The sequence below is a fragment of the Phocoena phocoena genome, chromosome 11 (assembly GCF_963924675.1).
Source record: "Phocoena phocoena chromosome 11, mPhoPho1.1, whole genome shotgun sequence".
Classification (NCBI taxonomy): domain Eukaryota; kingdom Metazoa; phylum Chordata; class Mammalia; order Artiodactyla; family Phocoenidae; genus Phocoena; species Phocoena phocoena.
This window is the reverse complement of record NC_089229.1, coordinates 64623148-64691942: the sequence shown is the minus strand read 5'-3', so window position 1 is coordinate 64691942 and position 68795 is coordinate 64623148. Positions and strand designations below refer to the sequence as shown.

Below are 68795 nucleotides of genomic sequence, written 5' to 3'. Positions count from 1 at the left end.
TGGCCTCCTGGATGGCCCTGGTGGATGCTGGGACTACTCCCCCAGGCAGTGCGGGCCAGCTCCAGGTGGAGTCGATCTGCAAGTGTTTATTGAGGGCCTGCTATGCCTCAGGCTTCAAGCTGGGTGCTGGGGGAACAAGGAAGAGCCACACTGGAGGGTACAGTCTATTTGTCCCAGACAGTGGACAGAAAGCCTCAAGGGTTCTGCTGGTTACGCCCCCAGACCCCCTTTACAGTCCCCAGCAACATCAGCCCTGCTTTTCCTCACCACAGGCCCAAGCCCTTAGCCTGTTTCTCTTCCTTTATGAAGCATCCACAGCCCTCAGTCTTCCCCTGGCCTTCTCTTCCTATTAAGCTGGTATGAATCAAGCTGCTGCCTCCTCACCTTCCCTGTTCCTAGGACAGCCTGGACCACCCTCTGCAGTGTCCATCCATAGTGTGGACATTAGGCTCACTGCCTCTTGCCCTTGGCGGGGTTCCAGCAGAGGCCACAAAGTGAGGCGATCCCCATGTGACTAAAGGATGGGCTCGTTCCCCAGATTCCCCAGGTGAATTCCCTGTGAGAAGTGGGTCTTCAGACTAGAAAGCCGAACTTGGAAGACAGGCCTCAGACAGGCAAGAGGCCTCCCTCTCTCTAAAGGCATGTGCCCTAAGGGCGGATGTTAGAAGAGGATAGAAACCTAAGTGTGGCCTACATGGTGTTTGGGTAAAGCAGTCAGACTGCCTGTGTTAAAATCCAGGCTTCCCCCTTAACTAGCTCTGTGTCTGTATCTTTTAGGATTGCATCCCACTATGAGAAAGGCACACACACTTACACACACAAAACACGATTTGTCGGGGTGGGGTTGGTTATTTTTCTCATGCGATGAGAAGTCAGAAAAAGGTAGTCCAGAGCCTGAGTATGGTTCCAAATGTCATCAGGCACCCAGGCTCTTTTAATCCCTCTACCCAGACTTCCTAACATGCACTTCTTGCCTCATGGGCACAAGATGCCTGCCCCATCTCCAACATCAAGTCTAAATTCCAAACAGGAAGAGGAAGATCAAATCACAGGTTGAGTCTCCAACACGTTTAAGGAGCTTTCCTGGAAGTCCCACACACCTCATTGGCTCAAACTGTGTCGTATGGTAAGTAGGCAGGGAAATGTATTTTTCATTGAGCAAATCGTTGCCTCCAACAAGATCAGATTTGTATAAACGAGGAATATAAACTGGTATAGAGCTTGCGAGGAGAGAGGTGAAGATCGATTTCAGGACGGGGAAGGTACGGGCCGTAGGTGGAAAAGGAGGAGCAGTGGTTTCTTGTTGCTTCTGCCAAATATTCTTTTCTTGACCAAACTTTAGTCAGGTTCCTGAACCTTCTCCTAGGCCCATCTGTGCACTTATTGTACAATCCAGTTTTTGCATGAACCCTGCTAAGTCAGCTTAGCAAGAACCCCTCTCAAAATCTGATCATCTTCCATATCTGATTGGATTCCTCATCCTCCATCATCCCCCAGGTATGTCTGATCACCATGGTGTGTCTTCAGCAATAACCCCGTTAGGTCAGTTTAGCCAGAATTCCCCTCACCGCTGATGTTTTCTCTTAGTAATTTTCCACCCACTGACCGGCACCCTGTTCCTTGACTCTAAATTCCCAGTTACCCTGCTGATTCAGACTTGAACCCAATCTCTCTCCCCCACTGGAAGACCCCATTGGTGCAGCTGTCCCTCCACACCTATCACCATTGCCCACCTTGAACAAAGTCTGCCTTACCGTCTCCAACCAGTGTCATTCAATAATTTTTTCTTCACCATTTCTTATTCTAAAGACTCAGTGGGCTGACTGGGACCAGCAGTTGCACAGGTGCCTAGACAGCAGCAGTGGCATCAGCCTTCTTCACAGGAGAAGGAGGAGAGAGAAGTGGAGATGGCAGAGACCTCGAAGGTCGCCAGCCTCCCTCCACATTGCAGGGCATGCCCCCCGTTCACCCAGTTCAGAATCTCTCCTCTCCCCAGCATCGTCTTTATAACTTCACCTGCTTAAAGTCTGCCCTCGCTTGCTTCCTTGTGCTGCAGGCGAAGCGCAACCAGGCAGTCCCTACAAAGAAACCCGCCCTTTAAAAAGTGTCCTCTAACTCCTTATGTGCATGCCTTGTGTGTGTGTCTAGGGCCGGGGAAGGGGACGCCCTAAAGCAGGATGAGGGCAGGTTCTGTGTCTGATGCACTTTTTACCCTCGGCGTCTCCACACAACCCCTGTGCTCAGAGAATAGCTGAGAATGGCTTTGGCTGCCGGCTCTTTCCGCCTTCCTCTTCCTCTGGAAACTTGAGCCTTTCCCAGCATTTCTGGGGGACTCAATCATCTCCACTGCACCAGCCTCAAGCCCCGAGAAGCACTGCTCCAACCCGAACCCCCGCCAGCTCTCTGCTGCCCTCTCCCGGCATCGTCAGCAGGGCCGCGAAGAGCGCACGCGCGCGCTCACGCCGGCGTCCCCGGGCCAGCTTGCCATTCTGCGCGTGCGCATCGAGTGCGGGCAGTTCCGAAGACCGAAGAGGCAGGTAAACCCGCTGAAGCGGGCGGGTGGCTGGCGGTCCGGCCCGTGAAGGAGCTGCCGGGAGTTCGTGCCCTGCAGGTCTGGAACCTTCGGCATTTGCTCCCTCCTGGGCGACTCCGGTGGGCTCGGAGCGCGCTTTTTGCCAAGGGGCGTGACCTCAGCCCGCCTCCTGGATTTGGGAGTGGAGGGGGATGGGGAATCTTTGAGGTCTGTTATTAATTTGGTGCCTGTTGATTGTTGGGGAGGTTTTCTCGAGGAGGGCACAGAGTTTGCAAATAGCGGACAGGAAGGGGTGAGGCTGGACCACGTGGGAGCTGGGGTGAACTGAGCCGTGGGGCTGTGAGGAGCTGGCGCCGCGTTTCTCCGGCTGTGTGTGTCAGGAGTCGGAGGGAGGTTAGGGAGCACTGCTACAAAACGAGGAGCCTGCTAGAAATTGTGCAGGTGTTTGGGATCACATTCAGGACGGCAATTTGGTCATTTTTGTGTTCTCACTTTTCTCACAGAAAGATGCACGGCCACCAACACGCACTCACTTGCCTCATTGCATCCTAGGACATGACACAAGTGGCACATCCCGGCCATGGGGTCCCAGCAGTCCGCTTATGCTCACCCCCCTTCTTGCAAGCGGAAGAAGGCAGATGACAGGGAGGATTTGCTGGCTGAACGGGAGCAGGAAGAAGCCATTGCTCAGTTCCCGTATGTGGAGTTCACAGGGCGAGATAGCATCACCTGTCTCACGTGCCAGGGGACAGGCTACATTCCAACAGGTGAGAGTCTTTGGTGATCATGGGAAGGATGATTCCCCAAGGAGAATTCCAGGATACCCAGAGGGCTTCTCCGGTCTCCCAGCCAGAACTTTTCTCCTAGGCGGCAGTACCACAGTCATAGGCCATGCCCTGTGAAGGAGCCAGCTGAGCTGACTTGATAAACTTGGGCAGGTTCCACAACTTCTCTAGGTTTCCCAGTATTTGAAAGCCTTGCTTTTCTTCACTTCCACTCTTTTGTTCGTCGTTTCCTTGGTTTGGAACATTTGGCTTGCTCTTGATTGTGGGATTTGTTGACAGGCCCATTTCTTTATTGCTCTCGCTCATAAGGCCTGGCATGGCTTTGTGGGGGAGGAGCAGACACCATCTTGGAAGCTTCTGTTCAAGGAAGCAGGTAGTGAATCATTAACAACCTAAGATCTGAAAAATAAGTCAAGTGGAGGGAGAAAAACACGCCCAGGCGTGGAGCCTGGATTGGGTACAGAATCATCTATCACGAAGTTGGCGCTCAAAAAGTCTTAACGGTGTAGACGGAGGGTCACAGAGGTTTAGAGCTGGTAAGAACCTTAGAAACCATTCACTCCAAAGCCTTCGTATTACAGATGAGGACACAGTGGCCTAGAGAGGTAATGACTTCCCCATGGCTATGCCATAGCTGAAAGCCATGCAGCAGCTCAAGGCCATGCAGTAAAGCCAGAACAAGATCCTAGATTTCTCAACTTCCACGTCACTGCCCTGGGAGCACTGATAGATATTTTGTAATTTGTAGCGCTCTCTACGTATTTACTTGTTTCTTGTTCATTAGACCCCAAATATAAAACTGTTATCTTAGAAACGTCTAATTCCAGACAGGTATATTTGTGACAGGCTGCTGTGTATGTGATGGAAAGTACTGCAACACGTAGGGTTTATTTTACTGAAATTGTTGTTTGTTTCTTTTCTAGAGCAAGTAAATGAGTTGGTGGCTTTGATCCCACACAGTGATCAGAGGTTGCGTCCTCAGAGAACGTGAGTCACCTGCGTCTCTCCTGTTAATGCCTACAGTGGTCCCTAGTCCCTTCTTCTGTGTATGAATGCCACTTAACTTCTTGAAAACGTTATCTGTTCCTGTAAATTCCCCACTTGCTTTAATACTGTTTGCTCAAGCAAGATGTCTCTGCCCCCATCACAGTCTGGGGAAGGGAACTTGAAGCTAGAAATGTTTTGAGAGCAGAGGGCCAAATGAAGGAACTTGAATCAGTAGGAATTGGAGAAGAGGGTGTCCTGGCAGGTGAAAAGATGTTTCTGTCCACACAGTTCCTCTCTTCAGCTTCTCTTCCCAGATGGCAGACAGCATTCAGATGGGTTTGTGAACCCGCTCCACATACTCTTTCCTGGTTTGTGATTCCTTGCTCTTTTCACTTTCTTGTCCCTCCCCGCCTCATTCCTGCTTTTGCATTTAATCTTGACTGATTGGACCTTGATATCTGACTGCCTGGGTTGGTCATGTGCTTTGTCGTTTGCAGTAAGCAGTATGTCCTCCTGTCTGTTCTGCTCTGTCTCCTGGCATCTGGTTTGGTGGTTTTCTTCCTGTTTCCACATTCGGTCCTCGTGGATGATGACGGCATCAAAGTGGTGAAAGTCACGTTTAATGAGCAGGACTCCCTTGTAATCCTCGCTATCACGGTAAGATTAGGGCCTCCCTTCCTGGGTTGTGCACCTGTGAGTCTTGTACCCAGGACACTTACACGTGTTTCCTCTCTTGCGCTGATGCAGGCCACCCTGAAAATCAGGAATTCCAACTTCTACTCTGTGGCGGTGACCAGCCTGTCCAGCCAGGTTCAGTACATGAACACCGTGGTTGGGTCATATGTGACAACTAACATCTCCCTCATTCCACCTCGGAGCGAGCATCTGGTATGCCATCCTTTTAGGATCCTGGCCCCATGGGCCTGAGAAAAGAGTAGGCACTGTGGAATGCTGTCACCTCATTACTTTCCTCTTCCTCTCCTCGTTTCCACTTGTAGCAACTGGTTGATGAGGAAGACGTGATGAGCTCTGTAATTATGAAAACTTAGGGAAAAAAATCAGCTAGCATTTAAGTGTTACAGGAACAAAAGAATTTGTCGGAGAAAGCAATTCGCCAGCAATCGAGGAGAGGCCATGTGGTCCATTGGCCTCTCAACGGGGAAGAGGTTGGAAGATTTGTTAGAGGCTCACCGTCTGGATCAGGGACAGTCTTGGGGAAATATTTTTTATGTGGTAGAAGAATGCTCTCAGGTCCTTGTGTTGCAGATTGTAGCACTGTTCTCTGTCAAGCCTCCTTAGCCACAGACTGACTCTGGTGTCTTATTTTCAGGTGAATTTTACCGTGAAGGCTGAGATGGGAGGACCATTTTCCTATGTGTAGTAAGGACAGTGTTCTCTACATGTGTGCTTTTTACTGGATGAAAGGGATTCAGAGTTGAGCTCAATTGTTGGGGGCCGGTCCTGCCTTAAGTTCCAGCCTTGGGCCTGTGGGTTCCCTAGTTTGGGCCATCTTGAAGTTTATTTGGAGGATGTGGTATTTTTTTTTTTTCTTTTTTTTTTGCGGTACGCGGGCCTCTCACTGTTGTGGCCTCTCCCGTTGCGGAGCACAGTCTCCGGACGCACAGGCTCAGCGGCCATGGCTCACGGGCCCAGCCGCTCCGTGGCACGTGGGATCCTCCCGGACCGGGGCACAAACCCGCGTCCCCTGCATCGGCAGGCGGACTCTCAACCACTGCGCCCCCAGCGAAGCCCAGGATGTGGTATTTGATATGTGACTGAAGTGCTCAAATTTCTGAAAGAGAACGTTAGGCCACTAGAAACATTTCCAAGCTACAGCATTTTGTGATGGGTATGAACAAACAAAAAGATGATGATGTGGGAGGATGGAAGGATACTTGTGGGGACTCGGAACTAGTGAGCCAGGACAGCACTTAAGCCAGAAGGGCGGGTGTGGGGCAGGGGAGGTACCCAAACGGGGCTGACTGCTCCTCAGTTTGACAGTGTAACTCAGCACTCGTGCCGATTCGCCTTTTCTTAAAAAAAACAAAAACAAAAACAACCATTTCTCTGTTTGCTGTTTTGCAGCTTCTTCTGCAGGTTACCCGATATCCTGGTGCACAACACAGTGGTCTTCATGCGGTACGTTGCTCATTTCCCTGTGTCCAGGGCCTTTGTGTTTGAGCCTGGACCGTCAGGCCACGTGAGCTGGCCACCTTTGCTCAGGAGAGCCTGTGGGACCCACAGACCAAAGGGGGGATACCCAGTACCTTACAGGCACAGACACAGCAGAGCCTTGCTGTCGTTTAGATACAGCGTCCAAATCCCTGTCACAAATCACCAGGGTCACGGTGAACGGTTAGTTGTAGAATTTTCTCCATGAAATGGGGTCGAGTTGTGTGATCCCTTTAGAATCCTGATGGAACTAGTAAAGAAAAGAAAAGCTTTCTCAAGGCATCAGCCCTGGGCATCTGGCCAGACTTACTCTGTAGCCACACAAATTACCACATTGTCATGGACCGGTAGGGTAGTTTCTAGAACCGTGGCTGTTAAATTTGCAAGTGACAGGGTTCTGCTGCAGACATTTGAAATAGGAGGGTTAGAGCAGGGTTTCTTAGCCTTGGCGCTTTTGACATTTTGGGCCAGACAGTTGTTTGTTGCGAGGGGCTGTTCTGTGCCTTGTAGGACGTTTTACAGCCTGGCCTCTACCCACTAGATGCCAGTAACACCACCTCCTCCCCCACTCAGTTGTAACAACCCCAAATGTTCAGACGTTGCCAGAAGTCCCCTGTGGGTTAAAATCGTCCCCGGTTCAGAACCACATATTTAGAGGGTCAGCTCAGGGCACAGTGTCTCTGGGGATGTGGAAAGATCCTCTGACCTCCTGGTTATGTAACCATGAAGATACGTATCTAGGACCTGTGGATATTACTGCCTGAGCTTGCAAGAAATTACTTGGGCAGTGTTTCTTACTTATTTCGTCTCAGAAACAATTAATTCTCGTTGGTTTTCCTTTCCCTAGAACTTCAGTGAAGATTTCCTACATTGGCCACATGACCCAGAGCTCCTTGGAGACACATCACTATGTGGATTGTGGAGCAAATTCCACAGCTGTTTAGAAACTGCTCATGGTTCTTCCATGGCAGCACCTGTCAGAAGAGACACAGCATCTGTTTCCGGGACCTGAGCCCTGTACCTACCCCAGGGGGTAGAACCAGAGGAGAAATTGGTTCTCTCAGTCCCCAGCAGACATCCTCCTGCCACTAGGGAGGAAAACTCCTCTCTGTAGCGCCATTTACTTTTCTCAGAACCAGCAGGATCACTGCCTAGTGCCTAGCCTATGCCCAGCAAATAGTAGGCACTCAAAGAAGGTTTGAAGAGTTTAACAGATCTTTTCAGCTGTTCTTGGGCCATTATCAGTTAAAATCATACCATGGTTCTAGGGTATCAGACGATAGAGTGATCCGGAAATAAGACGGTCGGTGCAGTTGCAGAACTATTTTCGGGGCCTCATCACAGAAGAGGCAGCAGGGAGGGAGCATTTGAATACATTAAAGAAGAAAGCACAGACCATTCAATATGTGAAATTTATTCATCTGCTTCCAAATGCCTAGGAACTTTACTAAAGAAAAAAAAATAACTTTTTTTTCCTGTAGAAAGTTAAAACTGTTTTTACCAAGAGTCTGTGGGGTCTGATTTACCCTTCATCCATTGGCTGGAACATGGATTGGAGAATTTGGTAGAAAAGTAAACCCTGCTTTTGATTCATCTGTGTCTCCTCTGATTGTCTGGACGTCTCAGTAGGCGCCTCTGGGGGACCGTAGAATAGTTGCTTGTGAAGTGTTACCAGCTCACGATGGGAAGGGAAGAGAGGAAGCCCTGCTTGTACTGGCCCCATGAGCTCCTATCACAGTCCGTCTACCTCTGATGCTGACAGGTTGGCCTATCGCTGTTGTAGAACAGAGCACTTAATGCCCCCTGGAGGTTGGACGAGGTAGAGCAGTGATGCCTGAGGATTGAGAAGCTGCTTCCCTGAGGAGGAATAACTTGCTAATTAAGAGGACCTGGTTTGAAGTTGAAAGTTTCTTGAACTGTCTCCACCCTCTCCACCACCCAAAGAGCAGGCTCCAGCCCCACGATGGCAGGGCATCTAGGGGGAAGCTTGAGTAGTCAGTTTCAGAACTCCGCTGAGGTGGGCTCCAACTCCTTCTCCAGCGCTCTTGCCTCAGGAAACTCTAACAGCAACAGGTGGTAGCACGGGGTCTATTTTCTTTTTTGTCCTCATTCACATAGCTTGATTTTCAATATCAATGATCTTTGCACTCTGAATCTTCAGGCTAAGGGTAAATTTCATGGTGTTTGGCCGATGCTGACCATGCTTGAGTAACCCAAGAGCTGAGGGTTGGAAGCTGAGTTTCCCTGTTAACCTGGATCCTTTAACGGTCTGTATGTACACGATGGTGATGACTGTTCTGTGTGTAAGTGATGGAACACAACTTGTATGGAAGCAGGTGTGCACCATTTTTGAGGACATGCCCTGAACACATGAAGATGTACACATTGCTACATTTTTTTATTTTCCAATTTTCCAAACAGCCTCTAGCATATTTTTCATGTGATTTTGACAAAGTTACTCCTATTGGTACTTCAGTTTTGAATAATTTTTTGTGACCATGTGCCTCAGTAGCATTTCTTGCTTCTCAATGTTATCTTTATTTTTTTATTTTAGAACTTTCAAGGTATTTACTCATTTTTTTTAAAAATTGGGGTATAGTTGTTTTACAGTGTTGTATTAGTTTCTGCTGTACAGCAAAGTGGAGTTCCCTGTGCTATACAGCAGGTTCTTATTATCTATTTTATACATATTAGTGTATATATGTCAATCCCAATCTCCCAGTTCATCCCCCCCCCACCCACCCCCCTGCTTTTCCCCCCTGGTGTCCACAGATTTGTTCTCTACATCTGTGTTTCTGCCTTGCAAACTGGTTCATCTGTACCATTTTTCTAGATTCCACATATATGCGTTAGTATATGGTATTTGTTTTTCTCTTTCTGACTTACTTCAGTCTCTATGACAGTCTCTAGGTCCATCCACATCTCTTCAAATGACCCAATTTCGTTCCTTTTTATGGCTGAGTAGTATTCCATTGTACATATGTACCACATCTTTATCCATTCATCTGTCGATGGTAATTTAGGTTGCTTCCATGACTTGACTATTCTAAATAGTGCTGCAGTGAACTTAGGGTGCATGTGGCATGTGTCCTTTTGAATTATGGTTTTCTCTGGGTATATGCCCAGTAGTGGGATTGCTGAGTTGTATGGTAGTTATATTTTTACTTTTCTAAGGAACCTCCATACTGTTCTCCATAGTGGCTGTATCAATTTACCTTCCCACCAACAGTGCAAGAGGGTTCCCTTTTCTCCACATCCTCTCCAGCATTTATTGTTTGTAGATTTTCTGATGATGCCCATTCTAGCCGGTGTGAGGTGACACCTCGTTGTAGTTTTGATGTGCGTTTCTCTAATAATTAGTGATGTTGAGCAGCTTTTCATGTGCCTTTTCTTTGGAGAAACGTCTATTTAGGTCTTCTGCCCATTTTTTGATTGGGTTGTTTTTTTGACATTGAGCTGCATGAGCTGTTTATATATTTTGGAGATTAATCCTTTGTCTTTTGATTTGTTTGAAAATATTTTCTCCCATTCTGAGGGTTGTCTTTTTGTTTATAGTTTCCTTTGCTGTGCAAAAGCTTTGAAATTTCATTAGGTCCCATTTGTTTATTTTTGGTTTTATTTCCGTTACTCTAGGAGGTGCGTCAAAAAAGATCTTGCTGTGATTTATGTCAAAGAGTGTTCTTCCTATGTTTTCCTCTAAGAGTTTTATAGTGTCTGGTCTTACATTTAGGTCTTTAATCCATTTTGAGTTTATTTTTGTGTATGCTGTTGGGGGTGTTCTAATTTCATTCTTTTACATGTAGCTGTCCAGTTTTTCCAGTACCACTTATTGAAGAGGCTGTCTTTTCTCCATTGTATATCCTTGCCTCCTTTGTCATACATTAGTTGACCATAGGTGTGTGGGTTTATCTCTGGGCTTTCTATTCTGTTCCATTGATCTATATTTCTGTTTTTGTGCCCATACCATACTGTCTTGATTACTGTAGCTTTGTAGTATAGTCTGAAGTCAGGGAGTCTGATTCCTCCAGCTCCTCAAGATTGCTTTGGCTATTCTGGGTCTTTTGTGTCTCCAGACATATTTTAAGATTTTTTTGTTCTAGTTCTGTAAAAAAAAAATGCCATTGGTAATTTGATAGGGATTGCATTGAATCTGTAGATTGCTTTGGATAGTATAGTCATTTTCACAATATTGATTCTTCCAATCCAAGAACATGGTATATCTCTCCATCTATTTGTATCATCTTTAATTTCTTTCATCAGTGTCTTATAGTTTTCTGTATACAGGTCTTTTGTCTCCCTAGGTAGGTTTATTCCTAGGTATTTTATTCTTTTTGTTGCAGTGGTAAATGGGAGTGTTTCCTTAATTTCTCTTTCAGATTTTTCATCATTAGTGTATAGGAATGCAAGAGATTTCTGTGCATTTTGTATCCTGCAACTTTAACCAATTCATTGATTAGCTCTAGTAGTTTTCTGGTGGCATCTTTAGGATTCTCTATGTATACTATCATGTCATCTGCAAACAGTGGCAGTTTTACTTCTTTTCCAATTTGTATTCCTTTTATTTCTTTTTCTTCTCTGATTGCCGTGGCTAGGACTTCCAAAACTACATTGAATAATAGTGGCAAGAGTGGACATCCTTGTCTTGTTCCTGATCTTAGAAGAAATGCTTTCAGTTTTTCACCATTGAGAATGATGTTTGCTGTGGTTTGTCATATATGGCCCTTATTATGTTGAGGTAGGTTCCCTCTATGCCCACTTTCTGGAGAGTTCTTATCATAAATGGTGTTGAATTTAGTCAAAAGCTTTTTCTGCATCTATTAGATGATCATATGGTTTTTATTCTTCAATTCGTTAATGTGGTGTATCACATTGATTTGTGTATATTGAAGAATCGTTGCATCCCTGGGATAAATCCCACTTGATCGTGGTGTATGATACTTTTAAAGTGTTGTTGGATTCTGTTTGCTAGTATTTTGTTGAGGATTTTTGCATCCATATTCTTCAGTGATAGTGGTATGTAATTTTCTCTTTTTTTGTAGTATCTTTGTCTGGTCTTGGTCACGGTGATGGTGCCACCATAGAAGGAGTTTGGGAGTGTTCCTTCCTCTGCAGTTTTTTGCAAGAGTTTGAGAAGGATGGGTATTAGCTCTTCTCTAAATGTTTGATAGAATTCACCTATGAAGCCATCTGGTCCTGGACTTTTGTTTGTTGGGAGATTTTTTATCACACTTTCAATTTCATTACTTGTGATTGGTATGTTCATATTTTCTATTTCTTCCTGGTTCAGTCTTGGAAGGTTATACCTTTCGAAGGATTTGTCCATTTCTTCTAGGTTGTCCATTTTATTGGCATAGAGTTGCTTGTAGTAGTTCCCTTATGATTCTTTGTGTTTCTGCAGTGTCCGTTGTAACTTCCCCTTTTTCATTTCTAATTTTACTGATTTGAGTCCTCTCCCTCTTTTTCTTGATGAGTCTGGCTAATGGTTTCTCAATTTTTAAATTTAATTTTATTTACTTATTTTTTTGAATTTTATTTTATTTTTTATACAGCAGCTTCTTTTAAATAAATTTATTTATTTATTTTTGTCTGCATTGGGTCTTTGTTGCTGTACATGGGCTTTCTCTAGTTGCAGTGAATGGGGGCTGCTCTTCATTGCGGTGTGCGGGCTTCTCACTGCGGTGGCTTCTCTTGTTGCGGAACATGGGCTCTAGGCGTGTGGGCTTCAGTAGTTGTGGCGCACAGGCTCAGTAGTCGTGGTGCGCAAGCTAAGTTGTTCCGTGGCATGTGGGATCTTCCCGGACCAGGGCTCGAACCCGTGTCTCCTGCATTGGCAGGCAGATTCTTAACCACTGCGCAATCAGGGAAGTCCTATACATCAGGTTCTTATTAGTTATCTATTTTATACATATTAGTGTAGATATGTCGATCCCAGTCTACTCAAAGAAACAGCTTTTAGTTTTATTGATCTTTGCTAATGTTTTCTATGTTTCTGTTTCATTTATTTCTCCTCTGATCTTTATGATTTCTTTCTTTCTGCTAACATTGGGTTTTGTTTTTTGTTCTTCCTCTAATTCCTTTAGGTGTAAGGTTAGATTGTTTATTTGAGATTTTTCTTGTTTCTTGAGGTAGGATTGTGTTGCTATAAATTTCCCTCTTAGAACTGCTTTTGCTGCATCCCATAGGTTTTGGATCATTGTGTTTTCATTGTCATTTGTCTCTAGGTATCTTTTGATTTCCTCTTTGATTTCTTCAGTGATCTCTTGGTTATTTAGTAACATATTGTGTAGCCTTCGTGTGTTTGTGTTTTTTACAAATTGATTGTAATTGATTTCTAATCTTAAAGCATTGTGGTTGGAAAAGATGCTTGATATGATTTCAATTTTCTTAAATTTACCAAGACTTGATTTGTGACCCAAGATGTGATCTATCCTGGAGAACGTTCCGTGCGCACTTGAGAAGAAAGTGTAATCTGCTTTTTTGGATGGAATGTCCTATAAATAGCAATTAAATCTATCTGGTCTATTGTGTTGTTTAAAGCTTATGTTTCCATATTAATTTTCTGTCCAGATGATCTGTCCATTGGTATAAGTGAGGTATTAAAGTCCCCCACTCTTATCGTGTTACTGTTGATTTCCTCTTTTATAGCTGTTAGCATTTGCCTTACATATTGAGGTGCTTCTATGTTGGGTGCATATATATTTATAATTGTTATATCTTCTTGGATTGATCCCTTGATCATTATGTAGTGTCCTTCCTTGTCTCTTGTAACATTCTTTATTTTAAAGTCTACTTTATCTGATATGAGTATAGCTATTCCAGCTTTCTTTTGATTTCTATTTGCATGGAATATTTCTTTCCATCCCCTCACTTTCAGTCTGAATGTGTCCCTATGTCTGAAGTGGGTCCTTGTAGACAGCATATATACGGGTCTTGTTTTTGTATCCATTCAGTGAGTCTGTGTCTTTTGGTTAGAGTGTTTAATCCATTCACATTTAAAGTACTTATTGATATGTATGTTCCTATTACCATTTTCTTAATTGTTTTGGGTTTGTTTTTGTAGGTGCTTTGCTTCTCTTGTGTTTCCCACTTAGAGAATTTCCTTTAGCATTTGTCGTAGAGCTGGTTTGGTGGTGTTGTCTCTTAGCTTTTGCTTGTCTGTTAAGCTTTTGATTTCTCCATCGAATCTGAATGTGATCCTTGCTGGGTAGAGTAATCTTGGTTGTAGGTTCTTCCCTTTCATCACTTTAAATATATCATGCCACTCCCTTCTGCCTTGCAGAGTTTCTGCTGAGAAATCAGCTTTTAACCTTATGGGAGTTCCCTTATATGTTATTTGTCGTTTTTCCCTTATTGCTTTTAATAATTTTTCTTTGTCTTTAATTTTTGTCCATTTGATTACTATGTGTCTCGGCAAGTTTCTCCTTGGGTTTATCCTGTATGGGACTCTGTGATTCCTGGACCTGGGTGGCTATTTCCTTTCCCATGTTAGGGAAATTTTCAACTATAATCTCTTCAAATATTTTCTCAGGTCCTTTCTTTCTCTCTCTTCTTCTGGGACCCCTAGAATGTGAATGTTAGTGTGTTTAATGTTGTCCCCGAGATCTCTTAGGCTGTCTTCATTTCTTTTTATTCTTTTTTCTTTATTCTGTTCCGTGACAGTGATTTCCACTATTCTTCCAGGTCCCTTATCCATTCTTCTGCCTCAGTGATTCTGCTATTGATTTCTTCTAGTGTATTTTTCATTTCAGTTATTGTGTTGTTCATATCTGTTTGTTCTTTAATTCTTCTAGGTCTTTGTTAAACATTTCTTGCATCTTCTCTATCTTTGCCTCCATTCTTTTTCCGAGGTCCTGGATCATCTTCACTATCATTATTCTGAATTCTTTTTCTGGAAGGTTACCTATCTCCACTTCATTTAGTCGTTTTTCTGGGGTTTTATCTTGTTCCTTCATCTGGGATATAGTCCTCTGCCTTTTCATTTTGCTATCTTCCTGTGATTGTGGTTTTTGTTCTGCAGGCTGCAGGTTTGTAGTTCTTCTGGCTTCTGCTGTCTGCCGTCTGGTGGATGATGCTATCTAAGAGGTTTGTGCAAAGTTCCTGATGGGAGCGACTGGTGGTGTGTAGAGCTGGGTGTTGCTCTGGTGGGCAGAGCTCAGTAAAACTTTAATCCACTTGTCTGCTGATGGGTGGGGCCGAGTTCCCTCCCTGTTGGTTGTTTGGCCTGAGGCGACCCAGCACTGGAGACTACAGGCTCTTCCGGTGGAGCTAATGGTGGACTCCAGGAGGGCTCACACCAGTGAGTACTTCCCAGAACTTCTGCCAGTGTCCTTGTCTCCGTGGTGAGCTACAGCCATCCCCCGCCTCGGCAGGAGACCCTCCAACACTAGCAGGTAGGTCTGGTTCAGTCTCCTCTGGGGTCACTACTCCTTCCCCCCTGTGTCCTGGTGTGCACAGTACTTTGTGTGTGCCCTCCAGGAGCGGAGTGTCTTTCCCCAAGTCCTGTCGAAGTCCTGCAGTCAAATCCTGCTGGCCTTCAAGGTCTGAGTCTCTGGGGATTCCTCCTCCTGTTGCCGGACCCCCAGGTTGGGAAGGCTGACATGGGGCTCAGAACCTTCACTCCACTGGGTGGGCTTCTGTGGTATAATTGTTCTCCAGTTTGTGAGTCGCCCACCCAGCTGTTATGGGATTTGGTTTTATCATGATTGCATCCCTCCTGCCGTTTCACTGAGACTTCTTTGTCTTTGGACGTGGGGTATCTTTTCTGGTGAGTTCCAGTGTCTTCCTGTTGACGATTGTTCAGCAGTTGTGATTCTGGTGCTCTCGCAAGAGGGAGTCAACGTTATCTTTAAATGCAGCTATGGTATTCAAATGAGAGCAGTTAAAATTTTTAAACATACAGCAGTAAGTCTTATCTAATAATGCTACGAACTCTCATACCTGTTTATATCCTCAGCATCCCATACTGCACTTCCGGATGCTCTGCGTAGTTGTATCATGCTCTCTGTTAATTCTTGGACAAATACATAGAATTTGCTCTCGGCAGCACCAAAATAGAAAGGGGAAGTGGTTGGCTCTGGTGTCATTGCTATCACCGTTGTATTTGTACTGGATTGAGATTGAAGGAGTGTGTTTCTTTTTTAAATTTTACTAAAGTATAGTTGATTTACAATTTGTATTAATTCCTGCTATGCAACAGAGTGATTCAGTTATACATATATTGCGTGGGCCAAAAGGTTCATTTGGTTTTTTTCTGTAAGATGGCTCTAGTGGCACTTAGTTGTCTTTAACTTCATCTGAAACAATTTTGTTAGATTGTATGCGACAGCTGTCACGTCAGCATGCATTTTAAAAAAGACATCAAAGTTGGTGAATTTTTGTGTAGCCATTTTAACACTGGAGATGGGGGGGAAACCCCAACATTTTAGGCATATTATGCTTTATTATTTCAAGAAAGGTAAAAACGCAACTAAAACGCAAAGAAAAGATTTGTGCAGTGTATGGAGAAGGTTCTGTGACTGACTGAACACGTCTGAAGTGGTTTGCGAAGTTTCTTCTCGCTGGATGATGCTCCACGGTTGGGTAGATCAGTTGAAGTTGATACAGATCAAATTGAAACAATAATTGAGAACAATCAACTTTATACCATACGGGAGATAGCTGACATACTCAAAATATCCAAATCAAGCGTTGAAAATCATTTGCACCAGCTTGGTTATGCCAATCGCTTTGATGTTTGGGTTCCACATAAGTTAAGCAAAAGAAAAAAAACCTTGTTGACCATACTTCTGCGTGTGATTCTCTACTGAAACCTAATGAAAATGTTCCATTTTTAAAACAAATTGTGGCAGGCAATGAAGACTGGATACTGTACAGCAGTGTGGAACAGAAGAGATCATGGGGCAAGCGAAATGAACCACCACCAACCACACCAAAGGCCGGTCTTCATCCAAAGGTGATGTTGTGTTTATGGTGGGATTGGAAGGGAGTCCTCTATTATGAGCTCCTTCCAGAAAATCAAACAATTAATTCCAGCAAGCACTGCTCCCAGCCAGACCAACTGAAAATGGCATTCGACTAAAAGCATCCAGAATTAGTGAACAGAAAATGCATCATCTTCCATCAGGATAATTCAAGACTGCATGTTTCTTTGATGACCAGGCAAAAACTGTTACAGCTTGGCTGGGAAGTTCTGATTCATCCGCCATATTTACTAGACATTGCACCTTCGGATTTCCATTTATTTCAGTCTTTATAAAATTCTCTTAATGGAAAAAGTTTCAATTCCCTGGAAGACTGTAAAAGGCACCTGGAACAGTTCTTTGCTTAAAAAGATAAAAAGTTTTGGGAAGATGGAACTATGAAGTTGCCTGAAAAATGGCAGAAGGTAGTGGAACAAAAGGGCGAATACGTTGTTCAATAAAGTTCTTGGTGGAAATGAAAAATGTGTCTTTTATTTTTACTTAAAACACCAAAGGCACTTTTTAGCCCACCCAATATATATTCTTTTTCATATTCTTTTCCATTATGGTTTATTACAGGATGTTGAATATAGTTCCCTGTGCTATACAGTAGGACCTTGTTGTTTATCCATCCTGTATATAATAGTTTGCATCTGCTAACCCCAAACTCCTGATCCTTCCCTCCCCAACCTCCCCTCCCCCTTGGCAACCACAAGTCCGTTCTCTATTTCTGTGAGTCTTTTTTTCCATTTTGTAGATATGTTCATTTGCATATTTTAGACTCTACATATAAATGATATCATATGGTATTTTTCTTTGTCTGACTTACTTAAACTCTAGGTCTATCCATGTTGCTGCAAATAGCATTATTTTTTCTTTTTTATGGCTGAGTAATATTCCCATATATTCCATGTGAGATACACACACACACACACACACACACACACACACATCCCATCTTCTTTATCCATTCATCTGTTGATGGACATTTAGGTTGTTTCCACACCTTGGCTACTGTAAATAGTGCTGCTTTGAACATAGGGGTGCATGTATCTTTTGGAATTATAGTTTTGTCTGGGTGTATGCCCAGGAGTGGGATTGCTGGATCATATGGCAACTCTATTTCTAGTTTTTTGAGAAACCTCCATACTGTTCTCCATAGTGGCTGCACCAATTTACATTCCCACCAACAGTGTAAGAGGGTTCCTTATTCTCCACACCCTCTCCAGGTTTATTATTTGTAGACTTTTTAAAGATGGCCATTCTGACCAGTGTGAGGTGGTACTTCATTGTAGTTCTGATTTGCATTTCTCTAATAATTAGTGGTGATGATGAGCATATGTTCATGTGTCTATTGCCCATCTGTATGTCTTTTTTGGAGAAATGTATATTTAGGTCTTCTGCCTAATTTTCGATTGGGTTGTTTGTTTTTTTGTTGTTATTTAATTGTATGAGCTGTTTGTATATTTTGGAAATTAAGCCCTTGTCAGGTACATCATTTGCAAATATTTTCTCACAGTCCATAGGCTGTCTTTTCATTTTGTTTCTGGTTTCCTTTGCTGTGCAAAAGCTTATAGGTTTAGTTAGGTCCCATTTGTTTATTTTTGCTTTTATTTCTAGTGCCTTGGGAGACTGATCTAAAAACATTGGTACAGTTTATGTCAGAGAATGTTTTGCCTATGTTCTCTTCTGGAAGTTTTATGGTGTCATGTCTTATGTTTAAGTCTTTAAGTCATTTTGAGTTTATTTTTGTATGTGGTGTGAGGGTGTGTTCTAACTTCATTGATTTGCATATGGCTGTCCAACTTTCCCAACACCACTTGCTGAAGAGACTATCTTTTCACCATTGTATATTCTTGCCTTGTATATTCTTTGTTGAAGATTTACTGACCATAGGTATGTGGTTTATCTCTGGGCTCTCTGTTCTGTTCCATTGATCCATATGTCTGTTTTTGTGCCAATACCACACTGTTTTGATTACTGCAGCTTTGCAGTATTGTCTTAAATCTGGGAGGGTTAAGCCTCCTGCTTTGTTCTTTTTCCTCAGGATTGCTTTGGCGATTCTGGACCTTTTATGGTTCCCTATAAAAGTTAGGATTATTTGTTCTTGTTTTGTGAAAAATGTCATGGGTCATTTGATAAGGGATCACATTAAATCTGTAGATTGCTTTGGGTAGTGTGGCCATTTTAACAATATTAGTTTTTCCAGTCCAAGAGCATGGGATATCTTTCCATTTCTTTGAATCATCTTCAGTTTCCTTTATTAATGTTTTCTAGTTTTCAGCATATAAGTCTTTCACCTCCTTGGTGAGGTTTATTCCTAAGTATTTTAATTTTTTTGATGTGATTTTAAGAGAGATTGTTTACATTCCCTTTCTGATATTTCACTGTTAGTGTAAAGAAATGCAACCAATTTCTGTATCTTAATCTTGTATGCTGCTACCTTGCTGAATTCATTTATCAGTTCTAGTAGTTTTGGTGTGGAGTCTTTAGGGTTTTCTATATATAGTATCATGCCATCTGCATATAATGGCAGTTTTACCTCTTCCCTGCCAATCTGAGTACCTTTTATTTCTTGTCTGATTGCTGTGGCTAGGACTTCCAATACTATGTTGAATGAAAGTGGTGAGAGTAGGCATTCTTGTCTTGTGCCAGATTTTAACAGGAAGGCTTTCAGCTTTTCACCATTGAGTATTATATTGGCTGTGGGTTTGTCATAAATAACTTTTATTATGTTGAGATGTGTTCCATCTATACCCACTATTGCAAGGGTTTTTATCATGAATGGATGTTGAATTTTATTGGATGCTTTTTCTGCATCTTTTGAGATCATCATATGGTTTTTGTCTTTTCTTTTGTTGATGTGGTGTATCATATTCATTTGTGTATTTTGACCCTGTGATGATCCTTGTGACCCTGGGATGAATCTAACTTGGTCATGGTGTATGACCTTTTTTATGTGTTGTTGGATTTGGTTTGCTAATATTTTGCTGAGAATTTTTGCATCTATATTCATCAAAGATACTGGCCTGTAATTTTCGTTTTTGGTAGTGTCTTTGTCTGTCTTTGGTATCAGGGTGATGGTGGCTTCATAGAATGTCTTTGGGAGTGTTCCTTTTTCTTCAGTCTTTTGGAAGAGTTTGAGAAGGATCAGTATAAACTCTTCTTTGTATATTTGGTAGAATTCACCTGTGAAGCCATATGGTCCTGGACTTTAGTTTGTAGGGAGTTTTTAAAATTACACATTCTAGGGGGCTTCCCTGGTGGTGCAGTGGTTGGGAGTCTGCCTGCCGATGCAGGGGACACGGGTTCGTATCCCGGTCCGGGAAGATCCCACATGCCACAGAGCGGCTGGGCCCGTGAGCCATGGCCACTGAGCCTGCGCGTCCGGAGCCGGTGCTCTGCAACAGGAGAGGCCACAACAGTGAGAGGCCTGCGTACTGAAAAAAAAAAAAAATTACACATTCCATTTCACTTCTAGTGATCATTCTGTTCAAGTTATCTATTTCTTCTTTTTTTAAATTTATTAATGTATTTATTTTTGACTGCGTTGGGTCTTCGTTGCTGCGCACAAACTTTCTCTAGTTTCGGTGAGCAGGGGCTACTCTTCATTGTGGTGCACGGGCTTCTCATTGTGGTGGACTCTCTTGTTGCAAAGCACAGGCTCTAGGCATGCGGGCTTCAGTAGCTGTGGCACATGGGCTCAGTGGTTGTGGCTCACAGGCTTAGTTGCTCCGCGGTATGTGGGATCTTCCCAGACCAGGGATTGAACCCGTGTCCCCTGCTTTGGCAGGCGGATTCTTAACCACTGAGCCACCAGGGAAGTCCCTCTGTTTCTTCTTGCTCCAGTTTTGGTGGGCTGTATGTTTGTAGAAACTTGTCCATTTCTTCCAGGTTATCAAATTTGTTGGCATATAATTGTGCATAGTATCCTCGTGGTTTGTGGTATTTCTCTGGTATCAGCTGTGCTTTCTCCTCTTTCATTTCTTATTTTTTTATTTGGGTCTTCTCTTCTTCTTGGTGAGCCTGGCCAGAGGTTTGTCAATTTTGTTTACCCTTTCAAAGAACTGGCTCTTGGTTTTATTGATTTTTTTAATTGTTTTTTTAAATCTCTATTTTATTTATTTCCTCTCTGATCTTTATTATCTCCTTCCTCCTGCTAATTTTAGGGGGTTTTGTTCTTCTTTTTCTAATTCTTTTAGGTGGTGGGTTCGGTTGTTTATTTGAGGTTTTTCTTGTTTCTTAAAGAAGACCTGTATCACTATGAACTTCTCTCTAAGAACTGCTTTTGCTGCATTCCATAGATTTCATATGGTTGTGCTTTCATTGTCATTTACCTCAAGGTTTTTTGGGGGGTTTTTTGCGGTACGCAGGCCTCTCACTGTTGTGGCCTCTCCCATTGCGGAGCAACAGGCTCCGGACACACAGGCTCAGCGGCCATGGCTCACGGGCGCAGCCGCTCCGCGGCATGTGGGATCTTCCCGGACCAGGGCACGAACCCATGTCCCCTGCATCGGCAGGTGGACTTTCAACCACTGCGCCACCAGGGAAGCCCCCTCAAGGTACTTTTAAATTTCTTCTTTGATTTCATCATTGACCTATTGGTTTTTTAGTAGCATGTTGTTTAGTCCATGTATTGTTTTTTTTTTTTTCTCGTTTCTTTTTCTTTGGTTGATTTCTAGTTTCATGCCATCATCGTCAGAAAAGATGCTTGAAATAATTTCTATCCTCTTAAATTTGTTGAGGCTTGTTGAGACTTGTGCCCTAGTACGTGGCCAGTCCTAGAGAGTGTTCCATGTGCACTTGAAAAGAAGGTGTATTCTGCTTTTTTGGCTGTAATATCTTGAAAATATCAATTAAGTATAACAGTTCTATTGTATCATTTAGGATCTCTGTTGCCTTATTGATCTTCTGTCTCAAAGATCTGTCCATTGATGTGAGTTGGGTGTTAAAATCTCCTATTATTGTATTCCATCAATTTCTCCCTTTATGTCTGTTAGTATTTGTTTTATGTATTTGGGTGCTCCTATATTGGGTGCATATATATAGACAAGTGTAATATCCTTTTCTTGTGTTGATCCTTTTATCATTATATAGTATCCTTCTTTATCTTTCTTTATAGCCTTTGTTTTAAAGTCTATTTTGTCTGATGTGAGTATTGCCACCCCCGCTTTCTTGTCATTTCTGTTTGCATGAAATGTCTTTTTCCATCCTCTCACTTTCTTTTTTTTTTAAATAAAGTGGTTTTTTAAAAATTTTTATTTATTTTATTTTCGGCTGTGTTGGGTCTTCGTTGCTGCACGCGGGCTTTTCTCTGGTTGTGGCGAGCAGGGCCTACTCTTCTTTGCGGTGCACGGGCTTCTCATTGCAGTGGCTTCTCTTGTTGTGGAGCACGGGCTCTAGGCACACAGGCTTCAGTAGTTGTGGCACACAGGCTCAGTAGCTGTGGCTCGTGGGTTCTAGAGCACAGGCTCAGTAGTTGCGGTGCATGGGCTTAGTTGCTCCACGGCATATGGGATCTTCCCGGACCAGGGCTCGAACCTGTGTCCCCTGCATTGGCAGGTGGATTCTTAACCACTGTGCCACCAGGGAAGCCCCATCCCCTCACTTTCAATCTATGTGTGTCCTTTGCCCTAAAGTGGGTCTCTTGTAGGCAGCATATTGTAGGCTCTTGTCCTTTTTATCCAGTCTGCCACTCTGTGTCTTTTGATTGGAGCATTTAGTCCATTGACATTTAAGGTAATTACTGATAGATATGTTATTTATTGCCATTTTAAACCTTGTTTTCCTGTTGATTTTATATTTCTTCTTTGTCCCTTTCTTTTTTTGTTTTTCCTTTTGTTTATTATTGTGTCTTTTGTGGTTTGATGATTTTTTTTGTGGTATGCTTATGTTCTCTTCTTTTTGGTTTTTGTGAATCTATTGTATGTTTTTGATTTTTGGATACCCTGTTTTTGAAGTATATTAACCCCTTCCTATATCTACTTGCTTTAGACTGGTAGTCATACAGGCTTAAACACACTCTAGGAAAAAAATCTACATTTTCTTACTGTCCTCCCCCACATTTTATGATTTTGATGTCCTCTATTACATCTTCACGTTCATCCTTTTGCTGTTCATTGTCGTTACCATCACTTTCACAGAAATTTTTTGTTTTGTCTTTCTTTAAATCTGTGTACTGGCTTATTTAAGTGATTTACTTTCCAATTGTGATTTTCTCTTCCCTGTAGATTCTTCTTTTCTATTTAGAGAAGACCTTTCAATATTTCCTTTAGGATAGGTTTAGTATTGCTGTATTCTTTTAGTTTTTGCCTGTGTGAGAAATTCTTTATCTCTTCTTCTATTCTAAATGATAATCTTGCTGGGTAGAGTATCCTAGGTTGCAGACTTTTCCCTTTCAGGACTTTGAATATATCTTGCCACTCCTTTCTGGCCTGCAACGTTTCAGTAGAGAAATCAGCTGATAGCCTTATGGGGGTTACCTTGTAGTTAGCTCTTTGTTTTTCTCTTGCTGCCTTCAGAATCCTCTCTTTAACTTTTGCCATTTTAATTATAGTATGTCTTGGTGTAGGTCTGTTTGGGTTCATCTTGTTTGGGATCCTCTGTGCTTCCTGTAACTGGTTATCTGTTTCCTTCTCTAGGTTTGGGAAGTTTTCAGCCATAGTTTCTTCAAATACGTTTTCAATTCCCTTTTCTCTTTCTTCTCCTTCTGGGATCCCTATTATGCATAGATTGACATGCTTTATATTATCCCATAAGTCTCTTATATTGCTTTCATTTTTTAAAATTTGGCTTTCTGTCTGCTGCTCTGATTGGGTGCTTTCCATTATTCTGTCTTCCAGGTCACTTATTTGCTCCTCTGCATTATTCATTCTATTCATTGCCTTTAGCTCAGCTTTCCTCTTGGCGAATGAGTTCTCTAATTTTTCTTGGTTCCTTTTTTATAGTTTCTAGTTCCTTTTTACAGTAATCTGCATTTCTGTCAATAGCCCTTCTTAATTCCGTCAGTATTTTCATTATCTCCGTTTTGAACGCTGTGTCTGTTAGACTGATGAGATCTGTTTCACTTGTTCTTTCAGGGGAATTCTCCTCTGATTTTTTAACTGGGAGCGGTTCCTCTGCTTCTTCATTTTACTTATATTTCTGTTGCTTTATGAGTTTAGGAGAAACAATTATCTACTGTGGTCTTGGAGGGCTATTTATATGGGGGAACATCCCTGTGTAGCCTGCTTAGGTTTAATATTTTTGGTGCAAGGGCTGTTTTTAGTATGGATGCCTGTCACATCTGTCCTTAGTGTACGCTGGCCGTTATCCCCTTGCTAGGTGTGACTGGCGTTGTGGTGATCAGAGCCTGCACTACATGTTGAGCGAGGCAGCCGCGCAGGGAGAGATTTCAGCCCTGCCTCGTAAGTTGCGTGGCCCCTGGGCTCAGCTGTGATTTCAGCCCCTCCTCTGCACGTGGGCAACCCGCTGGTGGCTGGGGCGTGGGAGCCCAGCCCAGGCGGGAGCCCACCCAGGCGGCGGCCCACTGAGGTGGTGGCTTGGGTGCGTGCTCCCAGAGCCTGTAGAGGCTGCTATGGCGGCTCCACCCCACCCTTTGTACACCACTTAATGGCGCTTCACTTCTATGGCGGGCTCAAGCTTCTGCAAACACCCCCAGTTGCGGCTGTACCGCACTCCAGCCCCTTCCGGCTGTCTCCGTGCAGCCAACAGCAGTCCTCTCCCCAGGTCTGTTCTCTAAACCCTGCGTTCCAGCACCCAGCCCCCACCCATACCAGCAGCTGCGCATCTCTGGCTGGGGTGCACAGAGAAGTGGCATGGACCACCTGTGTACGTCTCTCTCTGTTCTGCCTGCCACAAACCAATTGTGCTCTCCTCTGAGCCTCTGGAGCTCCCTTTCTGTCCTGGCTGATCTCCCCACCAGTGAGGCGGCTTCCCAGGGTGCAGGAACCTCGCCACTCCTTCAGTTCCTTCCCAGGAGAGCAGGTCCCATCCCACTTCCTCCTTTTTTTTTTTTTTTTTCTTTCATCCTGCCCGGTTACGTGGAGATCCTTCTTGTCCTTTCAGGTGTTTGAGGTCTCCTGCCAGTGATGGGTAGGTATTCTGTGAGAATTTTTCCTTTGGTATTTTTTGATGTATTTGTGGGAGGAGGTGAGTTCCACATCATTCTACTCCACCATCTTGACTGGAGTGCAGGAATGTGTTTCTTGGAGATGAAGTTTCACCAGAGATCTTTCTCTGTAGCTTCTGGGTTGGCCTCTGCTGTGACCTCTTTCTTAACTCTCAAAGTACTTACACCATGTCCCCTGGTTGAAATCTCCATTTATTCATTTACTCGTTCCAAAAAAAGTATTTATTGAGCACCTGCTATATGCTAAGGGTTGCATTTTCTATGCGTTTTTGTCCAGAGTCATAGGTAGATGTTTCATATGCCATAATAAGCCTCTGATACTCACTGGGTCCCATATAGGCCACAATATACTTCCACCGTCTGTTCTGCGACACTAGTTACCCCAAAGCAGGATCCCTGAGACCGCTGGGTCACCTGTCCTTCTAGGGATTTTAGCCCCAGATGTGAAACTATTAAAAGAATCAGCCTGGGGACTTCCCTGGTGGTCCAGTGGTTGAGACTTCGCCTTCCAATGCAAGGGGTATGGGTTCGATCCCTGGTCAGGGAGCTAAGATCCCACATGCCTCAGGGCCAAAAAACCAAAACGAAACAGAAGCAATTTTGTAACAAATTCAATAAAGACTTTAAAAATGGTCCACATTAAAAAAAAAAAAAAGAATCAGCCTGTTTGTAAAAGCTCTACGTGAATCTAAGGGGTCCTAAGTATTTCTCTGGGCAAAATAATCCTTATTCTTTGCCTTTATAAGTAAGCTTCTTCATCACCTCGAGATTCATTCTGTGCATTCTGTGTTTCTTCTCTTGTTTAGAAGGGGAAACTATTTCAGAAGTTGGTCTGTGATTTACCCAGGATCCAGGGTCCTGAGCAAGTCTTCACTGGGGTCAGACTCCTGGGTTCCACTCAGTGCAAAAAGCAAAAGCCCTTGGAGGCAGGACACTTTCGTAGAGACGAGGAAGCTCAAGAAAGGAACAGTAGCCTGACTGAGGCCTACAGCTAGTAAGCCAGGTCTATCCACTCAGTCCCGCCGGGGTCAGAATGTTATGAGAGGTTATTGTGCCTCGAGAGACCTTCTGCCTTTCCTGGGGCATCAGGGATCATGGGAATTAGTGGTGAGCCTCTGGCCCAGGTCGGGACAAGGGGGCAGTAATACTGCAGTGCAGTACTGTCACCCAGGGTGGTGCGTTTTGATCTGACCACAGATGCAGGGCTTTCTGTCCCGCTGCTTCTCTTCCCTTCTGGTTCATTCATCAGTTACCAATGCAGTAGTTGCTCTTATTTCTAGGTTTGACTGGGTACCCGGGAAATGGGTGGGCTACGAGGGATCAGCTTTATATCCTGATGCAAATGGGACTCCTCTTACCAGGGACTGAGCTGATGCTCACGATCTGTTGAGCTGCTTTGGAATAAGTCGCTCTGACACCACTGTGGGCAGTGAAGTGAGCTAGGAAGCAGGATAGGCGCTGAGTGTGGCTGACAGGTTGGAACCAGACTCCACTGTTCAGCTCCATATGTGGTCTGAGAGGCTTCCATAAGCGTCCGCAGACCTCTCCCCCTTGCCCCCACTAGCTCTCTTGGTATATGGAAGGGTTGTTTATTTTAAATTATGAGATAGCTCTTCTAATTGTGTGTTCTTATGTTTGCGATTCACTCTTTTAGTTTGTCAGGAACTGGCCCCCTCTAGTGGAAAAGGTGACCACTTCCTCATTTTTGCCCCACATAACACAAGTCTTTGGAAGGCAAGAAGGGATCGGCTGTCCCTCCGTGTGTTGAGAAGACATCCATGGAAGCTTTAGGTGCCAGCCCAGCAAGTGAGGAACGGGGGCCAGGAAAAAGGAATAAGGGGTGGGGCGAGTGTTCAGCACTAACACTTCTCCTTGAACTGAAGTCTGAGGGAAAGATACAGATAAATAGATTGTCTGACTGTGTGCACTTATTGTGGGCCTCTGTGGATTCCCTCCCCTGCCCTCCCCCTGGCACCGTGCACCGCCCCCCTCCCTCGGGGCGTCTCTGGTCTCTCCTGAGTGGCACGACGCAGGCCCCACCTCCCCGTCGGAGTTCAGAGAGCATCTTTTCTCTTGCACTAATCCGCCTGGAGGTGTGTCTGGGCTTATGCTCAGGAACAAGGCCGCCCCCTCTCGTATGCCTCCCTTCCCAAACCTTGGTCTCTGTTCCTAGTTCACCCCTGGGTTCCACTTGGTGCCAAAGTTTACGAAAGAGGATTCTGTCCTGCCCACGGACTCCAGGACTAACGAAAAATAAAGAACAAAGCACAAGCCAATATGTACTTTCCAATAATTTTTTTGTTTTTAATATCAATTGACATTTCAAAAAATACAGAGGTGTTTGACACAGAATAGCACCATTGTGTAGGACACACACAGTTCCTGCGCCCGGCACCCGAAGGGGGGGTTCTCTTGCCTGGGCTGGGGGGCAGTCACTCAGGGGGCGTTTGACTCACACCAGTTAGTTTCCTGCCTCTGCCTTGACCCAAAGGTCTTACAGGAAGACAATAAATAAATAGAACACCGAGATTTTATTTTGCAGTCTGCCCAGTTCAGGTCTCTTAGAGAAGGGAGAAAAGTCCAAACTGTGAGAGGGTGGGATGAATGGACGTCAGGTCAGGTCAGCCATTCAGTGCAGAGTCCTAGAGTGACTGGGATTGGAAAGTACTTGGGTCCTTTGGGTTTGCAATGGATTGTGTTGTTTCTGGGTTCGGGTTTTTACAAGAAGCAGACAGGCCCTATGTCCACACCGAATTCCTGCTCGGGCCCTCCTATGTCCATGGGTGCAATGTCAATGATGGGGAGGCGTGAGGTCTTCTGCGACCGGTACTCGATCATAGTCTTGCCCCACTTACCGGTGTGTTTCTAGGGGAGAAAGAGAGGAGAGTCGGTGGATGCCTTACGATCCGGTGCCAGCTGCCCTGGACCCCAAAACTGAACACAAGGCACAGAACACACGCGGGGGGCCTAGACCTCTCTTGGATTGGCCTCCGCCTCGACTCCAGTCCTCAGCAGCAGGGCCTCCTCCCCCCGCCCTTCTCCTCCCCACTGTCCACAGTGACCCAGCCTGCGAGGGCAGAGGCCCACACACATCGCATGAATGTTCCTCCAGGTCACCAGACACGCTGAGCCAAGGGAGGGGACGGGACAGAACAACACGCCCCTCTCCCTCACCTGTCGCTCTGCGTGTCGTCCCCACGTAGCCCGTCGCGCTCGTGCCCCTTTAGGGCCACGATGCCTGCTGTGGACCAGCCCTCTGCCTGCTGTAGCCCGGGGCCCCGGGTGGCTCATCTCTCTGGCGGCCCAGCCGGCCTGACTCACCGTGCAGCCATCCTTCAGAACCGTATACGTGAACCTGCTGTTGCCCTCGGCCCGGATCTCCACGTCATTGGAGCCCTGGATGAGCAGGGCCTTCTTGAGGTTGCCAGCGGCTTCGTCCAGGTAGGCAATGCTGTTCTTGCAGTGGTAGGTGATGTTCTGGGAGCCCTCGGTGGACAGCAGGCGCAGGAAGGTCATCTGGACGTTGGCGGTGTTGGGAGCCAGGTTGTCATCTCCATAGCTGAACTGGGAGGGGCAGAGAGCCGTGGCGTGAGGCCCCGGGGGGACAGGGCCCTCCGAGCGGGGTTCGCAGAAGCTGAAGGGGGCTGAGGAGGGGTCACTGGGAAGACATGTTTGCTTCCGGGGAGTGGAGCAAGCCTCCGAGGACTCTTCCTCCACCTCGAAGTGGGAAAACATCCCCCTCCTCCTCTTTCCTTCTTCCCCTTAACTCTCCCCCCACCCCCATCCAGTGAGAATGTGAGCAAGGCGCTAAAGACTGCCGGGGAGAAAGCAGAGGGGGATTCTGAGGCACCGTCCCTGGCCTAGAGCAAGCGGGGACTCACGTGGAAGCCACCGTTGATGGTTTCTCCAAACCAGATGTGTTTCTTGTCCTTGCTCTTGCTGTTCCACCAGTTCTTCTTGGGAACGCTGGCTGGGCTGGGGTAGACGCAGGTCTCGCCAGTGTCCATGTTGCAGAAAACCTTCATGGCGTCCAGGGTGCAGCCCTGGTTCGGGTCGATCCAGTAATCTCCTGCAGCGGAGAGGCAACACCCCATCAGGGCTCAGACAGGCACAGACACACGCTCCCGAGAGGGCCAGGCCTGCCTGGGGTGACAGAAAGGCCTACGGGGACACCAGGAGCAGAGGAGCAGGGTGTGAGGGCCACTTGCGGCCAAAGGGAGGGGAGAGGGAGGGATCCGGGCGAGGAGACCCGGATGGGAAGGTCCAGGGCTAAACAGGGGGGCAGGCAAAGGGACAGGGGCAGGGCCTGCCTGGTGGATGGAACTCTACCCTGAAGTCACTTCCACCATGTGGCCATGGCAGGACGGGACCAGGGCTGCAGTTTCTCTGCTGTGAAGTGGGGGAGCCACCACCAGCGATAGACCCTTCCAGGCCCGACTCTGCCCCTCCTTCTGAAGGGGGCCGTGCCCAGCGGGCTGACTTCCTATTCTCCGGGGCGGGGATCCTGCCCTCCGGGCTCACCGCTCTTCCACTCAGGGTGGCAGAGTTTCAGGTCCCGGCAGGTGCGAGCGGGGTTCTTGCGGGACCCCTCGGGGCTGCGGATGCTCTCGATCTGGTTGTTGAGGGACTTGAGTGTGGCGTCCACCTCGGCGTCGTGCTGTCTCAGGTTGCCGGCTGCTTCATCGGCCCGCATGTACTGCAGGGGGTCGGGGCCCTTCTCTCTCTGGCCTAGGCCAGCAAAGGCGGACATGTCAATGCCAGGGCCAGGGGGACCTGGAGGGCCAGGGGGTCCAGGATTTCCAGGAGGACCCTGCAGCAGGAAACAGAGAAATCAGCCAGGGATTACAGGGAGATGCCCCTCCTGTGTCCATCCCCACCTGCTAAAACGTACTAGGATGTCTTCTTCCCAGTTCCATGAGGCTGGGTGTGTGTGTGTGTGTGTGTGTGTGTGTGTGTGTGTGTGTGTGTGTGTGTGTGTGTGTGTGTGTGTGTGTGTGTGTGTGTGTGTGTGTACGCACGCGCGCAGCAGGCCAAGACCAAGAAAACCATAGAATCCTCCCTGTTTTTTCATTAGCCCCCCTCTTCTATGTCTCATGGACTCTGAACTTCCAGGGAGCTCCCAGGATAAAGGATGCTGTCACATTAGCTGCAGGCTGATGCCCCGAAAGAAGCCCTTCGCGTCAGAGAGCTCAAGCCTCCCGGTGCCGGGAACACCCCAGACAGCAGGAAGGTCACTCACAGCAGGGCCAGTTTCGCCTGAACGTCCACGGGGTCCAGGAGGTCCAATGGGGCCGGGGATTCCATTAGCGCCATCTTTGCCAGAGGGACCGACGGGGCCAGGAGGACCCTGCAGGCCGGGAGGGAGAAAGGCAGTGAGAAGAGAGCCATCGACGAAGGGAAGGTCCCGGAGAAGCCGGGGCTGGTGAGGCGGCCGTCTTGGCAGCACTCATAGCTGCTCTCTTCCCAAGTTTTCCCATTTCTCAGTCATGGAACCCCACGCTGGTCTCCCTGTGGCCAAGAACCGGCAGGACGGCTTCACGGCTCTCTCACTCCCTACAATCCTCTTTGTAAAATCCTATTCCCAGGGAGTCTGTCTGACAGCCGAGAGCTGCTCTCGTGGTCGTCCTATGACCTCAGGTACTTCTCTGGCCACAGTGTCACCAAGCCAGTCCCACTTCTGCTGCTGAGTGAGGCGTCTGAGCCCGAGGCTTCCCCAGAAGCTGTCACATCTCCCTCCTCACCAAACACCGGACCAGCACCCTGGTCCCACCCCGGAGGAAGGGTTCACTCCGTCTCACTTACTCTGGGGCCAGAAGGGCCGGCAGGACCAGAAGTCCCTTGGTCTCCAGCGGGACCCTGTGCATCAGGAAGAGGCAAAGGTCAGAGGTCAGCACGGACAGGGCCCCGTCTTCCACGTCAGGAGGCCTTCTTGAATACGTATATATCCTGGGAGCTGGGGGAGCGCATACACGTCCCGCCCCTGCGCCCCTTCCATGTGCTTCTCCCTCCAACCCTGAGGAGGCCCGGCACATTTCTCAGGATGATCCCCAGTCGTCTTTGCAGCATGGGAAACTCCAGTGGGCTCTGTGAAGTGGGACGCCTTGGGGAACCAAGCGCAGCCTGCGGCACTCACAGGGGGGCCGGGCAGACCCTGCAGACCAGTGAAGCCACGGTGTCCCTTCAGTCCCCTCTCGCCAGCCTCTCCCGTTTCTCCTTTGTCACCTCGGGGGCCTTGAGGGCCCTGGGAACAAGACACAGAGACACAGGTTTGGTCAGCTCAGGCCAGCCTCTGCCAGCCTCCCCCGAGCCGAGGAGCCCCAGGTCCCTGCTGCCCCCTGGACCTGCCTGTCGGGGACCCAGCACAGCATGCTCAGATACTCACTGGCATTCCCCGGGCTCCAGCTGGTCCTGAGGGTCCCATGGGGCCTTGTGCACCCTGTGGGGAGAGTGGGGGCAGCGTCAGAGCACAGTCAGGACAGGGACGCGCCCGGGGCCTGGGGTGGGGGAGGGCGGGTGGTGGAAAGCTCCCTACCCACGCAGCCACCCTCCTCCACCGTGGCTTTTACTGACTCGAAGATACTCACAGCTTCTCCTCGGTCTCCCTGCTTGCCGACTGGGCCGGCGGGGCCAGGAGAGCCAGGGGGCCCTGGGGCTCCGGGGGCACCCAAGGGACCGGTCTCGCCACGATCACCCTGTCAGGAGAGAGGTCTCCGGCTCAGAGAGGAACGTTCCGGAAGAGGCAAGGAGAGATGTGATTCTGACCCCAGCCCTGCCAGGCCAATGGAATGTCCTCCCGGCCCCACCGTACTCACCTTGAGTGAGACCCCGATACTCACCTTGACTCCAGCTGCACCGTCTCTGCCAGGGGGGCCGTCAGCACCAGGGCTTCCCTGCGCAAAGGGAAACACGCCATCAGAGCTGCCCACCATCCCCGCCTCTGCTTCCCATCCTCCCTCAGGAGCCCAGGTTTGTGCCCTCCCCTCCAGCCAAGGCTTTCTCAACCAGCCTCCTCCTGCCTACCCGCCGTGGGCCCAGCTCTTAGTCTCTGTGCCCTCTCTCTCCCATCACCACCCTCCCATCACATCTGGGCGCTTGGGCTCGGCCCATCTGTCACCCCCTTCTCCAGGACTCCCCTCTCCCTAGAACGGGCTACCCCACAGTGGATCCCACTGCACACCTCGCGTCCAGGTTCACCCGCAGGACCAGTCAGGCCAGGAGGACCCACGGGGCCAGGGGGACCTCGGTCTCCAGATGCTCCAGGAGCTCCCTGCTTGCCAGGCTCACCCTGGGGGACAGCAACAAGGAGAAGGAGTGCGCGCTCCGAGGCCCCTCTGAGCCCTTCTGGGGAGAGCGCTGACCGGGGGTCAGTTCAGACGGTATGGAGTGGTGGCAGCCTCGGGGTGGCCAGGCCACCGAGAGCGCCGGGTGAAGGGCCTCCACCTGAGCCAGGCTGGGCCCAGCTCGCCCGGAGGAAGGGGCATCCCCACTCACCGATGGGCCGGGCAGGCCGGGGAATCCTCGCTCACCACGCTGCCCTGGCAGACCAACGATGCCCCTCTGACCAGCCAGGCCCTGGGGACCTGGAGGACCGTCGGGACCCTGAGGGAGGAGAGGAGGGAGGTGAGAACTTGAGAAGTGACACGGAGCCGCCCCCCGCCCATCCGTGAGGTGGCCAGCTGCCCACTGCAGGGGTCAGGGCACTTCTCTCTGCAGCGCCCGCCCCTCCCCGGCAGCCGCACAGTCGTGCTCCCCCCACTCTGGGCTCTGCGAGCCCACGTGCCCTTCACACTTCTGCTCCAGGGACCTTGGCCCTGGGCTCCCCAGCCTGGGGTGGGACTTACAGAAGGACCGTCATCTCCAGGCTCTCCCTTCTCGCCAGGGGGTCCGGAAGGACCTTGGAGGCCAGGGTCACCAGCTCGGCCAGGGGGGCCGCTGTCTCCTCGAGCACCTTTGGGACCATCTTTTCCAGAAGGACCAGGGGGGCCGGGGGGTCCAGGGTTGCCCTAGAAGGAGCAAATGCAGGACGTGAGAACTCATCTCACCCTTCACCATCCTTCCAGGCTGCCAAAGCCACGGTGACCCTCTGGGGGCTTACTCCACCCTAAGGGCAGCTTGACCCCCACCCCGGGCTACCTCTTCCATCTTCTCTCCCCCGTGAGCTCTGGCTTCAAGCCAGCCTGGCTTCTCCAGCCTCTGCACACTTTCCTTTTTCTGATCTACCTGGACTCCCTCCTGCCTCCTTCCCTGTGGCCTCAGTCCCACCACTGGTCCTCAAGGAACAGCTCCAGCCTCACCCCTGGCCGCTAAGCCTCTGCGCCCACTCCCTCTGCACTTGGCGGTGGTGGTGAGCTGGGGGACTTTCCCCAGGAGCAAGATGCAGACGTTCTTACAAAGCACAGTGTGCTCAAGAAGTGTGCGTCCACGATGAAAGCAACTGTAGCAGCCCTGTGCTGCCCACGGAGCCAGAAGACCGTGGCCAGCAAGAGGGCCCCCGCCCTGCTCCCAGCTGTCTACAAGGAGGGCAGGTCCCTGTGGTCAGTTAACTGCTGTTCCCAGGAGTGGGGATGGGCACAAAGACGTGTGCGGGACTGGGCCAGACTCTTCGACCCCTGCCTGTGCCTCCCATGCCTGGAGTTAGGGAGGAAACAGCCGGGGGCAGCACTTACATTGGAACCTGGCGGTCCGACGCGGCCTGCAGCTCCGGGGAATCCGGTGGCTCCCTATGTGACGAGAGGAGGACCCTGAGTACCTCAGACCCTCAGGAGGTCCAAGAATCAAATTTGGGGGCGGGGGTCTCATAGGCTGGTTTGGAAAGGGGCGAGGGGCGCACGGCAGCAAGGGGAGAGCTAGAGAGGGAGAAAGGGCCCCCCAGGTCTGGCCACTGCCTCAGACAGCTGCAGCTTCTCAGCCTCCAGCCCCTGCAGGGGGAGGATGAGGCTGGGGCAGTCAGCGCTGTAGGGGCGCCCTCTCTCCCACCCGGCTGCGGGATGGGCTCTGTGTGGGAGGGGCTCGGGCTGAGAGGGGAGGAGGCGGGGTGGGGTCTCTGAGGCCAGGCCTCCTTCCTGAGGCCTGGGGGGTGGGTGCGAGAGAAGCCACTGCCCCTACAGTGCCCTCCACCTGGCCCAGCGACGGTGGGAATGGGGGCCTCACTCACCGGGGGGCCTTGAGCACCTCGGGCTCCTTTAGGACCAGTCACACCAGTAGGACCCTGGGGAGGAAGGAGGGAGACAGTGAGGCCCCGTCGCCCCGGGGGAGGGCTGTGGGCTTCTGGGCGCGGGTCCCTTCTGAGCCCGCACCGGGGACTCCTGAGAGCTCGGTTCTCAATGACGCAGCTTTATCAGCACTAAAATCCCAGCCTGGAGAGGCTGTCACAGGTGGGCCTGCCACCCCGACCCCTAGGAGACTCGTGTTCTAGGAGCCCTTGGGGAGGGCAGGCCCATCAGGTGTCCTCAGAGCCAGTCCAAGGTCTCCCAGGAGACTGGCTGCTCTGCCCCAGGCCTTCTGTGCTCAGGGAGACCCAGCGGCTGGTACCCTGTGTCGGCCCCCAGCCACACACCCACACCCACACCCTGAAAGCCAGCTTGGCTCCTTGAACCTTTACCCCTGAGCACAAATTCCTCCTCCCTGCAGCCTCCGCGTCCTGTGGCTGCGGCAGCAGGCGCCGGAGTCTGCTGGGTGGAGGGCCCTAAACACAGGCGGGCGTCCCCAGGCCTCCTAGCCACCTCTGCCTGCCCAGGCCCCTCTCCCGGCACCCAGCACCGCCTACCCTGTGGGATCGGTTGCCAGGGGGAGCTCAGCGTTACCCACCTGAGGCCCGGGAGCTCCAGAGGGGCCCTGAGGACCCGGGGCACCGGCGTCACCTTTCTGGCCAGCCTCTCCTTGCTCGCCTTTGGCACCGGGCTGGCCGTCAGCACCCTGTTCCGGGAAGGAGGAGGCCAGTGAGTGCGGGCAAAACACTCGAGGTTCCTCCAAAGGGGCCAGAGACTGTGTGAGTGTGTGCGTCCACCCTGGGCCTGGACACCGAGTCTCGGGTAGGACTGTCACATCGCTGTGGAGATGTGGACGCAGAGGAGCCGCTTCCCTCTTCTTTAAATCCTGTCCTTCCCTCCCCCGCAGGCGGGAAGGTGTCCTTTGGGAATGACTCGAGCTGGCCAGAGTGGAGGGCATGGGAGGGAGGGAGGGAGGGTGGACAGAGATACTCACAGGAGGACCGGCAAATCCAGCGGGCCCGGGGGGTCCAGTCTCTCCACGTTCACCCTGTGAGAGAAGAGGGCCGGGAGGGGTGAGGCTCAGCTGCCGGCCTGCTCTGTTCCCTCCTGTGAGCCCAGAGCCCGCTCTGGCCCAGCCTAGCCTACTGTACAGTAACCCTCAGAGAGAAGGGGGTCGGGAAGCTCTCCGTCCTAAATAAAGGGACCCAGGTCAGAAAGCCTCTCGCGGTCAGAGGATCTGGGGACCCGAAGGCCCTCCACCCTAATCACATCATGGGGGGGGATGTGCCTTCTCCCTTCCTTTCTCATCTCTCCTCCCACCCCCCCAGGCCCAGAGGGCAGGGTGGGAGCCGTGCCCGGGGGGCCTGCAGGGCCAGGCTCGGGGCAGATACTCACCGGGGCACCGCGAGCACCAGCAGTTCCTGAAGGACCAGGAGGTCCAACTTCGCCCTAAAGTGGGTCAGCGGGTGGGGGGGGGGGGGGGGGTGGACAAAAGCCAAGGATGAGGGATGTAGGGTAAGAGGGGGCCCTTCCAGAGCAAAGTGCATCCAGAGAGCCCTGACGGGGGGGACGGGGGCTCTGGTCTCCCCTCCGACCCGTGGCATGTTCTCCCCTTGTTGCTTTGGCCATACCTGCACCTACTCGGGGTCTTTGCTGAAGACACCCATACCCCCATCCAACTGCTCTCCTCGGTGGTGCACACAGCCATGACTTTGCCTCTAAGAAGAGCCCCCACCCTCCACTCCTTGTGGCCGCTGCAAGGCAGGAGGCCGACAGGTATCGAGCGAGGGGAAGAGAGAGCAGTCTTTGGCAGGAGGTGAGAAGGAGATTCGATGGGGGAGGTGAGGCAGAGCGAGGAAAGGGATCCACGACTCACCTTCTCACCGTTGGCACCAGCCGGGCCAGGGGGGCCAATGGGGCCAGTCAGACCCTGGGGGAGAGAAGGCGGAGTGAGGGGCAGGGAGAGGCAGCCAGGGACACGGAGTCCAACAGGGATCCTGGAGACGCTGCACCCAACGGACCTTGGTGTACCCTCGCGTGGCCCCCAGAGCTCCCTCTCACCCTGGGGCCCCCACTTTTGACAGGGAAGTCCTTGTAGTTGCCCAGCCCACAAAACTGAGATAGGAGCAGAGACCATGCCCACACGCTGCCCCTCTGTCCCCTGAGTGCATGAGGTCCCCTGCATCCGTCCCCATCCCAACCCCAGGGAGCCTGCAACCAGCATCCACTTACCCGTCCACCGTCCTTCCCGGGGGCTCCCTCGGGGCCTTTCTCACCAACATCACCCTGTGGGATAGAGAAAAACGGGCCACCTTAGGGAGGCACTCCAAGATCCCCTTTGCCAGCTCAGTGCCCCCCCTGAATGGGGCTCCAGGCAGAGCTCAGAGCCTGGCCAAGAGGGATTTGCTGCAGTCTCAGGGTGGGTGACGAGGAGTAACAGGAGTGAGACGGAGGGAAGTGTCAGGGCAGGATGTCACTCAAGGTCAAATGGAGAGCCTGGGAGGGGTCTCCAAGTTCCTCAAGAGGGTAACGGGGACCCACCCTCACTGCCTGGTGCCGTGGGGAGCGGGAGGGAGTGTGGGGAAGCCCAGCTGTGGCGGAAGCGCGCTCAGCCTGGTACTCACCCTGTCTCCCTTGGGCCCAGCGATGCCAGCTGCTCCTCTCTCACCGGGCATCCCCTGCAGACCTGGAGGGCCCTGAGCCCCAGGGGGGCCACCTGGGCCAGCTGCGCCCTGCGGTGGGAGAGGAGTCTGTGGCGGGCAGCACTTCCCCTGGGCCCCCCAGGCCCCAAGCCCCCTTTCCTTCCCTTCCTCCTCTGCCCAGACCCCTTTCTGTCTCATCCTCCATCCCTCCCTCCTTCCATCTTCATCCCCCCTGAGCCCCCTCCCCTTCCAGCCCAGAGGACCCCCGCCAGCAGGACCCGCCTCACTCACTTTGGGACCATCAGTGCCAGGAGTACCAGGGAGGCCGCGGGGCCCCTGGAGGCCCTGGGACCCGGGAGAGCCACGTTCCCCTGGGAAACCTCGTTCACCCTGTGACAGAGACACCAAGGAGGAGTCAGGCAAGAGAGATGGGGCGGAGGCCCAGAGAGAAAGGAGACCCAGGGCGGCTGTGCTGGGATGCACGGCAGAACCACACGGGAGGGAGCAGGCCCAAGGAGGCCGCGCGGAAACAGTGGACGGGACACTCACCCTGGGACCCACGAGGCCGGGAGCTCCAGCTTCACCAGGAACGCCCTGAAGAACAAAGGATGTGTGAGAGAGCAGAGGCTTTTCTGTCCCAGATCCTTGGCTGAGCTGCCCTCCGGCTGGGGGCTGAGCTCAGACCTGGGCAGCAGGTCCTGGACATTCCCTGGCCTCATGGGGCTCCTTGTGCCCCCTCCTACCCTTGCCTCCTGGGCATGAGAATAGATCTTCCCACCTAAACAGGCTACAGGTTCAAAGAGCCCCAAACTCACCTGGTCACCTGGTTTTCCACCTTCACCTGGGGGACCGGGCGGGCCAGGAAGTCCCTAGAAGCCAAAGTGACTTGGTTAGGAAAGGAGTGTGTTTGCTGCCGCGCCCTGAAGGGAGGCCAGCACAGTGCGAGAGCAGGTGTAGGGGAGGGGGTTCAGGGAAGACTCATCCCTGGGTCCCCCTCAAGGGGGCACTGCTGCTGCCCCAGAGCCCTGCGTGTGGACGGGATCCAGACGCCTACCTGGAACCCAGATGGCCCAGGAGCACCCTGCTCGCCTCGTTCACCGGCAGGTCCCTGCAGAGGAAGACAAAGGCGAGCTGAGCCAACCTCCAGAGAGTCTGGGAGCCTCATCTAGGCCTAGAGGGGCCTGGGGCCGGCCCGCAGGAGGGCAGGCGACACCTTGCCCCACTGCCCAAGCAAGGTGTGCATGCCTCGCTGTCCTCCCACCAGTGACCCGCACCCCTGACAACCCCGATGGGGTCCAGGCTGCCTCCTGGGATGCCCTGCCTCAGCTCAGGCTGGGCCAGGTGTCCTGGATCAGCCCAGATCCACACCTGTCAGCTCCATTACTCCCCACCTCTACCCACAAAGCTCCTGCCCACAGGCCACCTGGAGAGGCTGGGCAGGTACTTACAGCAGGGCCAGGGGGGCCTGCAGCTCCTGTCTCACCATCTTTGCCAGGGAGACCCTAGAGGGGAGAGAAAGGGGTGATGTACCGATACACTCTTCTTCAGTTCTACAGACCCCAGGACCAGGCGGGTGTACTGTGTGGCCCAGAGTTTCTAGATGATCCCCTGCCTCAACTCCATTTCCACACCTTCCCTTCCTGTCCTTCCCCGGCCCCCTTCTTTCCCTCGGTCCTTCTCAGCATGGGAGCCTCCTCCATCTCTCTGGGCTGCTGTCAGCGATCAGAAGTCTCCCCGTGCGGACTCCCAGAGCAGGGCCCCAGAGCAGCATGGGCTCAGCCACAGGAATCCACACTGCCAACTAGGGGTCCCAGAAGCATGCCATAGGGATGCTCTCTCCTTGCAGGGGTGGAGCAAACGCTAAGGCATGGGCAGTGGGGAGGGTACTTACTCTCAGACCAGGAGCACCAGGCAGTCCTTTCTCACCAGCTTTGCCAGGCTCACCCTGGAAGAAAGAGTGCGGGGCCATAAGGTGGAGGGCTCTGGTGGGAGGGAGGGTACGGCCAGCTTGGGAGATTGGGGCTTGAGGTCACGGCCTCGCGGAGAGCAAAGGCCAAAGCCAAGTGTCAGCACCTCTCTTATGCTCAGAGGTGTGAACTGATAGCGCTGCCCCATGGATCAACATCATGGCTGAGATGTCCCAAGGGCTCTAAAGAGCCCTGCGTTTCCCCCGATCACATTCACTCCTACGGGGCGTGGAGGTCCAAGCTGCCCAGGGTACCATGGATTCTGCTCATCGTGGCCCTCGGGATAACTCTATTCAGGGCCAGCCCTTTCCCCAGGGGCAGGGAGGTAGTAGCACCATAGGGAAGGAAATGGAAGGGCAGGTGATTACTTACATTGGCACCTTTGGGGCCAGGGAAACCCATGACACCAGGCTGCCCACGAGTCCCCTGAGGACCTGGAGGTCCAGGGCGACCATCTTCACCAGCGGCTCCCTGAAAGAGAGGACACCATTCTCAGAACACGGACGCTCGACCACATTTGTCCATCCAGTATCTACTAAGTGCTACTACGTAGCAGGCTCAGGGCTGGGCACTGGCCAGCCAGACAGCACGTGGGATTGACCGAGTTCGCAAACAGCAGCCCACACAGGCCCCATCGGCGGCAAGGCACCTCCTTCGCTTATAAGTTTTGTCCCTGAAACTGCACATCATGCTTTGTCTTCCTCCAACAGAAGAGGCCCAAATGCACGAGGGGGTGGCATTTCCAGAACTCAACAGCCACTGCACAGGCCACACCTGGCCCTAGTACCTACCGTCTGTCCCCCACCCCAATTCTCAAAATTCACGGGCTGCCCCTACCCAACTCCTGTCTCTTTTCCCATCTGCCTCCCCAAGGATTTCCCCAACCCCTCCCAACGACCCCAGATGATGGACTTACAGAAGGACCAACTTTGCCTTGAGGACCAGCATCACCAGGGCGACCAGTGAGACCCTTTGTGTAGGAGAGAGAAGAGGATGGGTGTCAGGGCAGCCTCAGGACCGCCCAAACCCGGCAGTACAGGGGCGGAGGGACCAGGTGGGGCAGGGCATGAGGGGTCTGCTCAAAGTCAGAAGCCGAGGACAAAAGCAGCTCTGCTACTTACCCGGGCTCCAGGGAGGCCAGGCTCTCCAGGACGACCAGGGTCACCATTGGCTCCCTTGGGACCAGCAAGACCACTGGGCCCTCGCTCTCCAGGGGCTCCCTACACAAGAGGAGGCAGGGGGTCAGCAGAAAGCCATTTGACCAGTGATGTGGGGGCCCCAGCCCCTGTGCCCCGACTCACCTTGGGACCTGCCAGACCATCCTGACCTGGGAACCCACGGTTGCCAGGAGCACCCTAGGGAGAAGTGGAGAGGAGAGACTGAGTTAGGGTGGCCCCTGACCCAACCGCGGCTGCAGAGAGCCTCGCCGGACCCCAGGGGGTCCATCCTACGAACCCGCCAACCATAATTTCTGTGGTGCAGTAGCTACGACCTGCAAGATTCTGAGCGATTAACTTCTCGGGCCTGTCCCCACCTTTCTGGGAAGGAGCTACAACTATTTCATGCCATCCCGGGGAGGTGGGGGTGGAGAGATACAAAGAAGGAGAAGGTTTCCTATCCCCATGGTGGTGGGTGGAGAAAAGAGAAGTAGGACGTCTAGGAGGCCACAGACTCCGCAAAGACCCAGAGCCACAGGGACCGGACTTGCATCTCCAGGTCACACCCCAATGAGCGTGGCGACTCCTGGCCCACTTACTCTTTCTCCAGGGGGACCAGCGGGCCCAGCACCACCAGGCTCTCCACGGGCCCCTCTCTTGCCTTCTTCACCAGCAGGACCGGGGGCTCCTTGGGGACCAGTAGGGCCCTGAGAACCAGCACAAAAGAGAAATAGGGTGAGTCTTCGCCAGGCCCTGGGGCGAGCACCGGCCTGGTGTGTGGAGGAAGTGGCTGTGACTATTGTTTCAGGGCTGGGGGACCTGGGGAAGTGAGGCCACAAAGGATCAGCGTCGGGGGGTGGGCGAGAGCAGAAGTGCCCCAGGGGGAAGAGAGAGAGTATAAAGTTCAAACTGGTCAAGCTGGTCAGGCCAACTGATGGGAGCTGAAGCTGCAACAGCTTCTCAACCTTGTCATATCTCGTCTCTGACATGGCCTGAGACGACCCGGATTAGGGGACAGAGCTCCTGCAGAGGTGGGCAGTGGGCCAGGCGTGGTGGCCAGATACTCACCGGTTCTCCCTTGGGGCCTTGTTCGCCTTTGAAGCCGGCAATACCAGGCTCACCCTTAACAAAGGAGAAAGGCAGGTTCTCACACTCGGTTCTCTCCACGGCCCTGTCCCTACCTCCTGAAACCCTTAAAGGCGCCCCACCAAAGGACATGGTGTGAGCGCAGGAAGGAGGGATGGCGGTTTTGACTCTGGGGCCCTTGGCTTCATCCTGGATCTTACCGTTTGACCTTTCGGGCCCAGAGGACCAGTTGCACCTTGAGGGCCGGGTGGACCACGGGGCCCAGGGAAGCCGGGAGCACCAGCAATGCCGGGGGCACCCTATCAGCATGAGCAGAGAGAGAGGCATCAGGAGGTGGGGGGGCAAGGAGGGACTGACCCCACGGGGAGGTGCCAAGTCCAAGGGCAGCACTCACAGCAGATCCTTTAGCTCCAGGAATTCCATCAGATCCAGGGTTACCCTGAAAAAGGAGACTGTCATTATAAAATAAGCAGCGAAGAATAAACCCCAGCCATCTCTAGCCCTCCAGGCCCCAGGTCCAGGGGCTGCAGCAGCAGCTGTCCATTCCAGGCATGGCCCTGCTGGACATTTCAGGGGGAGGATGGGCGATGGAGGGAGACATGTCTCTAGAGATGGGCGGGGGGTGGCAGGCATTCAGCCAGAATGAAGGTTTCATGATTGAGATGCCACTTCCCTCATAGCTAAGCACAGAGTCAAGTGTGCCAAGGCCTCAGACCCCAGACCCTTCAGGCGAAAGAGAAGCTACACTTACAGAGGCACCAGCCGGCCCGGGGGACCCAGGAGTACCAGCTTCACCACGAGGACCTTGCGCACCTTCAGGACCTCGAGCACCGGTGGGGCCAGCTTCACCCTGGGAAGAGATAGGGAGGGATGGAGTGAGGGCAAGTCAGGGGGACAGAGACCTCGTGGGCCGGCAACAGTTCAGGGCAAGCTGTACACACGCACCAAAAAGCTGAGCCCTGCTCCGGAGCACCCGGGTTCCCACGTGGGCCGCGGGGCTGAGCTCGCTGCCTTGATGACTTCCTACCCCACCCACTCTACTCTCCATCTGCGCCCTATACGGTGACCACCAATAGCAAGCACACAGTTTCATGCCACAGCCTGGGCATCGTGCTCGTTCCATCAGCACTGTTCAGAAAAGCCCAAGCTGGGGGACCCTGCCAGCCCAGTGTCGTGGGGATGATGGACAGATGGCTGAGACGGGCAGGCACCTCTACCTCCCCTTCCCTACCTATTTTCTCTTTTACTGAGGCTCTCAAACAGCTCAGCTCGGGGCACCACTTGGCTTGTATCTGGCTGATGTGTGACCCAGGCTCTGGGCCAAGCCTGTTTGAAGGGAGCCAGAAGCAAGCTGGGTCCAGCACCCCAACACTACTTTTCCCAAAACGGCCTCTGCTTTTACTTTCATTTTTTCCTGAAAGTTACAACTGGCTGCGATCTAGGCTCTCTGGACAGCGGAGTCCCTGGGGAGGACGGATGACCTGGAGGGAGGGCAGAGCCTCCTCAGGTTTCTTCTCAGAACATTCTTGCTTTACTTCTGTAATTATTATTTTCTAAAGGTCAGGCCCCCTCACCTTCCGCTGTCCCTCTTCACAATGGGTCTCCTTCACCCGGCTCCTGGGGCCTCAGACACTGTCTGGTTGCCATGGAAACCCCCAGGAGGGAAAAAGCAACCTGATGCCAGTGACCGCATGGAGGCTCCTTATTCATCTCCTGGCGGGCACCAGGAGAGAATTCCCAGGGACACACGCGCATTGGAATCCCTCCTGGGCCACAGGGGCCTTTCCCTGAACTGGCTGGCCTCCCACTGGCCTCTGTTAATCCTTGGAAGAACTCTATTAACACGGCTTGGGAGAGCCAAGGCCCCCAAATGAAGCAGCGGCGAGAGCGTGGAACCATCTCTGAGCCCATTTCCCTCCGACTCTCTTCCGGGTCTAAGTCGGCTGAGCTTTGCCTTCTTCCCTTTGGTTCCTGGTCTTCTGCTCCCTCCCAGGTCTCAGGTGTCTCCCCACCTTTTTCTGCCTTGCCCCACTCTGAAGCTGTAACTGTATCTCCAGCTTTTTATCATTCCATCTTACTTTCCCTTCCAGCTGGTGACTCTGCCAAGTGCCTGGCTTTTTCCTCGTTTTCCGTGGAGAGTGGAGGTGGGGAGGGGGTGGGGGACACGCCTCCACAGGGAAGGGGGTCATCCAGGGGGCAGTCAGCAAGGGTTACGGGGAAAGCGGGCTTCCTGACACAACGGGCAGGACACGCACCTTGGCACCAGGAGCACCGGGGAAGCCAGGACCGCCAGCAGGACCCACGGGACCCTGGAGGAAGCAAGTGGATGGAGAGGTGAATGCTGATTCGCGGCAGACTCTCTCCAGCCTCCAGAGTGAGACCCCGCCCCCCACGCCTCACATGCCGTCCCACCTTTGTACCAATATTGCCCTACATCCCTGTGGCCGAAAGTCCCTGGGTGAAAACTGTCCCCACTGCCAGTGTCCCCAAGCCTGGCTTCACAAGGCAAAGCAGGTTTCTGACTAAATACATGGTGAGAAGCGGGCGATTCTTTCACCTCCCTCTCTATCCCTCCTCAAGAAAACTACCAAAAGGGTGGCTGAGAAAAATGACCCGCTGCTTCAAAGCTTCTTCAACGTGCTCTTGCAGTAATGAAAAATTATTTCTCCTCCTTTCCAGTAGAAGCCAGAGCATGGCCTGCGTACCGAGTAAACACTGCAACTTCACTGGGCTGCTGACTGGGACGCAGGCAGACCTGCCTGGGCCGAAGTGAACTTACCGGAGGCCCTGCGGGGCCGGGTTGGCCATCGTTGCCCCGAGCACCCTGCGAGCGAGAAGGAAGCAGCCACCGTCAGAGGCGCGCGCACGTCCAGTCCCTCCCTGCCTCAGCCCACCCCCATGGTACCCCAGGGCTGAGCACGAGGCTGGCAGGTCCTCCAGGGCGGCTGGGAGAACCAGGAGGGCAGCGGGCTTATTCTCAGCTTAACAAAGCCTGGGTAATTAATTCTCCAGCTATTTCATCATTTCTTTTTTTTTTTTTTTTTTTTTGCGGTACGTGGGCCTCTCACTGCTGTGGCCTCTCCCGCTGCAGAGCACAGGCTCCGGACGCGCAGGCTCAGCGGCCATGGCTCACAGGCCCAGCCGCTCCGCGGCATGTGGGATCTTCCCGGACCGGGGCACGAACCCGTGTCCCCTAGCATCGGCAGGCGGACTCTCAGCCACTGCGCCACCAGGGAATCCCTGTTTCATCATTTCTTAAACTTCCGTTTAGACCCCAAGTATCCCCAACTTCAAGGCTGAGTTTTCGTTTAAAGATTCCGTGAACTGGGCCAAAGGAGAGCAAAACGGCCAAGCATCAACCCTGACTGAGTGCCTCCTGCCTGTCACAGCAGGAAGCACCGTCCGGACTCGGGTAACCTCCCTGGTTAAGGCTTGGTTAACTCCAGGATCTGTGCCCCACCATCCTCCAACCCAGAAAACCACCTGCTTCTATGGAAAACAGAGAAGCTGCAGGACATCTGCCAGCAGCCCAGGAAGAAGCTCTGTGATGGGGACAGGACACCAGGCAGAGCCCGAGGACCACATCTGCCCCAAGACTTCCTTCACAGGAAGGCAAGGCTGCCGGCATTTCCTCTACAGGCCTTGCCCTTTGAGGGTTTTCTCCTGGGTTTGTGGTGAGCACCCCTAGTGCCTCTCTCAAGGCCCCTCAAGGCCCAGGGGACCGTTAGGCTAGGTGGAGCTGGGCCTGGCACCTGGTCCTTGGAGGACCTCGGCTGAGCCCTGTCTGCCTGCCTCTGCCTCTCCTTGGAAGCTGAAGAAGGATGCTTTAGGGGGAGCTCCTGTTTTAAAGAAGACTCAACTCTTCCTCCTGGCCATGGTCCATTTCTCCTGAGACTCTCCCCACTGGCATTAAACAGGGAAGAGAAGACTTAACCAAAGAAAGTGTCACGGGGAACATAAAGCCTCAGCACTGGCCAGAGCCCCTTCTGGACTAGCCTGGCCGCTTCGAGAAGCACCCACCCTCCAGGGGTCAGCCAGAGGAGAGGCCTGGGCTGGCCATGAGTGAGGGGGAGCTGCAGTGCCGCCCGGGAGGCCAGAGCTGGGCGGGCATCCAGGGCTCCTCCTGCAGCAAGGCTGGGGAGTGGGCGCCGTCTGGCCCAAGGTGGGGGGCACGTGACCACAGCAGGCAGAGGCCAACCCAGCCCAGTCCCTGGCCAGGCCTTGAACCCCGACCTGCGCTTGGAACTACGTGACATTGTCCATCTTCTGTGCCTAGTCCCGTGCACACCCTGCCAGCCTGACTACCACGGGGACAGGAATCAGCGAGAAGGAGCGAGAAGCAGGGTCTTCTGTGCCCGGGAAGGAGGGAAAACGGGGATGCAGCTCATCTGTGCCCCTCACGGAGTGTGGCCACCATGGCCCCCACAAGCCAGGTCTTGACAACCTGCCGAAATCGCAGTGTTTCTCGGCAGGTCCAGCGCTCTCTAATCCCCTCACACAAAGCGACCCGGAGACAAGCCACTTCAACAGCTCTGGCTGACAAATGGGGGTCGAGGCTGCTTGGTATTTCACTGACCTGCTTTTGAGGGAAATTTCTGCCAAAACAGATACATTATCTGGAAAGCAGTAAAACCCAGTGAAGCTGATTTACTTTGGCCGGTCCTGCAAGGACCGGTGAGGAGGGGCCTCAGGGCTTGGGTGGCTGGGTGTGAAATCAACAAGAGAGCATAATCTTTCTTAAACACAGCTTTCATCGCATCACTCGCCTGACCAGGCGCCCACAAGGGCTCTCGATTGCTAAGGGATCAGAGCTAAACACCTGCACCCTCCACCATGGCAAATCCCCGTGCTCTTAACTTCCCCCACGAACAAGAGGCCACCAGAGTCCGAGGCTGCAAAGTATAGTTTGTCTTAAGCTATTTAACCGTTCGGTGCCTCAGTTTCTTCTCTAAAATGGGGAGGACAATAGAATCTACCTCACAGGATTTGAGGGAAGATTGGATGAGACTAAGCATCTCAGGTATTAAACAGAGGGAGTGCCCGTGAAGTGGTGGCCACTGGTATATCATAGTGTCACCAGCCGTGCACCAACGATAAGTATGTGAGCTGACCCTGGACTGTTAATACTTTTCTAGGGCAGCATCTGAGCAACCAGAAAGAACAAAGAGGAGCACAGTACTCTAGCCAACTGAAGTCTGTCCATAAATTCGAACGGGGTTGATGGGGAGCAGGTGGGGCTGTTGAGGGGATTACCTGAATAATCGAGGCTGGTTAAGGATACTCCTGCCCTTACCACCCAGCCCTCCCATGGCCCACGCCCAGTCCCCCGACTGCAGACCCCGCCTGGGAATTTGTGACGGGTACACTAGAGTGAATCCTCACGGGAGGATGATACTCTCTACACCCCGCAGGCTTGTTTTGAGGGTCAGGCAGAATAACCCCAAATGCAAGTGCCTCGTCAACTTGACAGTGCTGGACAAAATGGTGGCTCTCGGTCTCATCAATTACTCACCGCAGAGCCAGCAGGGCCAGTCCGTCCTCTCTCACCAGGCAGGCCACGGGGACCCTGGAACACACACCAGGACAGCACAAGCATGAGTTGACTCAAGGACACCATCACTTAACCTGCAGGCCCTTCCTGGACACCTGAGGGGAGGGAGCGTGCAGTGCCCAGGAGGCAAAGGTGTGGATGCCCCTGACCTCACCTTCCTGATTCAGGACGCTCCTATCACACCAAAGGTTCTTCTGCCACGGCAGAGCGCACAGGTGCGCCTGTGGTTACCTACTGGGGGCCCTGTTCGAGGCACATCTTGCTTCTGGCAATAGATGAGCTCCCCAAAATGTTGAAAATAAACGAAATTTGTAAAAATTGAAGGCACGCCTCAAGTGTGCTAACAGGGCTACTTCAAGGAAATGTTGGTGAAACCTTGACCAAATCAACTACTTGATACATTTTGCCTTTTGCTCATAATCAGATCAGTCTACAAAACTGAGTATCTACTTTGCATAAAGGGAGCCATGGCGTTTACGGTGAAGCCACCTGCCAGGCTTTAGAAGGTACCTGAAGAGTGTCTAGAGAGGCCCTCCCGGGGGGGGGGAATGCTCATATACTCACCATTGGGCCCGGAGAACCGTTCTCTCCTGGGGAACCACTCTCACCCTGGAAAAAAGAGGCAGAGGGTCAGTGACTGGGACCCCAGTGCTAGCCCCCCACACAACTCCCATGGAAGAAGCTGAAAGCTCTGGTCATCTCAGCTAGCACTGACACCCCCAAACTTTAGTTCTGTGAGGGACAATTCCCAGAGCTTTCCAGAACTGCCGTTCGTACATTAGGACGTAGGACTGGCTGTCCTAACCCAAGCTGTTCAGATGTCCTAACTCCACTGAGGTCAGTAGCATCTCCCCATTGTCTGTCCCCTGTCCTCGTGTGCTTCTTGGTCCTTACCTTCACACCTGGAGCACCAGCTTCTCCCTTGGCACCATCTAGACCTGGGTAACCCTATGGGACGAGAGAAGATATTCAATCGCACTTCTGGGGAAGCCAAATAGGAAGATTCATGTCCTCAAAAGCTTTTTTCTCCCTTGGTCAATCCCTTCCTTCCAACACCCTCAATCCACGATACTTACTCTGTGACCTTTGACACCAGGAAGGCCTGGGGTTCCTGGGAAGCCGCGAGCACCCTGCAATCCAAAGAAGAGATTCTCAGGGCACCGAGCAGAACCGGGTCAAGACCGCCCTGGGCTGCTACAGAGCCCTCGGAGCCAGGGAGCAGTGGAAGCCCAGTACTGAGACCATCTTTCAGTCAATCCCAGAATCCCCTTCACTGTGCCTCACCCCATCTTATGCAAAGTGGGTATGAACAACAGCCAGCCCCCCAGGGCCCATGCTAGGATCAGAGACACGGTCATCAGCGTGAAGGTGTGATGTACGTGGAGACTGCTGGAACTTTAGGAGTGAGCTAACGGAACTGGATGAGCTGGGCGGGCGGCCACTGCCTTGGCTGCAAGGAGGGAGACTCTGGGAATGATGTTGGAGGCTGGGGAAGGTGGGGCTTTACCTGAGGACCAGGAAGGCCTCTCTCGCCAGGTTTTCCAGCCTTTCCAGCTTCACCCTGAAGGGAGAGAGATGAACCTCAGCTTCCTCAGAAGACACGTTAGCACAGCTGGCGCACTTCGGAGCACCGTCTCTCCTCCCAGCCCGCCATGCCTTTGCCCACCTGCTTCCTCATCTCCACCCTCCTCCTTCAGGTCCCAGACTTCCCCGAATGCCTTCCCTGGCTCACGGTGTCTTGTCTCACACAGCTGCCTGTGCCCTGGGCAAGCTCTTCCGTCCCCAACCCCACGGCCTCCAGCCTCCCCTGGTGGGCTCCCTGCCTCCTCTCATAGGCACTGCTGACTGGCCTAGGGCCCCCTAACCTCAGAGACTTTCACTGCCTAATGGGATTCACGAGTGCCAACTCTTGTCTCTTCCCTTTGTTTGCATCCCTTGCAGACATCCTGACTCAGGCTGAGCTTTTCCTAACTCATTTACAATTAAGATAATGTTGGGCTGTTGAGTGTTTCTTTCTTTGTTTTTCCTTCCTTACATCTTTCCCCTTGTGTTTTCCCTCTCCCTTCTCTCACTTCTCAATTTCCCTTCCAGGAGTTGATGATGTTTTAATTAGTTCCCTTCCCAGTGGGTCCAAAGAAGTCCCCAAGGCAATTGCAAGCTAAGTTGCCAGTGGAAATGTGGACAGTAGGCGGAGTCCGAGTCTCCAACAGACCAGCTCTGCCACTCAGGTTGCCTCCCCCTTGGGTCAAGCCGAGGGTGCCTCTGTATCACTGCGTAGCACCCCCTCTCTGGGCCCTTTCAAGTGAGGCGGCCACTTGTTTGACTCCTCAGGTATACTCACGTCGTCACCAGGTTTTCCAGGGGGGCCAGAAGGGCCACGGGGACCCATGGGACCCTACGAACGAAATAGGAGCGTTTAAGAGATGGTTGGAGGGGGAAGACACCTAATCGGACAAAATTTGGGGATTGTAGCTTTTGGAAGCTAGTTCCTCTATGAGGAAAAAATGATGGAAGAACCCTGGGACTTCCCTGGCAGTCCAGTGGTTCAGACTCCGTGCTTCCAATGCAGGGGTTGCGGCTTTGCTCCCTGGTCAGGGGACTAAGATCCTGCATGTGGGCAGGCCGTGCGGCTTGGCCAAAATACTCAACCACACTCCAATTAAAAAAAAGATGGAAGAACCCACTTTGTGCTGAGAGAGAGCAGATCATAGTGGGAGGCAGTGGACAGCACAGGCCAGGGGTGACCCAGAAAAAGGACTGAGATGACAGAGTCCTGGGTGGTTCTTGCCACATCTGGCTCTCTGTTCCCCCAGAGCTAAGAGGGGACATCTGGGTTTCCTTTGAGCCCTCCACTGTGGAAAGTGCTGGGCAGAGCCCGGGAGGCGACAGGATCGGGGTCGGAGTGGCACATCACTGGAAGCTCCCCCCAAGGAGGGCAGGGCCCACGGAGGTACTCACAGCAACGCCGGGTTCCCCAGGTTCACCAGGGTTGCCTTGAAATCCTTGAGGTCCCTAAAAAGTAAGGTGAGGACACCAGGTTGGCCCCCCGCAAACTGACATCAGAGAGCTTGAAAGCGTCTGTGTCTCCACCTTCCAAAAGGAAAGGCCCAGTACTTACGGGAGCACCAGCAGGGCCTGGAGGTCCCCGAGGTCCCATGGGGCCCTGCATTGGAACAGAAAATGAGGAGCTTTACTGGAAATGCTTCACCCACAGCCTCCAGGGTGCCACCTCCTCCCAGCCAACAGCCCAGACAAAGGACAAGGAGTTACTCTGTGAGCAGGGGGCCTGCAGTGGCCGCCCCCTCTTGTTTCCCACTCCCCTCGCAACAATCTATTTTTATTTATAGGTACCATTTGGACAGAGAAGCTGGCCTTGCTTTCCCCTGGACGGCAGCCATGTTTACTAAAGTCTGAGTTTCATTTAGCCTGTGCCAAGCGGGAGCTGCAGGGCTGAGAGTTCCTGCTGGAAGTCTTGTGGATGCCGGAGAACAGTGGCTGCTGTCTGCATTCTTCAGTTCTCATTCCAAAAGCAATAGCAACTGGCCTTCTGACAGATCAGCCTATATGCCTCTCTCCATCCTCATTCTTCTTAGTCACTCCAGCGCATCATTAAAACTGGCATCCATCGCCGTTAAAACCCAAATGCTTTGGGCTAGCTAAATGGGAGGTTACGTAACTGTTGGGGAAGAGCTGCTCTAAGCAATTACCTGTAAAGTGAGGTTGTCAGAGTCCCTGGCTCTAATAAGGGCCACCTCCTGCCATTTTGGCTGCAAAGAACTGGTGTTTTTTTCTTACCATTGGTCCCTGCATTACTCCCATCTGGGCGCCACCAGCCTTCTCATCAAATCCTCCAGCCATCTGAGCAGCAAAGTTCTGCAAATATAAACCCAACAACATTAAAAGCTTGGGAGGCCCTGTGCTTTCCCTACTTGGCTAGGTAAGCTATATCTGGATAGAAAATACTCTATTTAGATAAATTCTAATTGTTGGAGACTAACCTAGCATTGATCTGAATTACTAATGATTCCTGAAAAATTGTTTTGGAAATGGGTTATTAGATGACAGTGGCATAGTCATTTCCCTGGGAGATGAAGTGTTATTTGGAAGAGTATCCATTACTTGCATTTCATTTCATAAGTTTTTTAAAAAAATTCTAAAATATTAAATACGTTATTTAACATAAATTGAGAAATATAACTAAAAATATCACTTTGAAAGTTTCTGTTTTTCTTTTCCAAGACTTTAATGCCCAGCAAAAGACTAAAATGAACAGTCTTGAAATATTTTAATAGGGGATGTAGTAGGCATCTATGAGCCATTCAAGTTTAAAAATTTAAATCATAGCAAACATCAAAATGGCAAACCTGCAAAAACTGGGCAATAATATAATTTGCTGATTGGTTTGATTCCAAAAATGACTTTAGCCACACACCTTCGCTCAGTGGGGCTCTTTCATGAGAATAAATGATCGCTTGGAATGTACTTGGCAAAGATGAAGATTCAATGTCTTCCAAGGACAGCAGTCACTCTTCTTCCAGGGAACTACAAGTGCCCAGTCATCCTCTCCCCCAAGCCCCACACCCACTCCCAAGAATCAGCCACACAGTACAGACGCCAGGAAGCCAGGTAACTGAAGACTTGCTTTGCAGAAACCCAGTGAGTGAAAAAAGTCATCCCTTAGCGTCACAGTCTCACGCCTACTATGTGATTCCACTAAATTATAGGCCTGGGGGAGAAGCCCATGGACAGGCTGTGTACACACTGCTGGCAGCCCTAGGAGCCAGCCAGGTGAGTGTGACTAGCGATTTAGAAGCCACGCTTCTGGAGGGACAGCCTGAAGGAAGGGGACATAAGGATACTTACTCCACCAAGACCAGGGGGGCCAGGGGGGCCAGGAGGGCCAGGGGGGCCAGGGTTTCCAGGGGTCCCAGGCTCTCCATCTCTGCCACGAGGTCCAGGAGCACCCTTGGCAGAAAGAGAAAAAGGCCCCAATGAGAAGCAGTGTTTATGCAAGAACCATCTGTCTACAGGCTGCCCTTGAGGAGGTAGGTAGTCAGTCATTTGGGGAGGGGGAGATTAGAGAACCTTGGCAGCCCACAAGGGTCAGACAGCATTGTTTCTCTACTCACTTTTTCACCTTTGTCACCACGATCACCTCTGGGTCCTTGTTCACCTGCAGGTCCCTGAAAGTGAAGAAAATATTGAGATGACAGCCAGACCAGGGGCCTGCAGTTCAGTAACTCAAGGAAGACACGGAGGAAGGGGTTTCTCCCTTTCTTACCTGAGGCCCAGGAGGTCCTTTGGGTCCTACAATCTGTGACAGAGAGACCCACAGGATGGCAAGTTAGAGGGAACCTCAAGGACATGACCCAGTTAGAGCAGCAGATGCAACGTGGGAGTATAAACCGTACTTACATCCTTGATGTCTCCAGGTTCTCCTTTCTGTCCCTGAAACACGAAACACTGTCAGGATTGAGCCAAGCAAGCCCACCAAGCCCCAAGCACACAACCTTGCCCAGGAGCCCTTGCATCGAGATGCCCTCTGAAACAGATCCCTGTTGATGTCTAAAGACCGCAGGCTGAATAAGCATAGCACTGCTTCTAAAGAAGGAACTGTAAAGGCAAAGGAAAGCGCAAAAAACAGCAAAAATCCTCACCTTTGGTCCTGGTTGCCCTGCAAATGGAAAAAATAGAGAAGGAAAATGTAAGATTCATGAGATGGTTACGTACAACTTCTTGTCACTTAGACACTCTTGAACGGATCAAACAAAGAAAGGGACACAACCAGGGAAGGAGGCAGCTTCCTGTCACTCCACTGAACCCCTCTGTTGGGGTGTTAGGGTCACTGGGGTCCTGCAGTTGCTGAGGTCCCGTGAGGAATGGAGATGATGCAGACTTTGTTATTCAAAAGGCAGTCAGCATGCACAAGCACGGAGCAGGGGTGGTACAAAGAGAAAAGGAAGAATTCAAGATCTAATCAGCCGCCAAGAAAGCAAGCGCCCGAAACTGGGAGGTTCAGTCTCTTCTCTTCCTCACAGGGTAAGAAGCCCCTCCGTAGCCCAAGCGCCACCCCACCCCCCCACCAACCTCCTGCACCCCAGAAGAAGAGTTAGGTAGTTGGAAAGGTCTTACATTCAAGCTGGATCTCCGTGAAGCAAGCACAAAAAAACAGCAGAGCACAGGAGTTACAGAGGGCATTGGAGCCAGTGCCACCCCGAGTCAATAACCCCTTCCCCCTTTGCAGCAGCGAAGTCGTAAAGGTGATCAACGCTTCACTCACACAGGTCCCCTCAGAAATGATCTGGGAATCTGGACCATCAAAGCAGCTTCCCCAAGCAGCTTTCCAGGGTGGGTGAAGTGTTAAGGAAAGGCAACTGCTCGCTTCCCTTTCAATTGTCTTCTCTACTTGAGCGGGAAGGGAAAAGTGAGGGCCACCCAAGAGGCCTACATGTGTGTCCCCAGCCACCCTACAGGGAGATAGGGCATGTGTTCCAGAGCTGAGGAGGGGTCACCTGCACACCCACCAGCCCTGGCTCCCCCTGGGAGTTAACAACCCACCAGGGTGCAGGCACACGGGGCTCTGTCCCAGCCCCATCTCCGCCCTTCTCCTAGGAACTTGCTTCTTAACTGGCAGTCAACGCCAACAGAGGCAAAACCAAATGGAAACGGCCACGAGTGGCCCGTATTTCAAGAAGGGGGCCCTGCCCTCTCTGTCTGCGCGCTGGCCAGCAGAGCTCGCTCCACACTGAAGACCATACATCTGAGGCCTTCTACAGAGAAGCCGAGGTGTGGGTACTGGAGGAGGAGTCAGTCTGCGGTTTGGCCGGAAGGAGCACTGCATCTCCGCGGCGGCTCTAGGGATCTGCAGAGGTGACTCCAGTGAGGTTACTTGTGTGGGATCACCTCTGTCCTCTGTGTCTCGGAAGCGTAGTTTTTGGAGGTGTTGGGTGAGGAAGGACCCCTCTAGTGTGTCAGGCTCACTCAGTGTCAACCTGCAAGCGAGAAATGGCCTTTCCTTTCAGCCTCAGCTGCTGGGGTCCCATGGATAACCAGCCCCTCTGCTTCGCAGAGATGACCGGCATCCATGGCAGGGCATTTGCTGCCCTTGCAAGTAATTTATTTATGTGGAACAGGAAATAAATAAATTACGACCACTGGCAGTGGTGAGGTCAGTTGAGCAGACGGGGCAGCACTCTCCGAAGGGAGTCTCGGGGCTGAGGCAGTCTTTCATGTCTTCACAGATTATGTCGTCGCAGAGGACAGTCCCAGTGTCACAGACACAGATCCGGCAGGGCTCGGGCTTCCACACATCCTTATCGTTATACCTCTGCCCGTCCTGCACACAGCTGCCAGCCTTCTCTGCACCGGGGGTGGGGCAGGGGAAGCAGACAGCCAAGGGAAGGAGGGGGTGAGGAGTCAGAAGGGAAAGAGAGAAAGAGTTTGCAGGTCAACTCGACATAATTCAAATGCTGAAGAAGGTGGGCTCGGGCCACTCGAACACAGAGAACTTGAAAATGATTTTTCTAAGACATCATTCATTCTTCCGTGGAGTCAACAAACATTTGCTGTGTGCCTTGCACTCTGCTGTCTATTCACCAGTGGAAATCCTGACCCAGCAGGGAAGGCGAGGGGGACTGACTATGCCTACTGTCTTCGTGCATCTAGCTAAATACAACTGACAGCTAAAATTTAGAAGGCGTGCAGAAAATTCTACCCACAAAATTTAGACTCTGCAAAGAGCCAGGCTCCCAAAGTGATGTATGGGGGTGGGGGGTGTGTGAGAGGAGGAGCTGTGACAATTAGGACCTTCTTCCATTCTTTAAATCATATCAGGATTAGGACCAATTTGGGGAGGAGCATAGGCCCAGTTAAACAATACACCTGGGACCCAAGGGTATAACAAAATGCCCTGGGAGGCAAGCAGGGCCAAAGAACCCCGCCCCCGCTGCCGGTGCTGACCTCCAGCTGTAGCCCTCTCTGGAGAGACCTTGCTTCCATCTGAAGACAACAGCCCAGCTTGGAGGAAGGGGGTGTGTGGAGGGGGCTTTGAATGCCTGGTCCGGGCTAAGATTAGCCAGTTCAGGCCTGGCCTCCTCCAGGAACGCAGACCAAGAACGGCATGCACTAGTCCCTCTCCACAAGCGGCCTGCCTTCCGGAATTCGCCCTGCAAACGAAGCCTGCGCTGACAAGAGCGCTCCGGAGAGCGCCAAGCGCGGCCGAGCCCGCGCCACGTGCCGGGGAGCGCCCAGTGCTGTTTTTCTCATCAAAATCCCCAAAGCCCTGGCGACTGCGGGGGTTGAATAATAGGAAAGGGCCACAAACCAGGTGGGCGGAGAGAGAAACGGCCCGCCCCGTGCTCTTTAAGGAGACTGAAAGATAAATCTTTCTTTCTGTCTTTTTTTTTTTTTTTCCACTAGAACCACTCCACCCAGCCTTTAGGCGAGATAATCACGGGGAGGGGAGCGGGGGCGGGGGAGGGAGCCTAGGGTATATACAGTTGTTGCCGGGGCGCACGCACCGCTATATATAGGTGGAGCTGTAGAAAACGAGCTGCGGGAGAGCGACTGGAAGAAAACCCAAGAGGGGCCATGAGGGAAGAGAGTAAAGTGCTGGGAGAGCGGGGTGCACCCTGAAGGCGTATCAGATTTCCCTCGGAAGGGTGGCCGGGGATGAGCGGGCGCAAGGGCGGGGCCGCAGCGCTGGGCGTGAGAGCCGTCGGGTGACTCTTTGTGGCTGCGGCTCTGGACACGGCTCGCCCACAGACACTGGGAGGGTGAAAAGTGGGATAAAATGACTGCCCCAGAAAGGAGCCAGCGCCGTAACCGGATCCCCTAGGTGTGGACGGAGGAGCCCAGCGCCACCATAATTGCTGTTCGAAACGGCTGCCGATAGCATCCCGGCGCGCCTGATCGGGTTCCCCTCATTACCGCAGCGCCACATAAGTGATTCTTTGTAGCAGGCCAATTAAAAAGTTACCTCTTTCGGGGAACTGTTTTGCTTCGCAGCCGCTTTGCGCAGGGCTGGAGCCCGGGAGGTGTCCGCGGGCGGGCACAGGGGAGCATTGTGGGAGAGGGGGTCGGGGAGTCCTGGGGAACCCACCGGACCTCGTCTCTCATGAATGCGGCTTTTCTCGAGTGCACACAGAGCCCGATTCACAGGTCTCCGCAAGGAACCAGTTTAAATAAATACGGGCAGCGTTTCAGCCCCATCTGGAAGCCATCGCTGCCAATCTCCCAACGCAAACAAGCCTCACAATGGAGGATTGAGGTCTCTCCCCTGAGCCGAGGGGCACATTCAGAGGAGAGGGCTGTGAAGTGCAGATGTGGGTCAAAGACGCCGCAGCCAATAAGTTTCTCAAACTTGTGGAAAGATGGGGAGGAGGGTCGTGCCAGAGTTCTAGGTTTCTGACATTCCTGATGTCCACGCAGACTGCGTCTTTCCCCACGTCACGTCTTTGGGTCCGCTGACCCAGGGGAGGGGGGTACGGAGCCGGGATGCGCCAGGGTGCGAAGTCAGCGGCTCCAAAGCACTCCCCCTGGGGAGGAGGAGAATCGACTGGAAGATTTGGGCCCAAGAAACTGGAATTCACTACCTCCTAGGAAGGCTGCGGCGCTGAGACACTGCCACTTAAGTGAGAGCCTCTAATACCAGATGGAGAATTGGGGAGTTATTTTAGAGTCACCTAGCTAATTCCACTGCGAACTGAGGCAGAGGTCAGTCAAGAAGACAGTTTTGTGAGTGTGTACATGCAAATTTAGGACAAATATATAGTCAGTCCGAGCTGGGGCCACTTATAGACGCACCGTATTCCAACAAGTACCCGGGAGCGGGCCTCCAGCTTAGCGCACCATCCGACAGCCTGACCAAAATCTCCTGCCCGGGGCTCCTTGCAGCTGCACCGCGGGCCCCAGTCCTGACCCTGTCCCGGTCAACCACCCTAATGAATGGTAAGTCCTTCTGGGTCCGCAGCCTTCTAAACTGTGTCTGGAGATAGCCTAGTGGCAGACGAGACTGCAGACAGCCTCGTCGGCAGACGGACTTTGACTTCCATTTCTCACCCCACCCCCCCCCCGCCAAAAAAGTTTCCCCTGCGATTGATTTACAATTTGTAACATACAAAGACAGGGCTGGAATCCCAGCCGTCGGAAACGTGCCCAAACACGTGGGAAAAAAAAATAACTTCTCTACCTAATACACTTTCCAGGCTTCATTTGTCCTAAATATAATCCCAGACAGTGAGACTTCACCAAAGGAGGCGATAGAAAGGTACGGTTCGAACCGCCTTTGGACCAGACTGTAAAACTGCCGTCTCTAACTATATTCGGTTGAAATTGTTACAGCAATCGACCAACCGTGTCTCCTTCCTCTGCTACACACACACACACACACACACGCACGCACACGCACGCACGCGCACACACACACCTGGCAGAGCCTCGGTTAGTTCCAGAAACTTTTAGAAAAGTAACTCATTGTAGTACCTGGGCGGGGGTGGGGATGTTAGGGGGGAAGACGGCGGGGAGGGGGCGCTATTTTCCTGGGCGTTTGAAAAGCACAGGCTGGTTGGAATGTTATCGCCTTTCAGATGGCCTCTCCTACGGGAAGTTTCTGTATCCTTCAGAGGCAAGGGGAAAGCCGAGATGCGAAGAGGGCTGCACTTTGCTCCTGGGCCAGCCGCGAGGGGGAGGAAACCCGCGAGAGGCGATGAGGTCGCAGAGTGTCTCTCCGAAGCCCTTCTTTGTGGCCTCGGATTTCAGCCCACCAGTTTCCGAGCACCTCCTTTGTCTAACTTCCCTTTGAAACCCCCGGCACCAACCCCTGGACACTACTGGGCCGTCAACCCCTTGGCGCTCGCTCGCTCCTTTGCTCGCGCTCTTTCTCTCCTACTTCTCCTAAGCTCGATGGGCCGCCACCTGTTTTGCTGAACTCTGAGTGCTTCGGGAAGCCACGTTGTGTGCGTGTGCGCCTAATTATCAAAGCTGGTGGGAAAGAGCGCGCTTAAAATCTGTGCGCAAACCTCGGACCCGACGCTTTGCTTGTTTAGTATTCCTTTGCAACGCAGGGACCTGCAAATGCCTCCAACCACGACCGGCACGGAGGACGCTCGGACAGAGCCCCTGACTTGCAGAGCTCCACTCGATGAGCTTCTGCGCATCCGCAGGCTCCAGAGCGCGAGAGGGCCAGGCAAGAGGATGCGGCGGGACGGCCACAGAAGGGTGGCAGGCAGGGGCTGTGGGCAACTTACGGACATCCTGGCCGTGACACCGAAGGACAGCGGCGACGAGCAGCGTCAGCAGCACCAGCGTCTGGGGAGCCCCGAGGCGGATCATGGCTCACCGCGGGGCCTGGCGGAGCCGGGCCCGGGCGGAGCGCAGCGAGGCGGCAGGAGCACGGCGTAGGTCCGGGTCTCTACCGCGCCCTCATGCAGGAGGCCCCTCGGAGCAGGAGGAGGAGGCAGGAGACCCGGCAGCCCAGCAGCGCTCTGCGTCTTCTCTGCGCCGCGGCGCCCGTTATATGCGCCCGGCTCTACTCGAGGCTGGAGAACTCGCCCAAACCGCGGGCCGCCCCCGGCCCCCCGCGGGGTTGTAACCTGAGACCCCGCCCCCGGAGCCCGCCCGGGCCCAGCCAGAGCCCGCACCTGCCCGGGCCGGACCCCCCTCTCCGCTAGCCCTGCTTCCCGCCCCCCACCCCTAGTGTGCCGAGTGGCCTGATCGGGCGGGGCGCAGAGACGGCCCCTGTACTCCCCTCCACCCGGGGCTGCGGCGCTGCCCTCTCCGACCACAGGCGGGAAGGGGGGCCTCCGGCCCCTCCCCTCGGAGTTCTGCCCGGATTGGAGGGGCGGGGGGTGTTTGCAGAGGCGCAGGCTGCGAGCCCTAGACCGTGGACGGAAAAGACTTGGGAGGGAGGAGGGGAAGCGTAGAAAGGAGCAGCGGGGGAGGGAGAGAGGGGGCATCGCGTTGGGACCTTGGGCGGGAGGCGAGGAGAAGGGCGCAGGGGGAGCCCACGAAGTAACTGGAGCTCTAAACCTTGGAGGCTGGCAAGCAGGGCCAAGTTTGGGGGCGTCGTCCTGACCTATCTTCTAGCAGCTTCTCGGGGCACCTGGCCCCTGGGCTCCCACCTGGAGGTTCAGAACGACAGCCCCCCAGCCCCTCCCCCATCCAACTATGCGATGAATGAGCCTCGTCTGGAACCTCAGCAGGCGTTGACCCGAGCCGAACGCCAGGAAAGGGGCCGGTGTGTTACAGCACAGAGGGAGACCTGTGTGAAGGTGTGGAGGGCGGCGTGCGATCCTGGGGAGGGGGCTCGAGGAGACATAGAGCACCGAGGGAGGCGAGACTAAACCGTGCGCGCGGCCGAGGTGGGGGACTGTCTAGTTCCAGGCTCAAACTCGGTGTCTGCTCTTCCTGGCCGGGGTCTGGGAGTCCTGGGGGGCGGGGCGGGGGGAGTGGGCGCTGCCGGCCGGGATTGAGCAGCTCTGGCCAGGGAGGGAGGAGGCTGCTCCAGCTGGACCGAGTTCTGTGAGCCAGAGGAGAAGCCAGAATTCCCTAGGTGGCCCCCTGGCCCTCACTTCCCACCTCATCTCACCTTCCCCGGTGAGCGCCCTTCTGCCACCTTGGCCCAAATGCCGCCTTGGAGAAGGGCTCAGCTGTGCTTGTCTCTTGGCTCCAGGTGTCTCCATTAATACCAGGGAGGAAAAGCCCCCAAGCAGGCCTTCTTCCTCTGGACGGTTTTCTATCCCTGAGGATTGTAAGCGCCCCCCCCCCCCCCAACAAAGAACTTTAGGCAAAAAGGCAAACTTTAATGCAACTCAGAATTTGGAGTTTGACTTAACCAGAAATCCCCTCCCCAGTGGTGGGGTTTCTGCAGCACTTTCCTCCTTGAAGCTGAAGGAGCTTAGAAGCTGCTTCTCCACCCAGGCCTCAGTCTTCACAGGAGGCTCTGGGGTTTTCCTCCCTCTCTCCACCCCACCCTTGGGCTTTGAAGCTTCTCAGAGTAGAGCCCTGAATTCCAAGTGTGCAGAGTTTAACTTCAGTGCAAGTGTGCTGGCTCGAGAGTGAAGGAACTTGCATTGTTTAAAGAAATAACCTCCACGCTTTGTCTAGTCTGGATGGAGGTGGGTGAAGGATTAAAGCACTGGTTCCAACTTCTCCTCTACCTGCCATGGGCCTTCCTTGGCTATTTTCCCATCCTCCTGTTCAAGACCTTGCCTTAAGCTCTGAGCCTTTCCCTAGCCCCAGCTGGGAGAAGGCCAGTCTCACCCCGTGAGGTGTCCCATGCCCTGCTTGGAGCCATGGGTCCTATCTTCTCCACCTGGAAGGTAGAATGACCAAATCTCACACATTATTCAAGACCCCCTACGTTTACGCCCCTCTGAGAGCCTTCTCTGATATCTCTAGAATGCAATGTCTCCCTGCCTTTCTGAATCCCTCTGGCACTTATAGCCTGTATCCACGACTGTATTCTAAGCTACATACTTTTCTGTGTGGTTTTCATTCCCTCCCCCCCCACCCCCATTCATTGGCCTTATCTTACTAACGAGCCTAGAAGCTCCTTGGGGACAAGCACAGTTGCCTAGCACAATTTTAGGACATAGGAGGATTTAAGAAAACCCGTGTGGACTACTGCATTTAGATGCAAAATATGATTTATTTTCTGATACAAGCAATACATATTTTCTGATACAAGCAATACAATACAAGCAAATCTAGGCATTTATACAACTGACCTCAAATACAAGTGGCCATAAAAGTTCAACCAAAAAAAAAAAAGAGTTTGGGTGAAAACACTAAAATAGATGAAAAAAATTGAAGCCTATTTCAAAGTGATCTGGATCAGTGGACAAAAATTATACCTATTTCTGTTGGTAAGTTACTCTTGATTTCATCCTCTGACTCTGTGATTCACCTTCGCAGTGAACTGTGTCTACATGTAAGAGCTCTGGAGTCTTCCCAGTAATAATGGTTCATCTGTAAATACAAAATTTAGTTCTCTACTCCCCATGGCGGGGGGGAAGTTTTTTCATCAGAGATGAGAATTGACAGATGCAAAATAAAATTTAAATCGACAGAGCCACAATAAACTATGGAAATTATTTAAATTCTAAAGTCAACTAAATACCAGTATTAATATTTTACCCATCCATGAATCCAAACATCTACAATTTAAAAACCCCTAATTTGTGACTCAGACTGGGACTGAACCTATATGTGGGAGGCAAAAAAATCACTGATTTGGAGATTACTTACCCAGCAATCTCGCTATCCAGAACATAGCCAACAAACTGTAAAGAAGGAGAGAGAAACCTGTGATCTGGGGGGAGAAGTAGTGCTCAGAATTCTGGGCAGCCAGAATTTGTGTTATGTGCTAAACCTTATGCATTTTATGCGTAGCAGAGTCCCTCTTATCCCGTGTCTATTAATTCATAGTTTAGATACTGCCTTAACAGACAGTCATCTGACCTCACCAATTCGATGCAGAAAAATCGAGGTAAGACAGGAGAGCAGTTGATGAAACACAGGAAGAACAACAGCAAGAAGGGACAATAAGACAGGAGATAGAAAAGGAACCAATGAAAACCACGGTTGCCTAGGGCCAGTAGGGTAGGGGTCAATAGTCCTAAAGCCCTCATTAGTTCCGAGGAGTATCCTGGTTTATAGCATTGGCTGCTGTCCCTGTGGTTCATATGATGAACTTAAACGTCCAAAAAAATGTTAACTCAAGTTGCATATGGTCTCTTCGGGGAGACAGGGAAACTTGTATTCCATTTTAGAAAGGTTTCCATTAAACATAATGAAAGTAAATGTTTGTTCACTTAATGTGGAAAACCTTATATTCTAGCAGTGTTAAATAGATGTGAAGCACTGCAATGTCTAGAACTGTAGAAGTGGAATCAAAGAGCTGCTATTTCCCCCCACTTAGTGGAAGAAAGGCATCGATGGCTAAGGATGAAGGTCCCACGTGGCCTTCACTGTTCACTTACATCTTTAAGTACGGCAGGCTTGGTAGAACAGTTAGAAATTAAACAGACACAATCAGAGTATCTACCCCAAATCAGACCAACTTAGTGAGACAGGTGGATTAAACCATTTTGTGTTGCATAAACGAAATAACTGTTTCACTATTTTTCTCTCTTTTACGGGGATATTAAATTTAGACTTATAGTGGACACAGCCTTATTGGGAAAGATATTTGTAGGTAAACTGTAAAGAAAAGCTCGCTTTCTCTCCCTCCACACAAATCCCATTTAAAAATAGTGATAAAGTGAGGAAGGATTCACATTCCGAAGAGGTAAGCCCCAAATATGGCAGGTGGTAAATGCACGCACCTCACACAGCCAGCCACGGTGGGTGGAGGGAGAGCCGGGCCAACTTGCTCAGCGACATTCAGCTTCTGTTGGTTAGGCTCAATTCAGACACCTTTTCAAGATGTGTTTATGTTTTCCTTTGGCATTTTTGGGGCAGAATAACAGGATCAGGACTGTCCAGGGTAGGGTTTCTAGATTCGTGGCGTACATTCCATTTCATGGGAGCATAAATGTGTTACTATGTAGTCTCAGCGCAAACAGCATAAAGAATCCAACTCTGTCTCTTCGGTCCTATCCCAGCGCCATACGCCTTCAGTTTAGCACTCATACAGAACACCCACTTCTGTATGAAATGGAGATACAGTGAGGATTAAGAGACTGTCTTTGAATCTGCAGGGGAAATGAGAAAAAAAGACTGTGAAAAATGCCGCAAGCAAGGTACCCTCCTTCCTCCTAAAAAGCAAACCAAACAAAAACAGAAAGAACAGCATTCTGGAAGCCATACAGCAATCTGGGGAAGGTTTCCTAGGAGAAGTGAGTCTCCAAGGGTGGGTGGGGTTTTGAAATGTGGAGGTATAGTGAGAGGACAGGAGGCACCTATAAGAAAGCAAAGGAGGGTAGATGAACCAGAAGACATGGTAGGGGGCCCAGAGCAGTGTGGAGTCAGCCACGGGGGCCAGTGGGAATAAGACGTAGAACCAGGGATGAGATAAAGGCCAGACACAGAGGACTCCATGAGTACCACTAGTTGTCACTGGGTCTGGCTCAGACCTGCCTTTTTAACTTCTCATTTTTGCCTTTTCTACTTATCTCCTACTAGGTAGGCCTTTGGGGCAAAAGAAAAAGATGTCTGGGTTTTCTAAAGGCTTACTTTTTGAAGAAATAGCTGTACTTTTACACAGAAATACCTTCCCATTTCACTTTTTTTAAAAAAACAAATCCCTTTCACGCAATATCTTGCATTTTCTTGAAGTACGTGGCTTTCTGGCTTAACGGAACACGTGTGTCTCTCATCAGCTCTTGCTGGTTATGGGGTGAAGGGAAAAATATCATTGCCTCGATGCAGCGATGCTGGAGCTGCGTGAGCTTTGAAGCAGTCATGGTCGTCCAGCCACATCTGTCTGCAAGAGCCAGGGAGCCTTTGCTCCGGGCACTCGTCAGGCAAGCACAGCATGGTGGCTCCAGGGGACACCCTTCGAGGGACCGACAACCTGCCAGACATGTGAAAGTGGGTGGCTTCTATCTCCTATCTCTCTCCTTCCCTTGAACTCTTTGCACGAATATATAGCCCATACCATACCGTTGTGCCCTCATTCATTCGTTCATTCGTTCGTCTATCCCTCAACCATGTAGAAAACTCCTACTTGGGTCTATTCACACATCTTGAGAGCGGGGGCCGTAATTTTTACATTTACGGTTTTCCCCACAAAGTCTGTCTAGCACAGTGCTGTCACGTAGTAAGTGTTCTAAGTTCTTGCTACAGGAAGAGTGGTCCACAGAATCCATTCAATCAGATTTGGCATCTTGCCGAATCTCCAGATAACTCATGCGCCCATTAAGGCTGGAGGAGTGCTGGTCTACATGTTGGTTGGAGGATAGCTCTTTGCGGCCCTGGCTAATAGAGCGGGTGTTGTCTTCAGTTCCAGACAGCTGCGATCGTGCGTGCACTGCGTCTGCCGGCGTGGCAAGGAGGGGGCCTGAGTTAAGGGGCGGCAGAAAGGAGAAGTGAGTTGAGGGAGAGGGATGGACGGAGGGTTTGCCGAGGAGGAGACAGATGCAGGACTTTGGAAAGAGTGCTGCTGGGGTTGTGAGCGTGTTAACATCTCCTTCTGTGGTAGGTGGGAGGTCACTCTTCTTCCATTTCTCTGATAGGAAGTGGGGTCGGTGCCAGGAAGAGATGGACCCATTCTAGAACTTGAGTCCGGAGCTCCATGGAGAGAGTGTCGGGGCTGGAGTGGAGGCTGATGTCTTACCTCTTTCCCACCAGCCCTGCCACTCAGGGTCGTGACCCATGAACTCTTCCTGGGTGGGAATTTATCATGGAAAGCTGGGAGCTAGACTGGAGCCCCTGGGCCTAGCAGGGCACATACCCCTGCCTCTCCCCCTCTCACCCCTCAAGAAAACCAGGCACCTAGAAACCAAGTTTATTCTACCCCCGTGGGTGGGGTGGACCTGCCTTCCAGGAAGTCCTTGAAAAGCTCAAGGGAATGTGTGGTAAGCTTCTGGTGGGTTCCTCTACCAAAAACAACCTCAGGAGGGAGCAGAGGACATATGTGCGCCCTTCCCCAGCCACAAACCCAGTGAAGGCGCCTCGTCTGTCCTGCTGAGAGAGGCACCTGTCTAGGGCCCGACAGGACACCCCCCTGCTCTGCACGCCTGCACCCCACTCCAGCCTGCAGGCCAGGCCCTCTGCTGACACCCACCCACTACCCCTGACACCGCCCCCCAGACTCCTGGGCTCAGAGCCAGGGACTTCTCTTTGACTGTCTCCCCTCACTCTGTCCCCCTTCCTGCCCGTCTCCCTCTCCCATGCCTCAGCCGGCATTCCTTCCACTGTTTTGTGTTGAGCACCAATCCAGAAAGATCTGTTTGACGTGGATCCTGTCCTTAGGGAGACCACCATCTCGGGGGAGATAGTCACATAGAGAGGCAACCTACGAGGTCCACAGGTTGCAACATAGCGTATCACGATGTGAGGCAGCTGAGTGCAATGCCGCACGTGGAAGCCCTCTGGCCTGGCGTTTAACTGAGAATAGCTCTTCTTCGCACAGCTTTGGGTAGCGAAGGCAGCTTCGTCGTACCTGTGCCAAAGTGTTACTTCCTAATCGTTAGAATCTCCAGAGATCTGCCATCAACCCCACCTCCACATCCCCAGCTGTAAGTTTCTTCCTCGGGCAGCTTAATTAAGACACCACCAGCAAGGCCCCGACGGTGGCTTTGTTCATTGTCACTTGGGGACCCTGCCCGGGAATCCTCAGTACAGGAGCTCCGTTCTCACGGAAACAAGAGTAAAGAATCCCACTTACACCCTAGTTCCCTCCTGTGCCAGCCCCTCAAGATGCCTGTCTGGTTTTATCCTAAAAGTTCTTAGAAACACACATGCCCTAACTGTCGCCCTTTCACTGCCCAGGCTAGACAAGGCAACTGCGCTTCCCAGCTCTGTCCCCTTGGGCGAGTTACTTGGTTTCTCTGAACTTCATCCATAAAACAGGGATAATAGCCATTTTCTCCTGGGCTTATTGTGAGGATAAATGAAATACAGATGTGGAGCCTTGGCAGCGCACTCCACAGAGGAGGTTCAGAGCCGCATTCATTGTCTCCATCCCGGCTTTCCGTGGTCCCCACCCTACGTATTTACCCTTGCCCCACTTGCCTACCATACCATAAAGAAACAATCTCACTTCTCTGCTTTTAATTTAGTCTAGTCCGGTTAACAGTTTTGTCTTACCAGTTATGTTTCCATGAGTTTGGATGACAACTGATAGTATCTAGGTTGATTGTTGAAGATCCTGGGATCTGAGGTATAGAATTGAAAGTGTTTTCATTGTTTTGAAGTCAGTAACACAAACTCGGGATTCACAAACATTCAGTATTACCTGAAAAGGAAACTTGGCACTAGGGATACATGGGCCCGATACTTGGGCACAACTTCTCCCTAAGAAGGTAGGATAGTGGTTAACCTTCTCAATACCTATCAGTTTAAACAAAAACATAACCGTGGAAAGGCCAAGATTTGGGGGGAAATTACCCTGTAAGTCTTTTTGATCCAGTTTGATGAGAAGCTCCAGAGGATCTAACTCAAAGATGGGAGAGAGTGGAGCTGGTTCTTCTCAGGTCACAGTAGCACCCATGCTCTACAGTTGACGGGGAGAGGCATTAGGGGCGCCGACCCTCTGGCAGTCGAAAATCGGCCTATAATTTACCCCGACGCTCTGTATCTACGGTTCCTCCATATATACAGTCCCGCCTCTGAGGTTTCAACAACTGCGCATTGTGTAGTCTGTAATATTTACTATTGAAAAAGTAACGGGTGGGGGGAGGTTTAGTTATCCCAGAAGCAGTGTGTGCAAGGTGAATCCAGCAGTAGGATGTGGTGGCTGGGAGTGAGAAGACGAGAAAAAAGCAATTTCATTATCATCCTCACTAGCAAACGTTTAACGAACACCTACCTACACATGTATTGTACTAGAGATAAAAATTTATGTAATATTTTATTTCTTCTCTTGAATGGCTTATGCATCGTTGCAGATCTCTTGGGCACGGAGCAATGGAAAGAACACTGGCCTTGGAGTCGGGAAACCTAATTTTTACGCCTACCCATGCGTCTAACTTGCCTCGTGATCTTGATCCAATTGCTTTACTCGGTGAGCCTCAGAGGCTTCATCTGTAAAACGAGGTAGCTGCGTGTGGTTTTACAATGAGAGGCACCAGCTCCAGTTTCTTTTCCTCTATCACTTCACCCTAATTCTAGTTTCACTATCAATGACCCATCAGTTGAATCTGAAAATCAACCACTGTGAAGGTAAGGGATCAACTGGCTGGAGGGTTTAATTTTCCCATCCAGTGTAACTAAGTCAGATGGCACTTCCTCTGCCTTTGGGCTCAGCACCCCTCTCCCAGCTCCACCTGGGTCCATGCTAGTCACCCAAGGAGGAGCAGAGCGGTTACTCAGACACAGGAGGCAGGCCGCCTCCAGTACTTCCCTTTCCCCAAGACCCAGAAAAAAATACCTTGAGAAGAGAGAATATGTCTAGATTTGTCACCTCTGAGTTGGGCTTGCAAGATGAAGTGCCTATCAGCTGCACCAGTGTATCCTGGTCCATCTTCCAGGCTATAAGGACTGACAACAGCAGAAGCTCTGAGAGGCCATCACCTGGAGCCCTGCATTTTCTTGCCTGAATCAGCGGCTGGCCAGAGGTAGGGGAGGCATTCCCAGTGCAACGTGGTCATCAACCTCTGACAAGCCCATTGAGATGTCCTGGATAAAACTCCACGAGAATGCTAATTGATGCCCAAGTAGACATCAGTCAGTCAGCCAGTGTTTATGTGATGCTTGCCTGTGGCCAAAAGCCTGAGTGCGTTAACCTGAGCAAGCATTAACCAAACATCTTCCACAAGCCCAGTGCACAGGTGCGATGTGAGGAGTGCAAAAGAAGTGTTTTGTAGTCCTCGCACCAGGAAAGCTTCGACCCACATTTCAAGAGATGACCCACATTTCAAGCTGCTCCAATACAGCTTCAGAGACAAAGAGATGCTCTGAGACAGAACTGCCTAACAGTTCTGTGATGATGGAAACATTCTACATCTGTGCTGTCCAGGATGGTAGTCACTAACCACATGTGATGATTGAGCACTTGAAAAGTGGCAAATGCAATTGAGAAACTGACTTTTTAAGTTTTAATTGGGTTTAATTTTAATTAATTAGCTACATGAGGCTAGTAGCTACCATCTTGGACCACATGTCACAACCTTGCTACTCAAAGTGTGGCCTGCAAACAAACCAGCGGCATCACATCGCCTGGGAGACTGTTAGAAATGCAGAATGTCAGGCTCCACCCCAGACCTACTGAGTCAGAATCTGTATTTTAACAATATCCCAGGGTCATGTGCTTGCACATGAAGTTGGAGAAGTACTAGTCCAGGGCCAGTGCTTCCCAAACCTGACTGTGTATTCAAATTCCTAATAAGGGGAGCGTTTAATACTCCCAAAGCTGTGACTGCACCCCAGACAAGTTAAATCCGAATTTCAGGCACCAGTGCTTTTTAAGCCCCCTCCTCACGTGACTCCAGTGTGCTCCCAAGGTTGAGAATGGCTGCTCCTGGGCCACGCAGCCAGCCTGGGTCACACTCTGATGGATGAGTGTGTGTGAGGGCCAGTGCCTCATCTCTCAGCCTCGAAATTCACTTGTTGGGCCCGGCTGGCTGGGAAGCCAAAGGGAGTTATTCATCCTCAGCAAGTAAAAGAACTGGCTGGGGCTTATATTTGTTTCCAACGCCTGAGTGAGATGTTCATAAATTTTTGACAAAACACATCCAAATGCCACACCACCAGAGGGTACTGAATGGGCCTGATGACTGGAGGGCCGGGAGGGGCTCATTCACTTGCTTACTCTGGGACTTGGATAACACTGGCATCCCAGAGCAGGCCCATGAAGGGAGATATTCTTCCCATCCAGGGTGGAGACGGCTGGTTTTTCCAATGCCACTCTCTTCAGCTGTCCTTCCCTGTAGCTCAGCAAATGTCCGAGGGTCACTGGAGCCAAAGAGAAAAGGTGGATTTTCCTGAAGAGCTGGACTCTCTCATCCTGTTGATTCGAACAGGACCTCAAAGGCCCCAGTCACTTTCTAGTGATGAATGACATTTTAGGAGATGAGTCTTCATCTTCCAGCTGGCAAAGACTCGGGAAAAGCATATCTGAAATCAGGCTCTGAGAAAACTGGGTCCCGTGAACAGCATGGCTATCCCAAGGGATGCAGCTGCAGCCCCTGTATGGAATGTCAATTTCCAGAGTCTCACTGAGGAATTTCATCCTTGACTTGGGTAATTTGGAGATGCAAGTGATCCACTGTGGAAATGGGATCCACAACGATATGATTATTTGCCCCTTTGTCTTGACGTGTCCAGAGAATTTCTTAAGCTTTCTACCCATAACTCTTCTCCATGCCGACCTTAGAAGACTCTGTTAAGACAAGGGTGACCTCAGAAACAAGGGAACAAGCTATGATGCTTTGCCCATTTGGGGCAAGGGAAGAGTAAGGGCCAACACTGGGAGTGTCCTAGGACAGCCAGAGCAAGGACATCTGCTGCTGCCTCCTCCAAATCCACCTCTACCTGCAGGTTACCAAGCATCCTGCAGACATCCAGACATCCTTAGGAGGTTTTGTTAGCCAGCAGGCCCCTGGACGCAAGCCACATCTGAATGAAGCTGTCTCTTTGCTCCGACTGGATGTGAACCTAATTCTAGGGGGAGAATCAGGAAAAGAGGCAGTGAGAGGATTTTTCTTCCCTCCGTGGCTGCGTAGGTAGGTTATGCCCAGTGAGAACAGAGAAAGAAAGCTGGCTAAATGTTATCTCCTCCAACTGTCTTAACTTTATTGCTGTCCCACTGACTTGACAAAGACTCCCTGTCACCCACCTGTACTGTTATCTAGACTGTACAATTAGCGCTTTGCTAAATGCTCCCTAATTCTTCAACGGTACTTCATTACTGAGCCATAAATCGTTAGGGCCCAGCAGGCTACTGGAAGGTCAAATGGTCCAACCCTCTTGACTTAGAGGTGGAGAAATGAGACCTAGGGAGCAGAGCTGGG

The 68795-nt window shown here is 51.3% G+C and overlaps 2 protein-coding genes across 6 annotated transcripts; one reads left to right on the top strand and one right to left on the bottom strand.

Moving 5' to 3' along the window:
* The first annotated feature begins 2486 nt into the window (after positions 1–2486).
* Positions 2487–8070, top strand: TMEM106C (transmembrane protein 106C). Of its 5 annotated transcripts, none has more exons than XM_065887249.1 (8): positions 2487–2537; positions 3086–3300; positions 4242–4305; positions 4803–4962; positions 5053–5193; positions 5636–5685; positions 6391–6444; positions 7325–8070. In XM_065887249.1, exons 2-8 carry the CDS (start codon positions 3114–3116, stop codon positions 7419–7421), a joined length of 753 nt encoding a protein of 250 aa, XP_065743321.1. In that variant the 5' UTR covers positions 2487–2537; positions 3086–3113; the 3' UTR covers positions 7422–8070. The 5 variants fall into 5 exon arrangements, with proteins under 5 accessions (XP_065743321.1, XP_065743323.1, XP_065743322.1 ...); XM_065887251.1 differs by having other exon boundaries at positions 2497–2533; XM_065887250.1 differs by having other exon boundaries at positions 2518–2537; positions 3037–3300.
* Positions 8071–26850: 18780 nt separating this feature from the next.
* Positions 26851–57510, bottom strand: COL2A1 (collagen type II alpha 1 chain). The gene is made up of 54 exons (XM_065887895.1): positions 57426–57510; positions 53332–53538; positions 51837–51853; positions 51595–51627; positions 51461–51493; positions 51309–51362; positions 51043–51144; positions 49975–50052; positions 49298–49342; positions 49138–49191; positions 48521–48574; positions 47687–47740; positions 47256–47309; positions 47074–47127; positions 46744–46788; positions 46141–46194; positions 43408–43452; positions 42884–42937; positions 41380–41478; positions 41023–41067; positions 40829–40927; positions 40611–40664; positions 40142–40249; positions 39687–39740; positions 39507–39605; positions 39302–39355; positions 38758–38856; positions 38310–38363; positions 37867–37920; positions 37473–37526; positions 37234–37287; positions 36968–37012; positions 36710–36808; positions 36401–36508; positions 36009–36062; positions 35653–35706; positions 35172–35225; positions 34771–34824; positions 34375–34482; positions 33722–33775; positions 33234–33287; positions 32409–32570; positions 32059–32166; positions 31745–31852; positions 31404–31457; positions 31152–31259; positions 30950–31003; positions 30701–30808; positions 30370–30423; positions 29807–29914; positions 29089–29377; positions 28449–28636; positions 27889–28131; positions 26851–27432 (listed from the first exon to the last, which is right to left on the bottom strand). The coding sequence occupies exons 1-54, from the start codon at positions 57508–57510 to the stop codon at positions 27286–27288; spliced, it is 4464 nt and encodes a 1487-aa protein (XP_065743967.1). The 3' UTR covers positions 26851–27285.
* Between the last annotated feature and the right edge of the window lie 11285 nt (positions 57511–68795).

What these genes read in the sequence shown, in the direction of transcription:
- TMEM106C (XM_065887249.1), top strand. Translation starts at nt 3,114, where the DNA reads ATGGGGTCCCAGCAGTCCGCTTATGCTCACCCCCCTTCTTGCAAGCGG. An exon ending in AGGTTGCGTCCTCAGAGAAC is followed by an intron (nt 4,306 to 4,802) that starts GTGAGTCACCTG and finishes TGTCGTTTGCAG; the next exon opens with TAAGCAGTATGTCCTCCTGT. An exon ending in TTGTAATCCTCGCTATCACG is followed by an intron (nt 4,963 to 5,052) that starts GTAAGATTAGGG and finishes GCGCTGATGCAG; the next exon opens with GCCACCCTGAAAATCAGGAA.
- COL2A1 (XM_065887895.1), bottom strand. Translation starts at nt 57,510, where the DNA reads ATGATCCGCCTCGGGGCTCCCCAGACGCTGGTGCTGCTGACGCTGCTC. An exon ending in GCCCCCCTGGTCTTGGTGGA is followed by an intron (nt 50,053 to 51,042) that starts GTAAGTATCCTT and finishes TTATATTTGCAG; the next exon opens with AACTTTGCTGCTCAGATGGC. An exon ending in CTGGTGTCAAAGGTCACAGA is followed by an intron (nt 47,128 to 47,255) that starts GTAAGTATCGTG and finishes CTCGTCCCATAG; the next exon opens with GGTTACCCAGGTCTAGATGG.